The 71,261-nt window shown below is 40.1% G+C and overlaps 1 protein-coding gene across 1 annotated transcript; it reads right to left on the bottom strand.

Moving 5' to 3' along the window:
* Window positions 1–27,191: 27,191 nt before the first annotated feature.
* Window positions 27,192–63,341, bottom strand: LOC127574756 (meprin A subunit alpha-like). Its single transcript, XM_052024049.1, has 14 exons — window positions 63,209–63,341; window positions 63,109–63,133; window positions 62,973–63,026; window positions 62,742–62,782; window positions 62,569–62,644; window positions 54,477–54,594; window positions 52,080–52,255; window positions 51,287–51,508; window positions 51,039–51,185; window positions 47,097–47,312; window positions 40,074–40,532; window positions 34,645–34,818; window positions 29,594–29,786; window positions 27,192–27,635 (listed from the first exon to the last, which is right to left on the bottom strand). The coding sequence occupies exons 1-14, from the start codon at window positions 63,272–63,274 to the stop codon at window positions 27,482–27,484; spliced, it is 2,121 nt and encodes a 706-aa protein (XP_051880009.1). The 5' UTR covers window positions 63,275–63,341; the 3' UTR covers window positions 27,192–27,481.
* Window positions 63,342–71,261: the final 7,920 nt, after the last annotated feature.

Below are 71,261 nucleotides of genomic sequence, written 5' to 3'. Positions count from 1 at the left end.
ACTTTGACTGATATTGCAGCTTCTTCAGATGTGAGGTCCTTAAGCCACAATCCTGTGAGTTCCTACATTTTTCGTCTTATTTCTGCTGCTTCTATCTGTCTTGTTCTTGGTGTTTTTGTAAGTTTTGCTTGTACGGCTCTTGTCTGCTTTGTCAGTCTCCTTTAGAGTGTTATCAATCTTGTCAATAGAGAGATCATGATTAGCTAGTCTCACTGAATCCTATGTCAATCTTTTGTCCAGGACTGTGGAATTGCAAACTCACAGTTCTCTGCTCATTTTGGATATCCCTGTATCACCAGACTGTCTCTTTGGCAACCTCAACAGAATGAAGTCAAACAATTGTAAATCTTTTGTGTTTGTCATCATTTCTCCATATTTCTGTTTACAATGCCTTTCCAAGGATACTCTGAAGAAAGATTCCTGTGGAAGAATGTGCCAGTTGTTTAATACACAAGTATTGATTCCATGTTTTCTCGTCCACATTTTGCATTGAATGAACTTCTGTTGCCAGTTAAGACAACGATGATGGACTGATCCTTTGTTTTGTTTCAATGTTGTTTCTGAAGCTTTTTTGCTTTTAGATTCAATATACAGGATGTGTTGAGTTCCTGACCCTTTACTAGAAACATGAAATCTAATGTTAATAGCGCCTTCAAAAAGTTAAGAGTCATACAGCACAGAAACAAGACCTTTGGCCCACTGAATCCACACCAACCTGAAAGCACTCATTTTTACACTAATCCTACCCTAACCCATTTTATTATCTCCACATTCCCACTAACTCCTCCCAGATTCTACCACTTACCAACACACTCAGGGCAATTTACAGTGGCCAATCAACCAACCAACCAACACATCTTTGGGATGTGGTAGGAAACTGGAGCTCCCAGAGGAAACCCAGGCAACCAGAGGGAGAACGTGCAACCTCCACTCGGACAGCACCAGTGGTCAGGACTGAACCTGGTCACTGGACTTGAGCAGCAGATCTACACTTTGTCTCATTGGCTATCTAATGTTTTATTTTTAATTTAGTATGTACATTCCTTACGCAGTAAAAGGAGGGCGAAGGGATGGATATATGAGAATAGTTATAATCTGTAAGAAAGCAGAAAGCTATGATGTAATATATGGAGTCATATAGTCATACAACACAGAAACAGGCCCTTCAGCCCACCCTGTCCACACTGACCATCAAGTACACATCTATATTAATCTACTATAATGAGAAAATATGGAATTGCTGATCAAGAAAAAGCCAAACAGATTACCATGGACAGAAGTTTTCCAGCAGGATGCAGATCAGATGCAATATAATTTATAGATGAACACAAAAATGAGGAAATAAAGTAAATTGCATAAAAATATAGTGGGAAAGGAACCAAGCCTTCACTGATTACTCTGCTCACTGATGTCTTTTTTCTTCTTTTGAATATTTATCCAGGGAGTAAAAAAGTATGCAAAGGAGATAACACTTGGGGGACTGCACAAGCCAACTCGTATATGGAATCCAACGACTCCTGTGAAAATGGAACTGTTGGGAAAATAATAAGATTTTGTGATGAAAATGGCCAATGGGGCAATAAGTTTGAAAACTGTACATTAAAAGAATTGTTGAATTTATTGCATATGGCAACGGTATTAACTTTGAATTAATTTTGGTATAACAGTACTGCCTGTGGGTTTGTTAATAAGTTCTGGAAAATTGGATATTATGGTCAACATACTCCAGGGGTCTGTTCTTCCATTGCATTGCAATGGGTCTCGACCTCCCTCCCCTTGACTCCATTTGAAATCGTGGAAATATGTCCAAAGAACGGTAGATGCGGGGCACAATGTGATTTTCTCCCCCTTTCCTCTTCAAAATCCTTGATTGTGTCAGAATCGTCAAAAACTTCATAATCACTCGTACTCCTTTCTTTTAATCACCTTCACCTGAACACAGCAACAACCATAGTGACAGTCATAAAAGATAGCCTGTATGTCTGTGTGTCCATTGTGCTTTTAGCCAGTCTAGAACTTTTGATACAGTTGATCACACCATCATTCTCCAATGCTTTTCCATTGTCATCCAACTTATTGCAACTGCACTTGCCTGGTTCTATTCAGATCTATCCAATTGTAGCCAAAGAATAACCGGTAAAAGCTTCTCTTCCCATTCTCACACTGTTACCATTGGCGAGACCAAAACTCTTTTGAAGGCTCCATCACATTTCTCACCCATTGATTTTAGAACTGTGGGGCCATTGTGATACAGCATGGAGACAGGCCCTTTGGTCCACCAAGTTGAGAAAGTTAGAATACATGGGATCCACAGTGAGAAAGTAAGTTGAATACAAAATTGTCTTGGTGGTAGGAGGCAGAAGGAAGTAGTGGAGGGTTGTGTCTCAGATTGGAGACCTGTAACCAGTGGTGTACCACAGGGATCAGTGCTGGGTCCTTTATTATTCGTCATATATATTAATGGTGTGGAAGAGAACGTAGGTGGCATGATCAGTAAGTTTGTAGGAGACACCAAGATTGGTGATATAGTATAGAGTGTAGAAGGCTGGATGAGATGACAACAGGATCCAGATCAACCAGAAAAATGGACAAGGGAATGGCTGATGGAAATTAACCCAGACAAGGGTGAAGTGATGCATTTTGGGAAGTTAAACCAGGCCAGGGCATACACAGTGAATGACAGGACCCTAAGGAGTGTTACTGTACAGTGACTTCCCTGAAAGTTACGACACAGGAAGACAGAGTGGTAAAGAAGGTGTATGGTATGCTTGCCTTCATCCGCCAGGGCATTGAGCATAGGAGTTGGAACATCATATTACAGTTGTACAAATTTTTGGTTAGGCCGCACCCGGAGTATTCTGAGAAGTTCTGGTCCCCACGCTATAGGGAGGATGTGATTAAGTTCAAGAGAGTGCAAAAAGATTTACAGGAATGTGAATTGACTTAAAGACAGTGCAGGAAGATTCACTTGGAATGAGAGGGCTGTCTTGAGGTGAGATTGATTATGGGTCCATGTTCTCTGGTTTAGGAAAAGAAGGTAATCTTATGTGCCAAATATTTCTATTATTCTTTGACTTCTGAAAACATCAAACGTTCATAAAGGACTTTGAATAAATGCTGAGAGACTACTTTCCTTTAGTGGAGAGTTTTGAGATATGGATTTTAGTCTCCATATTGGGGTTTAGTCCTTTAAGATTGAGATGAGAAGAAACCTTTTCATTCAGATAGTTGTCAATCTTCATACTTCTGCACCACTGAGGATTGTGAAAGTGCAGTCAACAAGAACAGTTCAAGAGATAAAATATCTTTGTATTAAATTAAGGGAAATGGAGAAGGGGAAGGAAAGCTGAGTTGATGTAAAAGTTCAACCATTATCTTTTAGTCATGGACCTTAGTCATAGACTCATGGAAACAGGCCATTCAGCCCACTAAATTTGCACTGACTATCAAGCACCCATTTACACTAATCCCACACTAAGCCCATTTTGTTCTCCACATTCCCATCAACCACTTCCCTCCCCAGATTCTACCACACGCCTGCACATCAGGGGCAATTTATAGTATCCAATTAATTGGCCAACCTGTACATCTTTGGCCTGTGAGAGGAAACCAGAGCATCCACACTGTCAAGGAAGAACATGCAAACTGCACACAGACAGCATCAGAGGTCAGGTTTGAACACGGATTGCTCAAGCTGTGAGGCAACAGTTCCACTCGTTGCACCACTGTGACTCCCCACAGTGGTGGCACAGTGATGCCATTGTACTTGTGAAGTAGGTTTAATTGGTCATGTAGCCCACACCGGCTCCTACTTCTTATATTCTTATGAATGGTAACTGAGGCAGGAAGAAGGAAATTTTGGAGAAGTAAGAACAGTGAAATACTAAAATAACTATGTTCCTGCATCCATCACTTTGAACTGCCTCCTCAGTCCCTGAGACTACTTTGCTGCTCCTCACCTCTAAGAACATAGGAACTGGATTAGACTATTCAACACCTCAAGGCCAGTCCTGCCTTTCAATTAGATCGTAACAGTTCCATACCTCAGCTCTAGTTCTGCATTTTTCATCCTTAATGAAGATCTACTTAACAGAAAAAAATGTTGATCACATCTTGAAAATTTAAATTAATACGCTACCTGCATTTTATTGGGGCAACAATTTTCAGATTTCCTTTCTTTTGTGAGAAGTGGAACTTCTTGATTTCTCTTCCAAGTGACCCAGCACTAATTCACACAGAGAATGCCACCTCATTTCTGGTCTCCCAGCAGAAGCAATTTTTCAGTGTTTATGCTTTTGGATTCTTTTCACCATTTTAAGTAGCTAAGTTAGGTCACCCCATATTCTTTTAAACTCAAAGAAATACAAACCAAGTTCATCCAACCATTCTCAGGAATTTAACTCTAATCCCTCCTATTACTCTAGTGAATCTACAATTTATCTCTCTGAAGTTCACTATCTTTTCCTGAAATTCAGTGCCCAGAATTGGTTAGGATTCTGGATAGAAGTTCTGCTTCTCTCACATCTGCCCTACTTTTCCCTTTTCTTTCCTCTGGCCTGTGTCATTCTGCCTTCATGCTACTCTTCCTCCGTAATAGTCCTTCTTCTTCTGGTCTTACATTATTTTAGTCACCTCACTCAGCTTCATGTCCTTTCTGTTCCTCTCCCTCTACCTTTATTACTTCATCCACTCCCTTGATTGAGACTAATTGTTCCTTTATATCTTAACTCAATTATCGTGCTTGATATTGATCCCAAGGGTGCATATGAGAGGCATCAACCATATATTAGTACTGACTATTCATTTTCATAGAATAATGGAATTTATTTACTAAAGACTAAATTTTTTAAAATTCCATTTAAGAAAATGGAGTTTCACTTAGTTACTCACTACAAATCAATGACTTCCTTATGATATTGGACATGGCATGCACGCTCTTATTGCTAAAAAAAATCAGCCTTAGGAATCCTGCAAAAGAGCTCCAAACGAAAAGTTATAAGCTATTATGTGGACTAATAGAGAGTGGGTAAAGAAAAACTAATTTCACTGGTTTGTGTTATCTCTCAGGAGATCAAGGAAGGACGTGGTAATGTGACAAAAGTGTTGGCAAAAGTACTGGATGACTTGAACTACAACCTGGATCCCAATAACATTACTTGTCCAAATTCTCGTGCTTCTGTTAGTATTCTGCATACACTTTCCCTAGCAGTAAATAACTCAAACTCTTCAGTTTCTTACATGGATCTAACAGTAAGTAATTTTCCTTCATTTTTAAGAAGATTAAAGCTAATAAGAATCCAAATAAAACATTTTAGATTTGAAATGGAGATAGGCAGATAGCAAGAGCATATTAATTTTCTGTTGAGTTCATATTTTGAATGTATGGCAGTGACCCAGTAGAAAAAGATTAGTTCAATACCTCTTTAGAATAGGCAAAGAAATCTATTGTATATGCATTGCTGGCAAAGCCAGCACTTGATTAAGAAGGTGGTGGTTACTTTTTGAATGGTTGCAGTCATCCCAGTGAAGGTCCAGATTTTAGATGAAAGATTGGTGAATGATTTCAAAGTCAGGATGGTGTGTGATGAGGAGGAGAGCCTGCATATGGCAGTGTTCCCATGTATCTGTTGCCCTTGTCTTTCTTTGCAGTAGAGATTTAAGGTTGGGAGGTGCTGTCAGGATAAATCGGTAACTACAGAGGACTTTGTAGATGGTATACACTGCGGCCACCGTGCGAAGGTGGTGGAGGGAAAGAATGTTTAGAATATGAATGGTGTGGCAATCAAGTACACTGTTTTGTTCTGGTTCCATTTCCCAGTGGTAGGATTCCCAATGAAAATGGGCACAAAAACATAAGCAAAGTGATTCTCATGCGTTGTGGTCTGTGTGTAGATGAAACCAATTTCTCAGATAAGTTTTTTTTTAATGCATTAATCATGCTTGCTTGGATGTGGCATTGGAGAGCTGATTTAGTCCATCTCTGGAGGGGACAGGAGGGAGTTGGATGGGCAATACGGATGTTTTACTTAACTTGCAAGGTCTTCTAGATCCGCATTTTGAGAATAATACCTTTTTCACAACAATGAAAGTCATCCCAGGACCACACAGTCCAAATTTGCCCACAGTGCACCAAAAGGAGATATGTGTAGAAAATGACATCATCATGTGACTCTGATGCAGAAATTGTGTCAGGATCGCAAAGATGAATCATGAAAGGACATGGCCTGTCAAATTTTCTGTGTGGTGCAAACATCTCAGAAATTGTCAGCATCATGTTTTGCTCATGGGAAAACCCATTTCTATTTACACGTTGCTCAAAGAAACTAGGTCATGTAATTGAATTTCTAAGCTATTAGACCTTAGACTGAGAAATTTAAATTACACCATAAATAAGAAGTGTTCCATTGGTTCATTCAAAAATATTGGTATTCCACCACAATGAAAGTGAAACTACAATGACCTTCCAATTTTTTTGGATCAATTGACATCCCTCTGTGAACATCAGTAGGAAGCTGAGATTGATCATTCACTTGGCAATCTGGCTGAGCATAGTTTCAAACTCTTCAGTGTTGTATGCCTCAGTGAAACACAGTTCTTCTCCTGTTGAAGACCTGCAGTGCCTCAGTACCTCCTGTTGTTTTGAGCTATTGGATCTGTTCTGAGTCTTTCTTGTTTAAAACAATGGTAGTGCCATAAAGCAAGACTAAGGGTGTCCTTGATGCGAAAATGCATGGACAAGTAGATTAGTGAGGACAAGTAGATTTATCCATCAAGCTAGTCAAGTCACTGCATGCCAGAGACCCAAACTTTCAAGATTCACCCAGTTCATTCATTGATGATACTACTCTTGGTGATGGACACCCAGAAAATACCTTCATTCCTGTTTGTCTTTCTTACAATGAATCCTGCCAGTGGGACAGGGTATAGCATGGGATCATGTCTGAGGGGTGCAGGATGTTGTCTGTGAGAAGGATTGTGTCAGGCTGTTGTTTTACTAATCTGTAGGACACCCCTCCCTGTTTGGATACAAGTGAGGTGGACTTTGCAAGGTTGACTGAGCCGAGAGTGATTTTGCAATGTCTGAATCCAATGCGTAGGCCATTACTGGTTGCAATTATATTATAGACATGTAAAAGGGAAAAGGTTAGCAAACATTAGTGTGGGTCCCTTAAGAAAATAAAAACATAAGAAATAGGAGCAGGAATAAATCCCTGGCCCCTCAAGCATGCCTCACCATTCGATCTGATCGTGGTTGATCTATCCCGGGTCTCATCTCCTCTTCTGTGCCCGTGCGTCACAGCCTTTAATTCCCTGATCTTTCAACAATTTATCTACTTCCTCTTTATACACCTCCAGTGATTTAGTCTTCGCAGCTGTCTGAGACAGAGAACTCCAGAGATTCACCAGCCTCGGCAAGAGGGAGTTCCTTCACACCTCACTTTTAAATGACACTACCCAGCCCCCACCCCCTCCCTAATCTTGTAACAATGTCCCCTTTTTTGAGATTCTCCCACTGGTGAAACCAGACTGAAATTGGAGAAATTATACTGGGGAATAAAGAAGTGGCAGTGAAATTAAACATATCTTTGGTTTATGTCTTCAAGGAGCAACAAACAAGGGAGATAACAGGGAAGTGACTAGTTAGCCTGACATAGGGAGTAGGGAAAATGTTGAAAAGTGTTATTAAGGAAATGGTGGCAAATCCCTTCTAAAATAATAATAGGATTGAGCAGAGTTAAGATGGATTTATGGAAGGAATAACATGTTAGTCAAATCTGTTGTAATTTCGAAGGCTACAACCATCAGAATGGATGTGGACCAATTGATCTGGTGTACTTCAGAAGATTATTGATAAGGTGCCACACAGGAAATTATTAAACAAAATTAGAGCACACAATATTTGGAGTAATATACTGTCATGGACTAAAGATTGGTTAGCGGAAAATCAATAAACGAGTCATTTTCGGATTGAGAGGTCATCACCAGTGAAGTGCTACGGGGCTCAGTTCTGTGGCTTTAGCTGTTCAGAGACTGTATATCAATGGTTTGGATAAGGAGATCAAGTGAAAAATTACCAAGTTGGTGACTGATACAAAACTAGGTGGCAGTGTGGGCTGTGAGAAGCATGCAGAGAGGCAGATGTTGTTAGTGGACAAGTACATGTCAGGTGAAATATAATGTGGAAAAATGTGAAGTCAACCACTTTGACAGACCTCCACAGAGAGAGTAGTTCAGGTAAGAGACTACAGATGAAGTCTCAATGAGGATAGGCTGAGGACTTGATTAGATGTCGTATGTGGTGCCTCTGAAGACTCTTTTAGAGTAGGCTCCGTGCAGATGGCATTTCTTCACTTCCTGCACTGCGTTTCATGCCCTGACCCATCCTGAATGGACAGGCATGACCATAATGATGCATCCAATAATGGAGTGCTGCCAGTGGTATCACCACTGAGATCGTCCCAACCCTCCCCACTCAAACACCCACCATCTCTCACCACTACCATTGAATGTGTATTTCAGTAACTACATGATGGAGAAACACTCCATTAGTTTTAACACTCTGTGGACCTCAGAAGATACTTGACCAGCATGTAGTCACTTCTGTCACTACCCAGGCAACTCTCCAGATTTCATCAGAACCTCTCTTTAAAAAGCAAAGGAAGTAACACACTAGAACAATGTGCTCCAGAGACTGTGATCATAGTTTGCAGCCGATTTATGTCAGTAATAGTGAAAAATGTGTGCTATATGAATAATAAAGTCATGAGATAGGTCCCTGATATCAGACAAACATCAAGGATGATAATGGGAATAACACATGGTAGTGTCTGGTTCACTTTCATTGTGGGGGCAGTTTTAGCTCGAGATGATTGCTAGCACAATCTACTCTGGATTAAATCAATCATTTCATGTTTCAAGCCTAAAAGTAGGCACAGATGGATCCAGTTTCTGGGCTTTTATTCACGGCCAATAGTTAACCATTCTATTCCTGATTTGATAGACTTTTTCCTTCGTAGTATTATGGTGTCACTTTTGTTTTTTTACAGAAATTCCTTAATATTTCAAGTAACATAATTCAGCAGAAAGCAAAGAAGCAAGAAGGAGATTCCTATTCAAGCATATTACTGAAGTCGATTGAAACATTTGTTACAGCTTTACAGTCTTCCAGCCCAAATGTCAGTCAAGAATTTCAACAGATTAAACTAAGAACAGAAGAGTTTAACGCTAGTTCTAAGGATCATTATTTCCAGAACTTTTCTGAGAGTGATGCTGCCACAATAAATGTAACTGGTTGGAGCACAAAATTGAATAACATTACTCTCAAATTATCAAGCATTCTATTTGAAGAGATGGACAGTATTTTAACCCCAACAAGCGATGTACGAGAGAAGTTCGAAGGCAATCTCAAAGTGAGAAGCCATATTCTATCAACAACATTAATGGCAATCAACAACCAGAGCAAATTGAAAACCGTAAACGTCTCATTTACATTCTCTTCAAAAAGTGCAAAAGCTGATCTGGACACAGCAAAGTGTGTATTTTGGAATTATAGTTTCTCCAACAATCAAGGAGGCTGGTCAGGAAAAGGCTGTGAGTCAGAGAGGATCGGGGATAAAATACGCTGCACATGTAACCACTTAACATCCTTTGCTGTGCTAATGGCAGCAGTGGAAAGACAGATCCCATTTATTGAGGAATTGACCCACATAGGATTAAGCATTTCCATTCTGTCACTGTTTATCTGGATCAGTATTGAAAAAATAATGTGGAAGACAATTACTAAAAGTCATATTGCCTATTCACGGCACATTACTCAGCTTAATACTGCTATTGCTTTGTTACTTGCCCATATTTCATTTGTAATTGGTACTATTCATCCTATTAAAAAAAATGAGAGTCTTTGTACACTTGCTACAATTTTCACTCATTTTTTCTTCCTCTCCATGTTCTTTTGGACATTGAATCAGAGCCTAACACTCCTCCATCAGATTATCTTTGTTTTCCATCACATTAGAAAGTTAACCTTTTTGTCATTTTGTTTCATCATCGGCTATGGATGCCCGTTGGCAATAGTGATTGCTGCAACCTCAACCTTTCTGAAGACAAAGAACTATAAGAAGAAAGATGGCTGTTGGCTACATGGCACACTGACCTCCGGAGCCACTGCATCCTCTACATTCATCATACCAGTTGGATGTATTATTGGCATCAATATAATTATCCTGACAGTGGTCATTTTGAAACTGCTGAGGCCAAATATTTCAGAAGGATTAAAGGAGCAGGACAAAAGAACAATAAAGAAAATTGTTAAAGCTGTCCTTATTCTCACTCCATCTTTTGGATTGACTTGGATCACTGGATTTACTCTGACTGAGGATTCTCCTGATTTTATGCATTATGCATTTGTTTTGTTAAACACATTCCAGGTAATGGACAGCATGGCACTTCAGTTATTGAAAGCGGTCTCAAATTTGACAATGTATCCTAACTTTTTATACTCATTTCTCTTCAAGGGTTTGTTTATTCTAATAACTGCTGGATTCACAGAAGAGAAGGTGAAGCCATTTGAGCCACATTTTGCTAATTTAAGCATTTGTTGCTGCTTTTGTACCCAACTATTTTTAAAACTTATTTATTTTGTGATTTGTAGATACGGGAAGCCTTCTTTAAACGTTTCAGACCAATGGTAAGTCCTGTTTCTAAACATAAAATCACAACACAGGCAATAAGATTATTGGCAATATTATTGGAGCCAAACTTACATTGAGATCCCAAAAGATCTGCCAGCAAATGAGCCCATAATCAGATGAAAACTGAACGAATGTCATAGCACAGCCCTCCTCTCAACAGAACTCCAGACAATGACCACCAAAGCTGCAATGGTCAAATTTGAAGTTGGGTTTATTGTCATATGCACAAGTACATGTATACACAGATGCGATGAAAAACTTACTTGCAGCAGCATCACAGGCACATAGCATCAGATAAACAGCACTCACAAGAAAAACTTAAGTTAAACATAAATGATGCACAATTTTTACAAGAAAAATGTGGAGCCCATGGAGCCCAACAAGGCAAAACAATCTTCTACCGATTTCACAGCTCTCAGGTTCCATTGAAATGAATGGAGAGAATCAGAATCAGATTTATTATCACTGACTTATCATATGATGATATGATTTATCATCATGTGTTAAATTTGTTGTTTTACTATAAATTACAAAAACAAATAATGCAAAAGAGGAATAACAAAGTAGTGTTCATGGGTTCATGGACCGTTCAGAAATCTGATGGCGTAGGGGATTCTGAAATATTGAGTGTGGGTCTTCAGGCTCCTGTACCTCTTCCCTGATGGTAGTAATGAGAAGAGGTCATGTCCTGGATAGTGAGGGTCCTTAGTGATGGATGCCACCTTCTTGAGGCGCTGTCTCTTGAAGATATCCTTGTTGGTGGGAGGGTTGTACCCATGATGGGGCTGACTGAGTCTACAACCCTCTGCAACCTCTTGCGATCCTGTGTATTGGAGCCTTCATACCAGGCGCTGATGCAACCAGTCAGAATGCTCTCCACAGCACATTTATAGAAATTTGTAAGGGTCTTCGGTGACATGCCGAATCTCCTCCAGCTCCTAACGAAATAACGAGATGAGCTGCTGGGAGATAGTTAAGTAAAACTTTCTGTTGGATTTAATTAAATTAGTTTCAATGTTAATACTTTAAGTCCATGTGTAGTTTTAGTCTTTACACTTTTACATTTTTAATTGTTGTTTAACATTTATATTTAAACAAGGTCTCAGTAATGTTGAATGCTTATGAACATCAAAGACTTCCACAAACATTTTATTTAAACACAAGCTTTGACAGCTGATGAGCATGGGGTCAGTGCTTCTTAGTCTGTCATAGTCAATCTGTTGGTGGAACCAGCCAGTTATGTTGGGAGAGTCCCTGTGCCACCCTGGGTCTCACCCATGAGCTGGAACCCAGGATCTCAGTGGAGGACTCTGCATTGAACTGTCTGTTGAGATAATTTTTTTTCTCATATTTACTTATGACATTGAAGGAGGCCATTTAGCCCATTGATTCAATGCCAGCTTTTAGAGCCATTGCATTAATTCCATATCCTCACTTATCTCCCTGCAATCTATTCTCTCTCACATGCCCATCAACTCCCCCCAGTTCTCCTCTGGCCACCTAATGTTTTGCTGGTAGGTTAATTGGTAATTTTCCCTACCAGCAAACCATTAGGATGTGGAGGGAATCTGGAGCAACCAGGAGAAACCTACACAGTAACAGGGAGAATGAGCAAACTGCCCACAGCCAGCGCCTGAGGTCAGGATCAAATCCAGGTTCAGGAGTTGTGCAGCCGCAGCACTAACTGCAACATGGCCTTCTCCAACGATATGTACAGGTTTCAACTAAAATGACACATGTTCATATTTTACAATAATTGTAGAATTGTTGCAACACAGCCACTTAGCATATCAAGCCCATGCCAGATCCTTGTAGAACAATCCATTCCGTTTTCCCCAATGCCCTACAAATTAATGTTCCCCAAGCGTTTGCAATTAGTTTCTGAAAATTGTGACTTACTGATTCTACCAATCTTACAGACTGAGTTCCAGATCATAACTGCATTGCATAAAAAAGATTTTCGTTATATTCCCCTGTTCTTCTAGCCCATCAATTTTAATTGGTGTTCCCGGTCCTCAAACAATCTGCCAATGGGATCGCAGTTCTCAATTTACCAAACATGATCAAGTACACCTCTACCAAATCTCCTCTCAATCTTCTTTGCTTGAAGGAGAACAATCCCAACTTCTCCAGTCCAACCATAGCTGAAATCCTTCATCCTTAGAATCTTTCTAGTCAATAATTTCTGCACATTCCCCAGGATCTCTACATCTTTTAAATGCAGTAGCCAGAATTACAATTCTACATTTTCAGCCTATAACCACTGTATTACAAAGTTTCAACTCAAGTTCCATGCATTTATACTCAATGCCTCTATTTATGAAGTTTACTAACATATTTCTTTACTAATCTTTCACTCAACATTCCCTGCCGCATACAAAGATCTGTGGACGTAGATCGAGGGCCTTCAGTTCCTTTAGAACCACTCCCATTTAGTTTATACTGTCTCTCCTCATTCCTTTTGCCAAAATGTACCTCTTCACGCTTCTCTGTAGTAAATTGCATCTGTCACTTACCAGTACATTCTTCCAGGCTACCCATGTCCTCCTCAATATTTATCACACCGCCAACTTTAGTGTCTGCATATTCTGAAACACCTAGTCAAGCCTTATCCCATATGCTCTTATTCAAGTCATTAATATGCATTTTTTAAAAAAAGTCCCCAAGAACACCACTGTCTGCTGCTGAAAATTATGCGATCTTGGGTTTTCTTGGGATCATGTTGAGAAAGATTGTTAGTTTAGGAAGTGAGACAGAATCCAGCAATGCCAGGTGTTCACTCCCCAGAAAACAGTAATTAAAATTTGTTTTGGTGGAGGAGCAATCAAATTCTGTCTCTTGGTCAGATTCACGCTATGCATGGTTCTATTTTATGTTTGAATGAAGCAGACATGCATTACCTTCCTGAAACAAAAGCAGGAGCCCAGGAAAAGGCTTCAAGGTAACTGCTGCCCAGACTAGGACATGAAAGAACCTTAGAGAAAACCAGCACATAAGGATATTACTAGTCTTTTATACATTTTCCAGCTATACCAGATGGCTTTGTGAATGAAAGGAGAGCCAGCAATATATTATTTTCAGACCTGAGCACGTCATTGAATATATTCAAAGCAGAGACTCATAGATATTTGAACTACAAGGGAGTCAAGGGGTATGGGGAGAGCACGGGAATGTCATGCTGAGACCAAGGTTACATCAGACATGATCTAATTGAACGGTGGAGCAGGCTTGAAGGGCCAACTAGCCTATACCTGATTCTGTTTCCCATGTTCTTATGTATATTCTTAATAGAACTGAAAATAGACGGAGGCGTAAAACAGGGAGATGATGCCTTACAGTCTAATATGTGTTTCATCAATCCAGAAAATAAATATTATAAATGGGTTAGAAGTAAAGAAGCAATGTTGAAGTTTTAAGTCTAGTTTATTCTCATACGCATAAGTAGGGTGAGGTACAGGTACAATGAAAAACAGTACCCCTGTACCCCAGCATCACAGGCACATAGATTCAGACAACACCACACAGAACATAAGTTATACATAAATTATACAAGAGAGTGAAGTGAAAAAATCCTGTGCAAAACAAGACATTAGTGGGAAAAAAAACACAATCAGAGACAAGTCCATGGTAGTGCAAGAGATGGTCTATAGTGTTCCATTGCTAAGGGAGGATTAGAAACTGTATGGTTCAAATGAATGAAACCACATAATGAGTTCTATAAAAAAATATAGACTCTGGATAAACAAAAGCTACAGAAAAGACCTGGTAATCTGCATTTTTAAAATGACTTTTTAGAACAAATAATGAGATTCATTTTTTAAGTAATACTATATGGCTTTAATTTTTTTCAGGTCTCCCAAAGTACATCTGAGAGTGTCCAAACGAAACAATCTTTTCATTCAACTACAAAGTAAGGCAAGTAAAGCTGGCGAGGAAAGATGCAAGGTATAAAAAAGGAACTAAGTGCATCGATTAAGAGAAGCCCATTTGTTCTATCAGAGTTGTTTCTCAGTTTGGGAATCTACCATATCAAGGAAAGCAGCAAACCCATTTGGGGTAGATTCTGTTTTTAATGCTCAATGTGGGTTTGAGGACATTGAGGGAAAATGATTACTGAGGCAGCTAGATCAGAAGGAAGTAGGTTCACTGAAATAACCTGAAACATGGAAAGAAAGGATATTTTATAATGAGAGATAAAACATTTACAGAATAGAAAAGCAATATCAGAAGAAAACCTAATAAATTAGGTGAAAGATCAAGAGTCAAAATTGCAAGATAATTGGAGTCAGGATTGAACGGCAATCACGAAAACAGAAAATGCTAAAAATTCTCAGCAGGTCAGTCAGATAGATGTATAAAGTTATATGGTTTGAAACGTGAATAGTTACAAAAATAAGGTAACTAAATTGGACACATGGCAGAGGTTTCAAAAGGACCCAGAACTTGGAACGAATTTAGACATAAGCTTGCCACTTGACAGATGTAACTTTGGGAAAAAGCTGCAGTAATCCGAGTGTAAATAATGCCTGCAGGAAAGCTCAAGCAGCAATTGCATTCCACGGTGTTGAAGCTCTTTCTGAATGGATGAAGGGCTGAATGGTCTTCCTCGCGCTCAAATATTTTGTAATCTTGTGCAATTCAGGCAGCAGCAACGGCACTTGTCAGAGTGTGTATGCAAAATGCATCAGTATTGTCAGAGGCAATTTTCTGTGGCAGCTTGAGGTTATCATGGAATTGAGGAAACCTAGGATGAAGGGCTGGGGGCAAGAAAAAGAGTCAGGGGATAGGTATTTGAAGGAGGGTTGGGGGAAGAAAATAGAGATGGGGAGATGAAGGAATGAAAATCAAAGAGTGGGTGGAATTCGGTGGGGGGGGCAGGGACTCACGGAGAGATGTTCAATAGCTTGTGAAAACAGACAAGTAGGAGCAAGTGTCACAATTCATCTAGGAGCAGTGATTGCACCTCCTGCCATAGGAATCTGACATTTTTAATGCAATGAAGATCATTGAGCAAATAGTATGTGATATTAATTATATAACCAATATCCTAGTGATATTGCTTATATAATTAACATCATTCAATATTAATGTCTCTTTAAATCATGCTTGATTCACTACTTTCAGCATGATATGCCCCTTGTTGAACAGAATGTTAATAATGCAGGCCATTGACTACAGCCTTTTCATCCTTTTTCTGCTGTTCAGCCAAGAAAATATACTACAAAACATGCCCAAAGTCATATGTCTTGTGCAATTTATCAATAAATATCGAAGCAAATGAATTTTCTCTAATCCAATTTCTAAGATTATCTCTTGGGAGTTATAATCTTCTCTGAGAATTATATCATTTTATAGTTTAAAATGCATTACTTTTATTAATTTATATAAATGACTTCCCCAACAGATTATGAAGAATGGAAAAATAGAAGTTCTACAGCAATTCGTTTGTTGATTTATTTGATGATTATCTTAGTACAGTACTGAATAAAATATATAGGTTCTGTTTTTACCAGCTTTCTAATATGGTCTTTGTAAAATAACTAATTACAAAACAAGGAATGAAACAAAATGTTGAGCATTAGTTAAATTCAGTTGCTTTAAATATTGTTTCCAATATTAGTTTGAATTTGTTCTTCTTTATCTTTCATCATGTTGTATATTTAACTGTTATAATTCATTGAGAACAGAAGCATAAAATGATTGTTTTTATTTCATTATTGGAGTCTGGGGATACATTTATTACCCATCACAACCGTGAGGAATTGGTGGTGATTCCTTAAACCGTTGCAGTCCATTTACTATTTAATAATAGTAAGGGGAAAATGTAGTGCAAATTGAAAGAAAACTCCTGACAACATTTTTGACTGGTTAAATCACATCTTACCTGTATTAATCTATAAGCATTTGCTAGAGTTAGGATTTGTCTCTTGATTATTTACTTTATACTTACTTCTCTGATAAATTAGATTTTTGTTTTCTTATGAGCCAGGTTACTACTTGGTGAGTGTCCCTTTAAGGCACCTGAATGGTAGTGTGTGTGGCTTTGTCTGACTGCTGCGAGTGGGGGCAAAAAGCTTCTATAACTGGAATGATGCAAGTGTCTGAAGGCGGATTCACTGAAGTGCTGGCAACTGCAAACGCAGAAAAGGAGAGAAAGAGAGAGAGAGAGAGAGAGAGAGAGAGAGAGAGAGAGAGAGAGACATAAGAGTTGGTAGCACTGACTGCCAGCCTCTGCATCTATGGGTGAACCACAATTGTTGTGACTGTCACTTTACAATCCATACATGGATTTCTGGAGTAATCTGTGGAGTCCACTTTGTTGTTAACCTGTACCAGGAATCAGGTATATCTGTGGGCGGCTATGTATTGAGTGCCCTCTGAGTGGCAGAAATTACTGACTAAAAGCAATAGAGGTCTTCGGCGATTGGGGCATTGTGTTGGTTCCATCGTGGAACTTGTGGAATTCGTAAACTCCTTCTCTCTATATTCTCTCTACATTCTAATGTGGTTTCAGAAGCTTTTGCTCACCGTTTTGCTTCATGACTTGCTGAACTGAACTTTGAGAACTGTTGCTAGATTTGGGGTTTGGGAACTTGCCACACACACACTTCGGGTTATTTTGGTCAATGTCTGATATCTAACATTTTTATTTCTCTTATTATTACAAGTAGTTATCACTAAATAGATTCTAACCTTTAAACATTGCTCATTGTGTTTCTATTGTTGCTGGTACGTAACAGTTTCTTTTTTTGTTAGAGGATAGAGAGTGGTGAACAGGGTGGTGGTGAAGGACGATGATTATTGAAATGTGTAATGTTGCAGCATCATCTAATTCAAAACTAACTCAAAAAATGACCAATAGCTTTCTTCCAATTAAATAGTTTCAATACACAATTTGGTAACCTTTATCATCGGGCTTTAAATGGAGTTAAGGGGGTACACTGGATTTTAAGTCAACAATACACCAGTGAAGAAAAACTGGTAAAAAATGGAAATCCATTCAAAATGCAGTTCATTGTCAAATTTGGCAAAACTCAATAAGGACTTCCATTTGTAGTCTCGAGGGGGCACCTGAGGTCTACAAAAATTCAATCACTGTTGACCTACACTGAATTGTTTTCAGTTTTGGAGTAAAAGGAAATTGGCTGGTTTGAATATTTTCTGTCTATTTTAGATCCGAGTAACCAAGCTCTCTACACCTTGCATTGCACACGCAATATCAAGCAATCAGAAGCAATGTGATTGGAATCTGTTTGTTACTGCAGCAGAGATAATTTAACAATTTACCAACTTAATTTGGGAAAGATAAACTATGTACAAATGAACAGTACAGAGTGAAGAAATGTGATGTGAATAGAAAAATCATGGTGGAAGTAAAAGCATATAAAGTGTTGGTGTGCTATTCTGATTGTATAGAAATAGGATTACTTGTAACTGATATAAAATGTTATATAAATAGTGTGGAGTTGTTTTGGTCATGTTATTAATGTGCAGAGAAATATGCCTTTCATCCATATTTAATGCAAAAAGTAATGCTTAATTCTTGAGATAGCTGAAAAGAAAACTAAACAACTATGAGAGGTAATAATCTACTATGTATTGCCTTTATTTGTATTATGGATACAGCAAGAAGTTCAATTTAAATACAATAAGCTAATAAAAATGGTTGCAAGGAGAATTATTTGTTTGTAATAGCTTTCGAGGACAGTTATGTTTCTCTACCCAACCTTACTTAAAAAATACAGACGATGAAATACTTTCAGTCATGTTTTTTATACTTTCAGTCATGTTCAGTCTATTATATTTTCTATTCTTTATGACTATATATGTCATGATTGTCCTCCCAATCTCTTTGTATTACATGTATAATTACCGATGTTATATGTATTAATCTGTATTAATTTGAAAATTAATAAAAAGATTGAAAAAGAAAGGAATCAGTCTATTATCTAACATCTGAAGTAGATAAAATAATGAAAATATTTTTGGGGGAGAAATTTCCTGATCATGCTGCCTTTGTTGGGAACTGTCCCACTAGTTCTACTCACCTCTGCATATGTTCCACTAAAATTATTTTCATATAATCAAATCTATTTGCCACAATTTTGAATATCTATTCAAACAACCAGCACGTCTTTGTAACTAAATGCTTCCATTCACATTATTCACAATGGCACCTCTGACAAACCTCTAAACACGGCTTTGTGTCCAATATTGTGAGTCATTTCTTGTTGTATTATAGCAGAATAGTTCCAATCTCTTTGTGTGGCAAAATCTTTCCTTTTTAATATTAATCTGGTGCTTGGACACTTTCCAAAATCCGGAAGAGTTATGGCAGAGGTCAATAGAAATATGAAGTCAAGGTCAGGATCTGAGTCTGGGTCTGAAAATAATTGAAGCTTTATTTTTCATACACTCAAATTATTGTTGCCTTGTAGAGCTGCTCTGGAGGGAGCCTTCTTGGTCGTTCATTCCAGACTGTACCTGCTTTTTTAAGCCTTCAGCCTCTACCTGTAAAGGTGACAATTATTTTGTAAATGATATAGTTCTGTTGCTTTAAACACCCAGCTGCAGTTTACCTGGTCCTGTAACCAAGGAGATGCAGCAGAAAACCCTTTACTAAAACAATCTGGCCCCTTTGGTGGCAGCAAAGGAGTGGGAAGCAGGATGAGAGGTTCAGTGCAGTGCATCATATAAAAGGCCTTGCAGACGAAGAGCATTTTGAGACGTCTGTTCACACGTCCTTGGACTGGAGAGGTCATAGCAAAAGAGGGACTCTGCTGTGACTGCCAACCCAATTGACACGGTGACATCATATCCAAATCTTATTGCCCACAGTAGTGAGTGACTAAAAATAAAAATTGACAAAATCTGTTGTTTGTTTTGTGAAAGCCTTGTCCATCTCCTGAGTATAATGTTGGCCGCCACTGTCAAAAATCAGCAATAGGTCACTTTGTCATCACTGATAAAATGGCTTAATATGAGAGAAAAACATCCCATAGGAACACATCTCCATTTAAAACATGAGATTTAATGGGAAAAGGGGGTTTGTGTTTGGGTTGTTTTCCTAGAAAACAATATGGGTTGTTTTCTAGGAATGCAACCCTGCCATAATGTGTGGGAGTTGCCTGTACTTAAAGCAACAGTTACCTCTTACAAGCAATCTTTCATTGAGTATATTGCTCCCTCCTTTTAGAAAAACGTAAGAACATTATATATATTTACACAATACCATTTAACCCTATCATGTGACTTCCCAATCTCTCGCATGCCTACATTCACTGGGATTTCTTCTGGGTCCTCTGTGTCATTTTCTCTGTAGATTCTTCATGTCCTGCTGTCTCCTTCATCTTAGGCAGCCCCTGAGGAACAAGGATTACTGATGAAGCTTATGTGGACCCACAGGCTATGTTGCAGGTGGGGCAAGAGGTGACTGATCTGGTGGGCAAGTGGGTAGCTGGGGAAGTGGTATTTTCCACTTGCAGTTTACAATGGGCCTCACTGTGCTACTGATAAATGGACTTGTGGTGCTCAATGCCATCCTGAATACTCCTTCTCCATTTTGAGGTATCATGGGCCAGGGATTCCCACAAGTTGGTGAGGATGTTGCACAATTTTCAAATAAGCTTTAAGAATACCCCTGAATATCCATATGACCATAAGACATAGGAGCAGAATTAGGCCATTCAACCCATCAAGTCTGCTCCACTATTTGATCAGGGCTGATTTATTATTCCTTCTCAATCCCATTCTCCTGCCTTCTACCCACAACCTTTGACACCCTTACTAATCAAGATGAAAGGCTTTGTGCAAGTGTGCCTGCCCAGGGTTCTGCACTGACTACCTGGACGATCTGCAGTGCTGACCCACATTGATCAACACATGAAGAGGAAAGTCTGGAGTCATAGATCCAAGGGAAAAAGATTCCAATTCACGAAGCAAGGGAAGGCTATTCGACTTAACGCATCTGTGCCTGTTGAGAAAGAGCTAATTCCACCTCCCAGCTATGGAAAAGATAGGGGTTTAACGTTCTGTACATGGTACAGTAAGGACAAAATATTTACCTCGTTCGCCTTTAAAAGGTGGAATGCAGAGGGTAGTTGTGGAGAGAACACTTCTACTTGTAGGGTTGTTAATTACAACAAGAATTGTAATAAACCTGGATCTGTATCACAATGCCACCCAGAACACATTTACCAATAGCACTTACCATTCCTTCAAGAAAGGAGGGATTGACGTGTCCTTGAATGTCAGCAAGTACATCCATTCCAATAGGTGGAGCAGAATTGGCACTCTGGGGATTACTACCTGGTGTCTTTATCTTCTGGGTATCTCTTCCCATGATAGCATTTGGAATAGATGTCTGCTTCGGGAGTATGGTATTGGTCAGGCAAATAAGGTGGACTGCCCATTGGAGCCAACTGAGTCTAACTTGGGCCTCAGTTAGCCTGGAAAATGATGCTGACATTGGTTTGCTTATACTGCTAACTAATTTGGAGGATTTGTAGAGAGAGTGTCGGTGGTAACTTTTCATTGTTTTGAGCTACCTGCTGTAAGTAATCCATGCACACAGAAGCACAGGGATCACTGTTGCCTGGTAGATCATAAGCTTTCTTCCAGATTTAAGATCTTGATCTTTCCTTCAGACCTCCAAAGGCTGTGCTGATCAACTGAAGGCAATGGCCAATTCATCACCAATGTCTGCCCATGTTGAAAGGAGGCTCATGAGATATGGGAAATGGTCCATGTTTTCCAGAGTGTCACCATGAACCTTTATTGTCAAGGTGTGTTGTTGTACAATGGGGGCTTGTTAGTAAAGAACTATTATTTAGCATATTTTAAGTGCAAGGCCCATTCTCTTGTATGCTTCAGTGATTGTTTCAATGATAACTTGGAGCTGCGAATGTGTGAACATGCGAGTGTTGTCTGTGTACTGCAGCTTGATGAATGGAGTTGGGGTGACCTTGCTTCTGGAGTGGAGGTGACATAGGTTGAAGGGTTTCCAATTTGTCTGGCAAATTAGCTCCACTTCAGGGGAAAGCTTCTTGGAGTTGAGGTGTGGCAACATAGTGAGGAAGACTGAGAAATGTGTTGGGGCAATGATGGAGACTTGCTTGACACCAATCCGCACTGGAATAAGGTCCGTTTTGGACCAGCTGGTTGAGATCACAGCAAATTTCTGTGGGCAGCCATATTTAAGAATAATGCCCCACAGTGCCTGTCAACTGACATTGTCCAAGGCTATTGGAAGGTCAAAGGATACCATATGTAGTTGTCAAATGCCCCCTCCTGCATTGCACTTGGTTATCACACGGCATAAATCATGTCCACTGTGGCTCCAGATGGGCAGGTTCCTCGCTATGATTGCTTCCTGAACTTGTCCTTTTGCTGGTGGGACACTTGTGGGCAGCCTGTACCTGCAGATGTTGCGACTTGCCAGTTCTCGCAGGCCAACCCTTCTTGGATCTCCTTGTTAAAGTTAAAGAAGCCATTTGTTCTAAATGAGCTGGAAGGGGCTATGTGACTACCCTACAAGGATATCAAGGTTTCCCACCCTTCACCATCCCTGGCACCCAAGAATTTTCTCCCACTGCACTTTTCACACTGATTGGCTTACAACAAAGCATTCACCCTTCAATCCCTGCACTGACAAAACTCTCTTGCATTCCTTGAGGCTATCTTCACAGTTGTGTATATGCATTCAAAGTTTTGTTCTGGTGTATTAAGAAGCTCTACCTAAGTATATTCATCAGTAAATCAACATATGAATTGAGCTTGCAGAAAGTACAGAAGTTACGTTGGTACAAGGTATGCTTTAATTCATTGATAGGATCACCGATTGCCTCTTTGAGTCTTTGGCGACACATGGTAAATTTATAACTTTCAAAAATCCCTGGAGATGCTAGATTAAAGTTACTGTATAAATCCTCACCACCTTTGTTAAAATAGGACATTGATTTCCTACTCAGTGCCACTAAATTAACTAATGTTGCATAAGACTCCAAAACCTACTTCTATGAAAAGTTATTTTTGCACTGAAAAGCCTGATGTTCACTATCATTTCATAGAATCATACAACAATACAGCACTGGACAGGCCATTCAGCCCACAATGTTATGCCGATCTTGATGCCGATTTATACTAAATGTCCTCCTTCTGCTTATCATCCATAACCCTCCATTCTCTTCATATTCACGTGTCTGCCTAAAACCCTCTTAATCTCCACCAAACTGCCTGCTTCCACTACTACCCCTGGTAACCCATTCCAGGTACCTACCACACTCTGTGTAAAAAAGCTTGCCCCTCACGTTGCCTTGAAACTTCCTCCCCCAAACCTTAAAAGCATGTCCTCTGGTGTTTGACATTTCTAGGCTGGAAAACAGATTCTGACTGTCTATCCTATCTATGCTTCTCATAATTTTAAAAACCTCTATCAGGTCTCCCCTCAGCCTCCGACACACTAAGGAGATCAACCCAAGTTTGTCCAACCTGTCCTTATAGCTCATACTCCCTAATCCAGGCAGTATCCTGGTAAACCTCTTCTGCATCCTTTCCATAATCTCCACATCCTTCCTAGATTGGGGCGACCAGAACTGCACACAATACTCCAAGTGCAGTCTGACTAAAGTTTTATATAGCTGCAGCATGACTTCCTTACTCTTACACTCAACACCCGTACCAATGAAGGCAAGCGTGCCATATGCCTTCTTTACCACCTTATCCACTTGCGTAGCCAGTGAACTATGGACGTGGAGCCCAAGATCCTTCTGTACCTCAATGTTATTAAGGGGCTTCCCATTAATTGTATACTTTCTCCTTCCATTTGACCTCCCAAAGTGCAACACCTCACACTTGCCTGGATTAAACTCCATCTGCCACGTCTCTGCCCATATCTGTAACTGATCTATATCTTGCTGTACTCTTTGATAGTCCTTTACACTGTCCACAACTCCACCAATCTTGGTGTCATCTGCAAATTTGCTAATCCACCCATCTACATTTTCATTCAAATTATTGATATATATCACAAACAACAGAGGTGCCAGCACCGATCCTTGTGGAACACCACTGGTCACGGATCTCCATCCAAGATAACAGCCTTCCACCCCTACTCTCTGTCTTCTGTGGGCAAGACAGTTCCAAATCCAAACTTGCAATTCACCCTGGAGCCCATGCATTTTTATCTTCTGAATAAACCTACCATGGGGGACCTTGTCAAATGCCTTACTAAAGTCCATGTAGATAACATCCACTGCCTTACCCTCAATGAGCTCCTTTGTCACGTCCTCAAAAAACTCAGTCAAGTTTGTAAGACAAGACCTGCCCCACACAAAGGCATGCTGACTGTCCCTAAGCCGGCCATGACTTTCCAAATGTGCATAAACCCTATCCTTCAGTATCCTTTCCAATAGCTTCCTTATCACCTACGTGAGGCTCACTGGCCTATAATTACCTGGATTATCCCTAGTTCCTTCTTGAACAAAGGCACAACATTTGCTACTCTCCAGTCCCCCGGGACCTCACCTGTTGCTAGTGAGGACACAAAGATCCTTGTCAAAGCCCCAGCAATCTCTTCACTTGCTTCTTTCAATATTCTGGGATATATGCCATCAGGCCCTGGGCAGCTATCCACCTTAATGCTTTTCAGAAGACCCAGCACGACCTCGTCCTTAATCTCAAGATGTCCCAGTGCATTAGCATGCCCCCCTCTGTTTTCACTATCCTCCAATTTCTTCTCCTTGGTAAATACCAACACAAAGTACTCATTTAGTACCCTAGCCGCTCCCTCTGACTCCAAGCACAAACTCCTTCCTGTATCCTTGAGTGGACATACTCTCTCCTTAGCTATCCTCTTTTTCTTAATATAAAATGCCTTGGAATCATCCTTGAGCTTGCTCACCAAGGATATTTCATGGCCTCTTTTGGCCTCCCTAACCGCTTGCTCGACCACTTTCCTGCTATCTTTATATTCCACAAGGGCCCAATCTGATTTTAGCTTCCTAAACTTTATTTATGCTTCCTTTTCCTTCCTGACTAAATTTAGGACCTCTCGAGTCATCCATGGTTCCCTTACCTTACCATCCTTGTCCTTACTCCTTACTAGAACATACCGATCCTGAACTCCGATCAGCTGGTCTTTAAACAACTCCTACTTGTCAGATGCGGACTTGTCTGACAACAGCTGCTCCCAGTCAATGCCCCTTAGCTCCTGTCTTATCCTGCCGTAATTTGCCCTCCCCCAATTTAGTACCTTCCTGCAAGATCCAATTTTATCCTTGCTTACAACGATCCTAAAACAGAATGAGCTCTGGTCACTATTTCCAAAATGTTCACCCACTATCAGATCTGTCACCTGGCCTGGCTCATTTCCAAAAACCAGGTCCAGTACGTTTACTCCTCTAGTTGGACTCTCCACATATTGTTTCAAGAACTCCTCTTGGATGCACCGAAGAATTCCCACCCCATCGAAGCCTCTTGTATAAAGGAAGTTCTAATCAATCCTGGGGAAGTAAAAGTCCCCCACTATGACAACCCTGTTGTTCCTGCACTTTTCTATAATCTGTCTACATATCTGTTCCTCCACCCCTGGGTGGCTATTGGGGGTCTTACGGTATAAACTCATCAGCATAATTGCATCTATCCTATTTCCGAGCTCCACCCAATTGCCTCTGTGGATGAACCCTCCAGTGTGTCCCCTCTGAGTACTGCTGTGACATCCTCCCTTTTCAGTAGTGTAATCCCCTCCACCTCTTTTACCCCCCATCACGTCTAAAACAATGAAACCCAGGAATGTTGAGTAGCCAGTCTTGTCTCTCATGCAACCAGACAACAACATTGTAATTTCACGTACTGATCCAGGCTCTAAGTTCATCCTCCTTAACCATAATACTCTTAATGTTGAAATAAACACATTTCAGCCCATCAGACCCACTGTGTTTATTAGCCTGCCCCTTGCTGTCCTTCTTTTCAGTCTTACTTGTCATACCACCTTTCTTGCCCTCAGCCCTACCACCTGTTGCCCTGCTGCTGTGATTCCCATCTCCCCGCCACTCTAGTTTAAACCGTCCCAAGCAGTACGAGCAAACCTCCTGGTGAGGGCATTGGTTCCCCTCCAGTTCAGATGCAAACTGTCTTGTTTGCACAGATCCCACCTGCCCTGGAAGAGAGCCCAATGATCCATAAATCTGAAGCCCTCCCTCCTGCACCAGCTTCTTAGCCACGTATTGAACTGCACTATGCATCTATTTCTCACCTCACTAGCAAGTGGCACGGGTAGTAATCCTGAGATTACAACCCTGGAAGTCCTGTTTTTTAACTTTCTAACTAGCTCCCTAAAATCATTTTTCAGGAACACATCCCTACTCCTGCTCATGTCATTGGTACTAAATGGACCACGACCTCTGGCTGCTCATCTTCCCCTCTCAGAATGTCCTGTACCTGCTGTGAAACATCCTTGACCCTGGCACCAGGGAGGCAACACACCATCCTGGAGTCCCAACTGCGGCCACAGAAATGCCTACCTGTGCCCCCTTCTATCACGTCCCCTATCAGTATCGCTCTGCCTGACTTCACCCTTCCCTTCTTTGCCTCAAAGCCAGGCATGGTGCCACTGACCCAGCTACTGGTGCTAGCCTCTGAAAGGTCATTCCCTGCCCCCCTCCCCCCCCACAACAGTATCCAAAGGGGTGTACCTGTTAGTGAGGGGAATGGCCAGAGGGGTAGCCTGCTCTGTCTGCCTACTCCCCCTTACTTCTCCTGGTGGTCACCCATCTATCTGTAGCCTGCACCTGAGGTGTGACAACCTCGCTAAAACTCTCATCTATGATATCCTCAGAATCCCAAATCCCGACACGGAAGTATCGCAGTTAACGCAACGCTTTACAGTGCCAGCGATCCGGATTCAATTCCGGCCGCTATCTGTAAGGAGTTTGTATGTTCTCCCTGTGTGACTGTGTGGGTTTCCTCTGGGTGCTCCGGTTTCCTCCCACATTCCAAAAAAAGACGTACGGGTTAGGAAGTTGTGGGCATGCTATGTTGGCACTGGAAACATGGCAACACTCGCGGGCTGCCCCCAGAACACTCTATGCAAAAGATGTATTTCACTATGTATTTTGATGTATATGTGACTAATAAAAGCTATCTTATCTTATTACCAAGATGTATCTTATCACTAAGATGGCACAAAAGAACGCTTCAAAAAGGTTTCAAGCAAATACTGAATGCTTCTTGGATCATCTTGTACTCATTGATCTTTCCAATATATCTGGCATGTAGTTGATCTGCCATTTTACACAAGTTTCCATTTGCACCTACTCTTTTTTTTAATTGGTTTCCTTGTGATGTGCCTCTAGACTGTTTTCTTACAAAATTCCTCAGCGCACCTAAACTCACTTTTTGTAGTTCAGGACTCCCTTAGTCAACCATCTCTGGTGTCTGGTTTCTCTGTTAGCTCTTAGGTAGGTTACTAAATAAATTCACACAAACTTCAAGGACTGCAAACAGGCATGATGATTTATTATGAAGGCTCTAAAAACAACACTGCAAACCACAGAGTGGTTAACAAGTTGACACAATTAACTTTTACAATCAATCTTATGTGTACTACAGTTAGAAAAAAGTAGTAATGTTTAATTGATTAGACACAAATGCAACCCAAACATTATGGAATTACCATAGAACCCAAAAGTTATGCTTTCCCAGCAAGTTCTTGCAAAATATTAAAAGATTTGTAAATTAGTGGAAGATGTCATTATGGTCAAACTGACAGCCTTATGATGCTTTGTTGAGCTTTAATTTCGTTTTCTGACAATCATGTTAATTATAGCAATAGTCAACACTAGCACACCTGCAGTTGCACCAATCATGACTCCTAAGAGAGTGCCATGAACCTGCGCTCTCTCACAGCGATGACCGAAGTGCTGGTGTATTTGAGTGGAGGCACACCTAAAGTGGAACAACATTGCAGAGTATTACATGGTGTTAGAGCACAAACAATGGCCTTTCTGTCCAACAGTTCAATTCGGGTGTTTATTTTCCACACATCTCCCACCTATCACCAACCAAACTCACCAACACCCTTCTACACCCTTCATGTCCTTACTTAAGTTTCCCAGTGAGCAATAGTTCTCTACTATACCAATGATGCAAACTATGTAGACTCATAACAAGCAAGTCTGAGAATATGTCAACAGATTATGGCCAACATGATGCATCACAGTGTCAGGAACAGTTTCACCCAGTGGTCCTGCTCTTTGTGAGCAGCTTCTGAGGTTACAGTTAAGTATTTTTGATCATACTAATTTACACATTCTGCATCTTGTTTGAACTTGCTGAAATTGGAAAGGGGTACAGGACAGCAGGGTGTGGAGGTAGTTTGGGCCAGGAGGGCTATGCAGTCAAAATGGATCTTGTCCATATTCTGTCAAGCACAAATACATGGAAAATTCTTGAATTTCTGTCCTTACATTGTTGTCAATTTCCAAAACATGTGCAGGGTAATGGTGGATCAGGAAAAGGACATGTTTGAATCATGATATATTTATGAGATTGCCACTAAAACTACAAGCTTTCAGCAACCAAGTATGGTTTTCTGTTATGGCTGAGTTGTACCTCTCCCTAAGGATTATGCTGTGATGGAGATGGTTGCATGGGACTAATGGGTCAGATGTGGCAATAGGTAATATCTAACAATGAAGCTGAACTAACACTACCTTGATGAATGTGATGCAGGCTTGATGACCATCTGGATTTTCTTGTCCAACATTTTCATACATTTGCATGTTTTTGAATAGGTTGCAGATGGAACATGTATGATTAAGCTGGCAATGTTTGTTGAGTTTTCATTTTGTCTTATTAACAACCATGTGAATAATATCAACAGTTATGTTTAACACATTAACAGTTGCACCAATCATGTCTGCTATGAGAGCACTGTGGACTTCCAACCTCCAGTTGCCAACACCCAGCCCCCCAAACTTCCTATCGTAAACACATACACAAGAGCCTTAGTCCAGAATGCATTTCTCAGCTGATTTGCTAAGGAATGAGACTAATGCTACACTGATTTCTTTTTCTCAGGAGATCCATCTGGAGAAGCAGCGATATATCAATGATCACGGAGCAGTTTAAGGTCTCCTGATGAAACAATTGGGTCACTGAATCTATTAATTGTGCAGTTTTATTTTTCTCCTACTTTCCCACAAGAATATGCCTGGACTCCATTCAACATTTGTGCGTAATAACAACTGGAAGAATCATCAGTTCTCATCATCATGTTATGGGAAGGATGTGATTAAGATAGAGAGGGTGCAGAAAAGATTCACAGGAACGTTGCCTGTACTGGAGGGCTTGAGTTATAAGGAGAGATCGGATAGGCTGAGATTGTTTTCCCTGGAGAGAAGGGAGCTGAGGGGTGCAGGTATAATAACAACATTGAAAAGACATCTGGACAGGTCCATGGATACAAAAGGTTTCGAGGGATCAGGACCAAATGCAGACAAATAGAATTAACGCATATAGGCAACTTGGTTAGCATAGACGAGTTGAACTGTAGGGTCTGTTTCTGTGCTGTATAACTCTGTGAACATAATCTATAAATCAAATTGGACTCATATATCCTATTATCATGTGGTGTTGTATACTCAAATACTATTGAGATTGGCTTTCAACAAGAAATAATTTGTGTTTCAAAAAAGGGTGGATGAGTTCTAAGCAACAGCAGTACACTCTATGGTGCTGTTGAATAACATGAGTCAGAGACGTCAGATTCCGGAGTGCAGACCGAGACAAAAAAGAAATTGAATTGTCTCAGCAAAATAACCCGTGCACTATACTCCAGTGAGATGATAACTACTTCGCTCCCTCAAAGTCCCAAACACACAAATTGCAGAAGCTTCACCTACCTGCAACTCGCTTTCCCATTCACAATAACACATAATCCACCATTCAGACAATAGCCAGGACTGCACGTATCTCTGAGGACACCTTGTGGCTGATGTTCTTCTGAGTATCCAGTCCGTTCTACCGCTCGCCGATGCCTTGCAGGAGAGCTTGTAGGATGAATCGGCACTTCTGTATTAATTAGTGGAGTCAGATCTTTCAAAAAAAAGATTGAAGTTCAGTGATTGATTTGTGCATTTTGATAATTGTTCCCCTTTCCTGTTTCCATCACTGCTCTCTGAATTCATCTCCTTGACTTTCTCTCAATCATCCAAGCGTCTTCCAGTGTCTTCTTGGGAAAAAAAATTATTCCAATTGCTTTATGCTGAAAATAACAGTGTTATGCATTTAATTTCCAGGCATAAGAGTCCACACATCAGTATTGCATATATGAGAATTCCTAGAATTACTATTTAATCATTACCAATTGCAGAATCAGGATTTACAAGACCACAAATTTCTCCTTTATTTTACTGACTGTGGCATTGCTCACCAATAATTATAATCCAGAACAAATAAGTTCTTATATCAAGCCATGCCGTGGTAAAAATCTCTTGACAACATTCGTGACTTCCCTTCTCAGTTTACATTTTATCATTGTATGCTTCCACTGGCCAAAGTTCTCTTCATAAGCTTCATTCATTATCTTATACTTGTATGCTTCTGTTTTGGTTTTGCTCTTCACTCAGCATTTTGGTCACTGTGTTGAACTATGTCCTTTTGATGCAACAAACAATCTGCTGGAGGGACACAGTGGGTCAAGCAGCATCTGTGGGAGGAAAGGAATGGTCGAGGTTTCGGGACAAAACCCTGCATCAGGATATGTCCTTTTAATGTTATTTATCAGTATAGAATATACTTCACACATTTGATAACGTTGGCTTCACATGTTACAAACATTTATCTGTGCCATTTTTAGAGCATCTAAGCATTGTTGCATGGCTCCCCAATACTGTTTTAAAAAGCTCTTGAAAATTGTGTAATTCATTAGGAATTGAAAAGGAGTGTTGTTGGGCTCTTGTGTGCAATGCCATACTCCCTCAAGAACAGTGCACGTCACTGGTCAAACTTCTCACTGCTGCCAGCACATAGATACACAGTCAGGTCTCATCAGCTACATCTCACTGGCAGACTTGCAATACCACCAGCACTCTTCCAGGTGTTGAAAATTGCTGTTGGCTTCACCATGACTGCACCATTAACTCCTGAGGGTGAGATGTGTGCTCTTAGGGCTACTGCCAGGGACCTCCAGAGGCTCATGGATCCCATTGTCTGCAGCAGGAGTGACCTCTGTTCAAGAAAGTCTCAGAGTCCAGAACAGCCAACACTGCAATTCCGACTAAAGGCTTTCGATCTGAAATGTTAATTCTGTTTCTCTCTCCACAAATGCTGCCTGACCTGATGAGTGTTTCGAGAATGTTCTGTCCTAATAATTGATTTTCAGTAAGGGCAGTTTTTTTTATTTTCATTGGATTTCATTGCATCAAAACTCCTTTGAAGAGGTGCAACATTCCCGTTGACTACTGAGAGCCTCTGACCCAGGACCAGTCAAAGTGGACAGGGTGCATTAAGAATTGTATTGAGAGCTTTGAGGTCATGTACAAGGAGCACACAAAAGTCCTAATGTAAGAAGAGGAAGAACTATTCCACCCTACAAACCAAACTGCTCCCCCTCCTGCCCCACCTGTGGGCATCTACAGTACCCAGATCAGCTCATTAGCCACCTCAGACCTACAAAACCAGAGAAGAAGCTCTGAAGGAACTGCATAAGAAGTGAAGATCTCCCTGTGGTATCTTTGAGACATCTCTTATGTCCATGTTATCAATGAAGAGGATTGTTGAGTCAAGATAAAATTAATCTTGTGGATTAACTTTGTTTGAAGTAATGTGTTTGAAAACAGAGTTAAGGGTCATGCATTCTGGCCTCTGCTCTCTTTCTTTCCAGTCCTGATGAAGGGCCTCAACCCAAAAGGTCGACTGTTTATTTCCCTCCATAGATGCTGCCTGACCTGCTGAGTTTCTCCAGCATATTTGTGTGTGTAGCTCCAGATTCCAGCATCTGCAGAGTCTCTTGTGTCTCCTTTCTAAACATGCCTTCCAAATCTTCACTTAAGTCTCTTGATTGTTAAGGCATTAAGCAACATTTCATCGAGTGTGGCATCAAGGCACCCTGGTAATACTGAGGTCAATGCTCTTCAAAGAGAAAACGCAGCAGTCTTATCTCACACAAGAGAAGGTGGTTGTGGTTTTTGGATATCAATCATCCCAACCCCAGGACACCACTGCAGGAGTCCCTCAGGGCACCTACTGGACTCAAGCAACTTCAGTTGTTTCATCAACAATCTTCCTTGCACCATAGGCTCGGGAGAGGGAATGATTGTTGATGATCGTGCAATGTTCACTGGTCCTGGGCTACATTCAGGCATGAACTGATAAGTGGCAAATAATATTCACCCTACACAAGTACCAGACAAAGACTAGCTCCAAAAAGACAGAGATGAACAACTTCCCCTTAACATTCACTGACAGGTCCTCCACCATCAATATCTTCGTGATCATCATTGACTAAAAAACTCAGCTGAACCAGCCACATAAATATCGTGACTACATGAGCAGATCAGGGACTGAGCATCCTGCGGTGAGTGACTTACCTCCTGACACCCTGAAGTCTTTCCAGTAGCAACACAGCAAAGGTCAGGAATGTGATGAAATACTCTCAACTTGCCTAGATGCGTGTTGTGCCAACACAAAGATCAACACCATCCAGGACAAAGCAGTTCAGTGATCGGCATCCATCAACCACCCTGAAATGCATTCCCCCCACCACTGCCACACAGGGGGCAGCAGTATGTACCATCTACAAAATGCTATAAGTCACTTGCCCAGGATGCCTCGAAAGTAATTCCCCAACCCGCAAATTCTACCTCCAAGAAGGACGAGGGCAGCAGGTGCATGGGAATATCACCACCTACTGGTTTCTATCCAAGTTACACACCATCCTGATTTGGAGATATATTCCCACTCCTTCATGGTTGTTCAGTCAACAGCACTGTGGGAATACCTTCACCAAAAGGGCTGCAGTGGTTCACAAAGATGGCTCACCATCACCTCCTCGGAAAAAATTAAGAATGAGCAATAAATGCTGGCCTTGCTGATGATGCCCAGAAACCAAATTTGAATTAAAAATAAGGAGATAAACAACAGAGAGGTGCAGAGGAATCGCAGTTTCCTTGTGCATGATTTTCAAAAGGCCAGAATGGAGGTACAGCAAGTAATTAGGAAGATTGACAGAATGCTATCATTTATTGGTAGGGAAATTGAATACAAGAGATGAAGATCATCCTTCAACTAGTTAGAACATTGGTGAAATAACACCAGGACTACTGTGTACAGTATTGATCTTTGTATTCAAGGAAGGATGTGAATGTGTTGGAAGCAGTTCAGAGGAGGTTTACTAGACTAATACCTGGAATGTCAGAAATGTGAAGAAAGTTTGGCTCTGTACACATTGGAAGTTAGAAGAGCAAGAAGAGACTTGACTGAAACATATAAACTAATCATGAGGGACATAGAGAGGGTGAATGCACACAGTCTTCTTCCCAGGATTGGGGAATCAAGAACTAGAGGCCACAGGTTTAAAGTGAGAGGGAAAAGATTTAATGGAACCTGAGGGGCAACTTCTTCACACAGAGAGTGGTATGTACATGGAATGAGCTCCCAGAGGAAAGGGTTGAGTTAGGTACAACAACAACATTTAAAAGACATTTTAACAGGTACATGGATTGGAAAGGTTTAGGTGGATATGGGTCAAACGCAGGCAAATGGGACAAGCTTAGGTGGGCAACTTGGTCGGCATGGACGAGTTAGGCCAAAGGCCTGTTTCCATGCTGTATGACTCTTTATTAGATCCTGAGTGATCTTGACAGAATGCAAGATGAGAAGATGTTTCACTTTGTGGAAAACTGTAGACCCAGGAGTAAATGTTTAAAAATAAGCGGTTGTCAATTTAAGACATAGATAAGGCAAATTATTTTCTCTAAAAGGATTACGAGTCTTTGGAACCCTCACAGGGTGGAAGACGACTCTTTGAATACTTTTTAAGGCAGAAATAAATAGGTTCTTGGAAAGCTGGAGAATGGAAGATTTTTGTGTGTACATGGGAATGCAAAGTTAAAGTTACAATCAGATTATACCACATGAGGGAACCAGTGGCCTAATCCCACTCCAGATTCATAATTTGTAATTGTGAAATAAGTCAGCTGCTTTTTAATTAACAATGCATAAAGCTCTGTTTTTCATCCCATGGACAGTCAATTGGAAGAACGGGTTTTGATCAATTTTGCTTTACCCTTAAGTAGAGCAGTATATGCAATGTACCACATCCCCTGCATCTCTCATAGTGTGTTTGACAAAGCAGCATGTTCAAATCACCACTTGTAAAAGTAGTAATTGGAGGTAGACTCTCACACATTTCTCTCTCCAGGTTGTGAAAGTAATCAATTATAATATAAAATATGAATCATTTAGCAATTATTTTAATTATTACAAAATAAAAAGTAAAATTTACAAGGATTCCCATTATCACTGAATCCTACTGTCCAAGGTAATAGATGAGAGAATTGAATGTGGATGCCAGTGGGTCCAATTGTAGTGTTTGGGATTTTGCAGTCATTACTTTTAATAAAACAGTTCTCCAATCCATAGTTCCGTCCAACATTTCTATTTAACTTACGATATTTACTCACGTTTCTCATTTCAATGTTTATTTGAACAGGGAACTCTTGCCATGAGTTCCCCTCATAACTCTGACTGTTATCACCTTATTGACCAGTCGCATTTATTAGTTTCACAGACTCCTAATTTCTCTGCAAGATTCTCTAAATAGTTTTAAATCAAATGAGTGACATCCCACTGTTAATAGTGAAGCACTGAACTCAGCTTTCTAAATCAGACTTTGAAGTCTGGGAAGGAATTTAACAACCAAATCAAGAGAAAGTAAGGGAAGAAACTTTACCATTGAACTCGACAATAATAATGAGGTCATCATTTTTTAAGAAACTTCTGCGGTGGAGCTGCTTGTGTGATATGAATGCTGGCCATCCCCAGGAGGAGCTCCGGTAGCAGTCACATGAATGATCATAGAATCCAGTCAATGTCGGCCTGTCCCAAAAGAAGGCGTCGTTTCCGTCTGTAAATAAATTCATACAGTGTCATACATAGTAAATCAGTTCCATGCTACCTTAAACACTAAAGCAGGATGCAGAATCCTAATTGTGGGAAATCTGAAGCAAATCTAGCAACTCAATGGTGTACCAATCTTCAATTTAACAATTCAAGTCAAATCGAGTTTATTGTCATGTTCATAAGTACAGAGAGGTACAGTATAATGAAAAACCTGCTTGCAGCAGTATCACAGGCACGTAGGTTCAGACAAAACACAGAATATAAATTTTTTATAAATTACACATAAAATTATACCATACAGTGAAAACAAAGGACTGTCAAAGCAAGACCTTGGTGCAAAAAGACACAATCGAAGAAAAGTCCATGGTGGTACAAGAGCTGATCTATAGTGTTCCATTGCTGAGGTAGGATTAGGGTTGTGCAGGTCGGTTCAAGAACCTGATGGTTGTGGGAAAGAATCTGTCCCTGAACCTGGTGGTGTGGGACTTCAGGCTTCTGTATCTCATGCCTATGATAGCAGCAAGAAGAGGGCATGACCCAGACAGTAGGGATCCTTGATGATAGATGCCGCATTCTTGAGGCAGCACCTTCTATAGATGCTGTGAATGGTGTGGAGGGCTGTGTCCACAACTCTCTGAACCCTCTTGCATTCCTGTCCATTGGTATTGCCGTACCAGGCCATGATGCAACCAGTCAGGATACTTTCAATGATGCATCTGTATACGTTACTTAGAGTATTTGGTGATACACCAAGTCACCTTAAGCTTCTAAGAAAGTAGCTGCGCTGATGTGCTTTCTTTGTGATTGCATCAATGTGCTGGGCACAGTACGGGACATCTGAGATGTTAACGCCCAGGAATTTGAAGCTGCTCACTCTCTCCACCGCTGATCCACCAATGAGAATTGGTACATGGTCACCTGACTTCCCCTTTCTGAAGTCAATGATTAGCTCCTTGGTTTTGCTGACATTAAGTATGAGAGTGTTATTGTGGCACCGTTCAATGATATCTTCTATCTCACTCCTATACCTGTGACTCAGTAAACCTGATATACCTGATCAGTATACCTGATACTCATCACTACCTGTGATTCGGCTAACAACAGTGGTGCCATTGGCAAATTTATAGATGACAATGGATCTGTGCTTAGCCACACAGTTGTGGGTGTAAAGAAAATAGAAAATAGAGCAGGGGGCCTTGATGTGCATCTGTGTTGATGATCAATGAGGATTCAGTTGCAAAGGGAGGTACAGAGGCCCAGGTCTTAGAGCTTGGATATGTTTAGAGGGGATCATCATATTGAATGCTGAACTGTAGTCGACGAACAGCAGACTGACGTATGCATTACTGCTGTCCAGGTGATCCAGATCTGAGAGGAGAGCCAGTGAAATAGCATCTGCTGTTTACCTATTGCGGCAATAGATAAATTGAAGGGGATCCAGGTCATTTCTGAGGCTGGAGTTGATTCATGCCATAACCAACCTCTTCAATAGATTTTATCTGGGTATTGCATTGTCAAAAAACCTTGACTAAACTTTGGAATGAAAGAATGCTGAATTATTAGGTTCTTCAATAATGGTTGCTTTTGACCTATGGATTCAAGAACATTACTGCATTGATAGTGTTACGGACTCAGTGACAGTCCCTTTAAGATAGAGAGTGTGTGTATGTGTGTGTGGGGCGTGCTTACGTCAATAGAAGATAAAGGACGTAATGACGTTGTTGAAGAAGTAAGAAGAAGAAGAAGGAGAGAGAGAGAGAAGGGAGAGAGACACCAGCCTGCTTGTTTTCTCTATCGATGGATGAGAAACAATAACTGTGTTTGCCACTGAAATCCATGTATGGAAGTTGGAAGTAATCCGGTGGAGTTCACTTTGTTGCTGACCTGTAGAAGGAAACAGGTATTTGTGTGTGGACGACCACGGTTCGGATGCTTTTCGGGGTGAGGAAGTCACTACCGAGTAAACACTGGAGTGTCGTTTGGGTTCCATCGTGGAACATTTGAATTTCGTACATACTCTCTCTATGTTTTTCTACATCTACATCTTATCTTCAGACAACGGTGGTTGTTGAAGAAGCCCTTGCTCATGTTTCACCTTATGGCTTGCGGAACTGAACTTTAAGAACCATTCAGGAACTGGGAGTTTTGGACTTTGTCACACACACACACAAAGAGTTTAGTTTTGGGGTTAACGTTCGAGGTTTAACATTTTTGAATTCTAACATACTAACATTTTTACTTTTATTTTACGTATTATCATAAGTAGTGATTAATAAAATAGTTTTTAACACTGAATCATGCTCAGTGTGTTTCTTTTGTTGCTGGTTTGTGACAAAATTGGGGGCTCGTCCGGGATAGTTCCCAAGGTTAACGAGATTTGTTCGGGATTCAATCCAAAGATTTTTGAGGGAGGTCTGATAAATTCTTTTTAATTGGCTTGTGTGTGTGGAAACCAGCAGCAATGGATATTAAGGCATTTTTGGAGTCACCAACCCAAAAGGGATTGGAGGTGGCAAAAAAGGATGATTTGATAAAGATTGCTACAAGGCTAAACCTTACAGAAGTAAAGCAGTCTATGAGAAAGGCAGATATTCAGAGACTGATAGCTGGCCATTATGTGGAAAAGAAGGTGTTTGAGAAGGAAGTGTTAAAACAGTTTCCTGGCAGTGAAATAGCAATTTCTGAGGCACAGGTGCAGCTGGCAAAGATAGAGGCTGAACGAGAACAAACCCAGTTAAAGATAGAGGCTGAACGAGAACAAAAGAGATTAGAAGCTGAACGAGAGCAAAAGAAATTAGAGGCCGAACAAAAGAGATTAGAGGCTGAACGAGAGCAAACCCAATTAAAGATAGAGACCGAACATAAGCTAACTCAGATGAAGATAGAGGCTGATCTAGCAATGAGGCAGATGGAATTGAAGAGGATGGAGCTGGATAGTGAGGAGAAGGAGAAACAGAGGCAGCATGAGTTACAAATGAAGCGTAGGAGTTTGGAATCTGATTCTGAAGATGGTTTTTCAGCCAGCAGGGAGGTTCGATTAGTCCCTCCTTTTGAAGAAGATCAGGTTGATCAGTATTTCCAACATTTTGAAAAGGTTGCTGTGAGTTCAAACTGGCCAAGGAAAGGATGGGCTCTTATGGTACAAAGTGTGATTAAAGGTAAAGCTCAAAAAGCTTATTCTGCTTTGTCTGCTGAGGATGCAGCTGATTATACCAAGGTAAAACAAGCTATTTTGAAGGCCTATGAATTGGTCCCTGAGGCTTATAGACAAAAATTCAGAGACTTGAGGAAATCTGCAGATCAGACTTATATGGAATTTGCCAATGGAAAGAGAATATGTTTTGAACGATGGTGCCTGGCTAAAAATGTAGATGGGGATTATGATAAATTGACAGAATTGATACTGGTGGAAGACTTTAAAAGATGTGTTCCAGCTGAATTAACAACATATTTAAATGAAAAGGCAGTGGAAACTTTACAAGAAACTGCTAGGTTGGCAGATGATTATGCTTTAACCCATAAATCCAAATGGGGACAACCTAAAACCTTTCAAAAGAGGTACAAAGACAATCCAGGTAAACCGGAGATTAAATTGGGAGGTAATCAAAAAGGAAAGGATGAAAACAAGCCAGGGCTGGAGAAACCTGTTGAGCGTATTTGTTATTACTGTAGGAAACCTGGCCACGTGATATCTAATTGTGCCCTTTTGAAGAAAAAGAAGGAAGCTGGGCCCAATGCTTACTTTCAGGCAATTAAAAATCAAAAAGGTTTAGGAGATGCTGTTAAAGATCAGTCCTTGCAAGAGGGAAAAGCGGAAAAGTTGGAGGAGGTGAGAAAAGAATTCCGTTCGTATGTATCAGAGGGTTTTGTTTCACTGAATAATGAGTCACCCCAGGTGCCAGTGAAAATTCTTAGAGATACTGGGGCTAGTCAATCTCTCTTGCTGGACAGTGTTTTAAATGTTGGTGAAGAAAGTGACACTGGTGAAGTAAATCTAGTACGAGGCGTTACAGGTGAGACCATGTCTGTCCCTTTTCACAGGGTGATTTTAAAGTCAAAGTTCATAGAAGGACCAGTCGAGATAGGGATAAGACCTAGTTTGCCAGTGGAAGGAGTTTCTTTGTTATTGGGAAATGACCTTGCAAATGGAGAAATTGATCCTGTGGTACGGTTAACAACCAAACCAAGGATTGATGAGTCTGAGAATGATCCAGATGTTTACCCATCATGTGCGGTGACTCGAGCTAGAGCTAAAGAATTAGCCAGGACAGACAGTCCGGTGCAGTCTGATGTAGTTCCTTGTGACAGTCCTAAACAGGAAGAAAATTATGATGCCTTATCTGAGACTTTTCTGTCTTCACTGGAGGATCAACATCCTTATAGTGAGCCTGAATTTAAAGATTTGTCTTTGTCGAGAAAGGATTTTATGGTGGAACAGACAAAGGACCCTGAGTTGACAGAATTGAAAGTACATTGTAATCTTCTGTTCATAAACAATGTAAGTGAAGTAAGTGAAATTAATCAGCACATTCTTATAAAAAATGATATTTTAATTCAATTCAATATTTTAACCCCACCTCACCCATGTCTACTTGGTCCAGATGTCGGGTCCAGTCACAACTTTTATTATACTTACTAAATTAAAATAATCGTAAATTTGGCTAAATGCATCTAAAACATACAAGTAATTTGTAACATTGTCGAGAAATGATTAAAAATAAAGGAATTTAACTTTCCTTTTCTTCCCAGCCCTTTGCCCTGAAATCTCCATTGAAATCAATCCAGTCTCAGATCCTGCACTGGGTCAGCAACCCTGCGCTCCACTGCTGACTCCTCATGGAGTTCAGCAGCAGAGTGAAGGGACTGATTTTGGATGACTGCATAAGACCAGGACTTACTGAGGTTTAAACGGCTTACTACTAGCAGATCTATTTCCCGAACTTCCCACCTTACCCACCTGTTGGCCCACTCCATGATCCATGAGCACCAGCTTCCCAAATACCCCAGTGGCCTTGATCCCAACAATCAGTGCTTCTATACAAGCCTTGATCTCCACTCTCTGCCACGATATTCTGGTCATCACTCTCTCTAATCCCCATCCTTTAATCACCCACCCCAATTTTCTACATGAGCCATGCCTTTCATATTAATTGAGAATGATGGGAGACCATTTGGACCAAGGTGCCAGCCTTTTCTCATACAATCCATTTCAAACAATTGCTGAAGTTGTATCAGAGATATTGCATTTTATTTTCTCACCTGATATAACAAAACTTCCATTTGTAGTAAAGCTTTGAGTGGCTGACATTCTAAGTTTCACATCAGGATCTTGATCCATTACTGTGACGATGGCTTGCCTGTTTCCAGCCGGCCATTCAAGCATATCATCATTTTCACCACTGCACAAGTGGAAAAAGATCCCTGTATAGTTTTCATAACGAGAATGAAGATATAAAATTAAGCCATATCTATATCCTTCTGGGCTCTGGAAACACGGACTGAATATGCTCTTGATATAATTGTGTTGAAGCATGGTGGTGAAGTTCTTCACATGCCAGACACCATAAGGACATTTGGTCTCAGTAAATGTGACATCATCCAGGAAAATACCACCTGAAGGATTGCTGGAGTTACCAATTATTCCTTGGAAAACATAACGAAACTTGGTTGTGGCATGAAAATTAACATGGGCAATGTTCCATGAATGGGTGCCATCACCTATAGAAACACAAATAAATGATAAAAAATTGAAATATTTGTCAAAGTTTCAACAATTAGAACTAATTATCATATAATAGAGCTGAAGGCATGGGATTTTATGTTGTTGAAACCTCCAAGGACTAAAGCATATCCAGATGAAATGAAGTGAAACATAATGCATCAATATGGTATTGAAAAACTTCATGACTCTTAAAGAACAAAGCAGAAAATATTACTTCCAACCAGCACTTAAACATATGCTCAGTGTATTATTTAGATCGTAATTATTTATTGAAAACACTTAAACATCTGAGTGAGAAACTTGATATCTACTCTTTACTTGGATGGCTTCTGTTATTACACTGAAAAACTTCCGTCACCCTCCAGATTAAAGTATTGCTATGGAAACACATATGTGTTCTATTTTTGCAGAATATTCTCTCATCCAGTGGTACTCAAGTTCCTCCCTAATCTCTGTCCCGACACATTGATCAATATTGCTGCTATTTCCTGTTCACATCCTGAATTGCAAAATTACACTCAGTTTTACTGGCAATTTCCACACTACCCTAATCTTTGGACAGCCAAAATCAGATTCTTCCTTTTCCTTCCTCAGTTTTACCTTCTCCATTTCAGGGATAGGCTAGCATTCAACAGTCATGAAAAGCCAACAATCTCATTGCTGCCTTGACCACACTTCCTCTCACCCCAGTTCCTGAAAGGACAATACTAGTTTCCCAGTTTCTCTATTTTTGTCATGTCTGCCCCGATTATGTCACTTTCCACACCTGTGCTTATGACTTGCCTTGACTTTTCCTTAAGGACAATCATTAAGGACCTGTTAATGATTATCCTTAATTAACAGGTCTTTGACTGCTCCATTCCATTCACTGCATTTCTGCATTTGACATTCGCCTGGATCCACAACAGAGTTCTCTTTGTCCTCACTTTCCATACCACCAGCCTCCACTGTCAACACTATCCCTGCCACCTATAGTGTAGTGCCACCTCCAAACATATCAATGTTGCCCCATAATAATGATGCTTACTTTCAACTTCAGTTGAATTTAATTTCTCCTGAATTCAAGTGATTATCTTTTCATGATTTCCCACTATTCTTCTATCTCTTTGTTTTTCCAATTTTTTTCCCAGTTTACCTCCTTTGGTTCCACCATTAATTCCTCATAGTTTATGCCCTAATAATGTCCTGTAGTCCCCTTGGTTCATCAACCCGACAAGGTTCAGCAATCATTCTTCATTTGTCAGATTTCTTACGTGCTGAATGATAAACACAAGTTCTGGATTCGCTGTAAAATTAGATGTCCCTTTTCCCCTTACTCTATTATATCCTTTTATTGTGATTTACAGTGATTTTGTTTGGTACATCAGTAAAAGCAATATCATCAAGGAAAGTAGCACATGAAGAACCAATGGAGTTTCCAGTTATATCTTGAAAGACATAATAGAATTTGACTGCGATCTGAAAAGATTTTTTTTGGAGGCTGCAAAAGTCTCTCATTATTATTCTATATACTTATTTCTTCATCCAATTCCTTTCAACTATTTGGTGATCTGTAGAATATCTCTATAAGGCAGAAAGTCCCATTACCTTTTCACCTAATCAATAATGGATTCGATGTCTACTTTGCTGCGACTTCCATCTTTCTTTTTCTATTACCATCATGTTATTTTTATTAGCCACAGTATCTCCATCCCCCTTCTTCCTAAATATTTTGGGCTGAATCTTGCAGGCTGAGTACCTGCAGTCCCAATTGGAATCACTGGCACTCAGCCATTTGACTCCAGCTGGGAGTCTGGGCTTTTCTGAGTGGTTCAGGAGGATGAATCTATCACCAAGCTCTGTCACTAGACTCCTATGATTTTACACAGATTTGCTGGGATTTCAAAGTGTTACACTAGGTTGCAAAGTCTACAGACTAAGTGTTAGTGAATGGCATTCATATAAATACTTGATGGTCAGTCAGCATGGAGATGGTGGGGTGAAGGGCCTGTTTCTGTGCTGCATGACTCTATGACCCGATGACAAGAGAATAGTTGCTCCAATCCACTGATAGGTCAGATCTAGCACAGGATGTAGAACTCCACTTATTTCAATAGGGATTCTTGGCCTGCGATTAAGAGACTAAAGTCACTTTTCTTTTAATTATACATTACCTTAATGTTTTCATGTGCTTTAATGTTTTTTGTTCAATTTGGCAGAGAAATTAGACAAATATTTTATATCTATCTTCACAAAAGAAGAGAAAATCCCCCAGAAATTTGTAGAATTGCTGGTTTAGATTCAACAAAAATCTCAGGGAAGTTAGTAGTAAATAAATCATTAGTAAAAAATTATTATTGTGGAAATTATTGGGACTCGAAGGCTATAACTTCCCAGAACATAAAAGTCTGCAACCTTGGGTTTGGAAAGAGGTGGATATGGATACTCAGGCTGTCTTCATCAAAATTCCATAGATCGGGGAATGGTTTCCACAGATATGAAGGTAGCAAATGTAGCCCTAGTAACTAAGAAGGAAGAAAGAGAGAGAAAACAAAGAGCTGCAGGCCAGTTAACCTAACGTCACTAAGTAGGGAAGATGCTGAAATCTATTACTGAGGAATTAATTCAAGTTCAAGTTTAAGTTTATTCTCATGGACATATATACCCAGGGTATAAATGCCTTGAAAGTTAGCTTTTTTTCAGCAGCAGCACAGTAAATTACAAACATGACAAACATAAGTTAACATAAACTTAAATTAACATATTGTAGATGATGCATAACTTACACAACAAAACAAATTAAAATAAACATAATGACATTAGTATTAGTTGAGAGAAAAATGAAATATAGTCCAAGGTATGGTTAGGGTTTTTCAGGTCAGTTCAAGAACCTGATGGCAATGGGGAAGAAACCCACGTAGTGCGCTCAGGGCACTTAGAAAATAGTAGGAATGGGTAGAATCCAGGTGGATTTATGAAAGACAAGTTTGACAACTCTGTTGGATTTACTTGAAATAGCAAATTGCAGAATAGAGAAGAGCAAGATAGTTAATGTGGTGTATTTGGCTTTCCAATAAGGGTGCTACATAAGAGATTATTAAACAAAATGAAAGTGCATGCTCTTGGGAGTAATATCTTGATGTGGATTGAGGATTAGGATAAAATAAGATATCTTTATTAGTCACATGTACATCAAAACACACAATGAAATGCATCTTTTGCATAGAGTGCCCTGGGGGCAGCCCACAAGTGTCGCCACACTTATGACACCAACGTAGCATGCCTACAACTTCCTAACCTGTACATCTTTTGGAATGTGGGAGGAAACCGGAACACCCGGAGGAAACCCACGCAGACACTGGGAGAATGTACAAAACCAACAGAAAACAGAGAATAAGAATAAATAGTTACATTCTCTTGGCAGGTATTCTTGGGAATAATGCACAAGGTGCAGGATCAGTTTATTCCCCAGAGAAGGAAAGACTCAAAGAGGGGAAAGGGGCCACTGTGGCTGACAAAGGAAGTCAGAGATAGCATTGTGTTAAAAAGGAAGAAGTATGGCAGAGCCAAGCTGAGTGGGAAGATAGAAGATTGGGAAATTTTTAAGGTGCAGCAGAACTTAACTAAAAAGGTAATTCGGGAAGAAAAAATGAGGTATGAAGGCAAGCTAGCCAGGAATATTAAGGAGGATAGCAAAAGCTTTTTTAGGTATGTGAAGGGAAAGAAGTTAGTTAGGAACAATGTTGGGCCCTTGAAGACCAAATCGGGTGAAATTATTACGGGAAACAGGGAGATGACAGTCGAATTTAATAAGTACTTTGGATCTGTCTTCACGGGGGAAGACGTGAGAAATCTCCCAGAGGTAAGGATGGACAAAAGGCAGAGGGTGACATAGGAACTAAAGTGGATTGACATTAGAAAAGAAATAGTGATGGGTAGACTAATGGGGCTGAAGACTGACAAATCCCCAGGTCCAGATGGTCTGCATCCCAGGGTACTAAAGGAGGTGGCTCTAGAAATTGTGGATGCATTGGTGATCATTTTCCGATGTTCCTTAGATTCGGGGTCAGTTCCTGAGGATTGGAGAATGGCTAATGTTTTCCCACTTTTTAAGAAAGGAGGGAGGGGGAAAACGGGGAACTATTGTCCAGTTAGCCTAACATCTGTGGTGGAGAAGATGCTAGAGTCCGTTATTAAGGATGAAATAGCGGCATATTTGGATAGCAATGATAGGATTGGGTCGAGTCAACATGGATTTACTAAGGGCAAATCATGCTTGACTAATCTACTGGAGTTTTTTGAGGGTGTAACCAGGAAAATAGACGAGGGAGATTCAGTGGATGTTGTATATCTCGACTTTCAGAAGGCATTTGATAAAGTGCCGCACAGGAGATTGGTGGGTAAAATTAGGGCTCATGGAATTGGGGGGTGGGTATTAACATGGATAGAAAACTGGTTGGCGGATAGGAAACAAAGGGTAGGGGTGAATGGATGTTTCTCAGAATGGCAGGCCGTGACTAGTGGGGTGCCACAGGGCTCGGTGCTGGGACCGCAGCTGTTTACGATCTATGTTGATGATTTAGATGAAGGCATTGTGAATAACATTAGCAAGTTTGCTGGTGATACAAAGTTGGGTGGCAGTGCGACATGTGAAGAGGAAGTCAGGAGAATTCAAGGTGATTTGGATAGGTTGGGTAAGTGGGCAGATACTTGGCAGATGAAGTTTAATGTGGATAAGTGTGAGGTTATCCACTTTGGGAGCAGGAACAGGCAGGCGGATTATTATCTGAATGGTGTGGAGTTAGGTAAGGGGGAAATACAAAGGGATCTAGGAGTCCTTGTTCATCAGTCACTGAAAGTGAATGAGCAAGTGCAGCAGGCAGTGATGAAGGTTAATGGAATGTTGGCCTGTATTACAAGAGGAATTGAGTACAAAAGCAAAGAGATTCTTTTGCATTTGTACAGGGCCCTGGTGAGACCACTCCTGGAGTATTGTGTACAGTTTTGGTCTCCAGGGTTAAGGAAGGATATCCTGGCTATAGAGGGCGTGCAGCGTAGGTTTACGAGGTTAATTCCAGGGATGTCGGGACTGTCTTATGCTGAGAGGTTGGAGAGACTGGGATTGTACACGCTGGAATTGAGAAGATTGAGAGGGGATCTGATTGAAACATACAGGATTATTAAGGGATTGGACAAGATAGAGACAGGAAATATGTTCCAGATGTTGGGGAAGTCCAGGACCAGGGGGCATGATTTAAGAATAAGGGCTAGGCCATTTAGGACAGAGGTGAGGAAAAACTTCTTCTCCCAGAGGGTTGTGAATTTGCGGAATGCACTGCCTCAGAGGGCAGTGGAGGCCAATTCTCTGGGCACTTTCAAGAAGGAGCTAGATAGGTTTCTTATAGATAGGGGAATCAAGGGATATGGGGACAAGGCAGGAACAGGATATTGATTGTTGAGGATCAGCCATGATCTCAAAATGGCGGTGCAGACTCGAAGGGCCGAATGGTCTACTTCTGCTCCTATTGTCTATTATCTATTGTCTATTCTAGGTTATGAGGCTGAGGGTAGGGGGTGCCACAGGGAATGCTGCTGAGGCTCCAGCTGTTCACAATGAATTGGATGAAGGGAATAGGTATAATATGTCCAGTTTGGTGATGATACAAAGCAAGGTGGCAGTGTGGGCTGTGAGGAGGATGCAATGAGGCTGCATACGGATACAGAAAGGTTCACAGAATGGACAAGACATGTCAGATGGAATATATTGTGGGAAGTATGAGGTCAAACAGTTTTGTACAGAAAATAGAAAGGCAGAGTGTCTTTTTTTAAATAGTGAGAGATTGAAAGGTATTGGTGTTAAGGGGGACCTGAGCATCCTTATGCATGAAACATTGAAAATTAATATACAGGTACAGCAAGCAACTAGGAAGGCAAATGGTACATTGACTTTTATTGCAGGAAAACTTGAGTACAAGAGTAGAGAGGTCTTGCTCCAATTACATGGAGCCCTGGTGAGATACATTTGAAATATTGTATACAGGTCTGCGACAGAGCAAGTACAGTAAAAGTTCACCAGGTTTGATAGATAATGAGAGATTAAGAAGATTGGGTCAATATACTGGAGTGATCACATTAAGAAGTACAGGGCTTGACAGGGTATATGTGGGATAGATATTTCCTCTGGCTGGGATATCTAGAACCAAAGGTAATGATTTTAAAATGAATGCTTAGCCAACCAGGGCAGAAGTGAGAAGGATTTTCTTCACCAGGGTGTTGTGAATATTTGGCTCAGTCCCTGAGTATATTTAAGACAGAGATTAATAAATGCTAAGATATTAGCTATTTGGACATGTCGATAAGTACGTGGATAGGAGGGGTTTAGAGGGTTATAGGCCAAACGCAGGCAAATGGGACCAGCTTGGTGGACACCATGGTCCGCATGGACGAGTTGGGTCTAAGGGCTTGTTTCCAAGCTGCATTACTCTTTGACTCTATGAAGGAAATCAAGAGATAGGAGGCTGGTGCAGGGAAATGGTGCTGAAGTCAAAGATTGTGTTCTTATCAACCTAAGAAGTTCATACCGTGTAATGTTTCAATTTTAACTAGTTTTCGAACCATTCCAGTTCCATCATCCATTCTCATCCATATAACGAGCTTATCCATTGGACTGCCTGTCATTTTATAGAAGAACTGAAGACACTGCTCAGCCCTTTTAGGGTACAGGATCCGAGACTCCAGAACAGCACTTTGATCTTTCTTGCCATTTTTAGTATCAAAGTACATGAAGTATCCAGCATCTAAAATGTGAAGGATTTGTTAGCAACTGAAGAAAGTGGAATTATTTTTGAATGCAGTGTAAAAGAAAAAGTCAGATATACTGTTTTACAGTAATGTGAAAAATTAAGATATAAAACTGCCTGTGACTGGAGAAAGGACAATTTTAGCTTCTCATCTCTGTCAAATCACAAACTTCAGGATGAAGCATGCTTCAAATCAAACTTTTAATCTGCAATTAAAGAAATAATTGAAGACTATGCTGGGCATTTATTTCTCACTGGATAGAGCAATACAGGAGCTCTGCATAAGTTAATAATATTTATTTAACTGATTATAAAAATGTGGTAGATGTCTTTCAGCAATTGCTTGACCATTTAGGGACTGCTGATGTTATAGCATTCCTGAAATAAGTATCTGATATACCAGTTATATTTTGTTCTTGTCCTGGTTTGTCCATACCTATGTCACTGCTAGCAAGACTGTCTTGCTTCCACCAACAATGCAGCCAATCCTCTTTGGAGTCACCCTGTCTATTATTTTCCTCTTTTTTTCAATAGGCCATTCATGCGATTGCCTGTCAGTAGTTACTTCTGTAGCCTTTGACATTTGCCGGGTTTACTTACTGGAAGCTAGGCCAACAGGTTTAGGTGACCTTCTTCCTATATTCCATTCAGCCTCTCGTTAGTCCAGTGGGGTCCTCTGCTGCATTGTTGAGCTTTCCATGGAGCTCAACGTCACATTTGGATTTTCCAGCCATTTGGTCCATGAATGGCCTCCGCTGCTGGCAATCCAAATGCCAACAACCTCAATCAGTCCAGCTGGCCTTCACCAGACTGTCCTGGGCTTGAACCTGGACTGTCTTAGGATCAAACCCATGCTGCTCTGGGCTTTGTCCTTAGCGTCCTAACATCACTACTCACCTTAATCTCAAGTGCCAAATACTTAGCTACAAGCATAGCTCAGAGGCACAATGCTTTGAGTAACATTGGAACAAAACAGCCTAATTCGGCAGCAGATTCAGGCTTAGTCAGGGTCACGGATAGTCATTGACTGTCTCCGAGTAAGAAAGGGCCCAATGAGGACACATGGACTGCTGTCTAATTAGAGCATGGTTATGGAACACATTACCTCCTTCATAACTTTTATTCAAACTCAAAAATAATTCTCCTGAGCAGGAAATCAACCCATAGTAAATTGAATTCCAGGTCAGTAGATGACAGGCCTGAGAACCAGGAGGAGGGGGCAGCTCACTGGTTCTCAAGGCTATTTGGGAGTAGGGCCAGCCATTTAAGGTCGGAAATGATCTGCTTTACTGATCTGCTGGTACTCAGCGGCAGCTGGAATAACCAGTGTGCCCCCAATGGCCTGCAACTGGTGAACTCAGGAATATGTCATCATAAGATTTACCCTAGTACATTCAGTATTCTTTCCCATAGTGCTGAATGCATAGGCTCAAACATGTACTTGCAAAACGATTAAAGAGATTTTTTTTTCCAATTTATGCTCAATCAGAAAAGGTCACCAAGCAAGCGGATTTAAACCAATACAATTAGCTCATGACTGAAAATAAACAACTGTCCTTCATATTCTTAACAAAAAAAAAATCAATATCCCATTCTTCCCTATGTGGGGTTCAGAGATCACGATGTTTGGGAGAGTGAACTAAATAAACTGCTGGAATGTCAAGACAATATTTAATGATTCTTCAAATGCTTCGGATTAACATCATTCAACAAAGTTAATAAGTAAACTAAGTTATAAGGTGATTGATGAAGATAGAGCAGTAAATGTTGTTCACATGGATTTGAGTAAGCCGTTTGACAAGGTCACGCATGGTAGCCCCATCCATAAAATTTGGATGCATGGGATCCACGGTGACTTGGTTGATTAAATCCAAAATTGGCTTGTACATTGAAGACAGAGTGTAGTGGTGGAGGTCTGTGACTAGTGGTGATCCATGGGGATCTGTACTGGGACTGCTGTTTGTCATGTACATAAATGATTTGGATGATTATATGTAGGGTGGGTGAGTAATTTTGCAGACGACACAAAGATTGGTGGTGTGGATTGAATGGAAGATTACCAAAGGATACAGTGGGATATAGATCAGTTGCAGATATTGGCAGAGAAGTGGCAGATGGAATTTAACCCAGGTAAGTGTGATTGCTGCACTTTGGGAGATCCAACATAGAGGGAGAGCACACAGTTAATGGCAGGATCGTTAACAGCATTGACAAACAGAGGGATCTTGGGGTCCAGGTACATGGCTCACGAAGAGTGGCCACACAGGTTGATATGGTGGTAAAGAGGGTGTATGGCATACTTGCCTTCATTTGTCAAGGCGTTGAGTTCAAGAGCCAGGAAGTTTTATTACAGCTTTAAAAAACATTTGGAGTATTGCATTCAATTCTTATTGCCCCGTTATAGGAAGGATGTGGAGGCTTTGGAGAGGATGCAGAAGAGGTTTACCAGGACGCTGCCTGGTTTGGAGGACATGTGCTATAAGGTAAGGTTGGACAAGCTGGGCTGTTTTCTCTGGAGCGGCAGAGACTGAGGGGAGATTTGATCAAAGTTTATAAAATTAGGCAAGGCATAGATAGAGTGGATGGACAATATCTTTTTTCCAGGATTCAAATGTCTAGTACCAGAGGGCATGTATTAAATGTGAGAGGGTGAAAGTACAGAGGAAATGTGTGAGGCAAGTTTTTTTTACACAAAGAGTGGTAAAGGCCTGGAATGCACTGCCATGGATGGTGGTAGAGGCAGAGAGCAGAGGAGTATCTCAGTGACTCTAAGGTAGGCACATGAATATGCAGAGTAGGGAGGTATATGGTCAATGTGCGGGGAAGAGGGATTAGATTAATTCAGAGTCATTGGTTTATTTAGTACAGCACAACATCGTGGTCCAAAGGACCTGCCCTGTGTGGTACTGTTCTATGTCCTATGTTCTTTAATTTCAATGCTCATTGAACATGCTTAGATAATAATAGTTGAAAACACAACAACATTTCACAACTGTTATAGTTTTTATTGTATCACACAACAACTCTTCAATCTTTTACTATCCTTTTTATTTGTAATTGGACAAAATGCTTATTCATAAGTACACTGCATTTTCTCCATTTGCTATTCATATCCGAAGACTGGATGTCATTTGATATCAGGCAAGACAAATTGATGTTATCCTATCATTTTTGTGTATGGGGACTAAATCGTATTATGGGTTCACCTTGAATCAGATCCATATTTAACAAGATTCAAACTTTATCTTTGTGATTGTTGTTACATGTCCAGTATAAAATAATTAAAATTACAACTAATATGCAACAGCAGTTCTCAAAGTAAAACTTAATCATAAGAGTTAAATGTAATTAAAGGATTTGACAGGATAGGTGGAAAGTTATCACCTTTCTACCAAAGAAATCCAGAACTAAGGGACAAATCCTAAAATCAGACCGAGCCTATTTGGCTGTAATGTCAGAAAGCACTTCAATCACACTAAAAGTATTGTAGATCTGAAACTCTCTCTCAAATTGCTGTTGAGGATTATGCCAATCAGAAATGTCACAATTGAGATTTCTTTAGTCAAGGGTATTTAAGGTCATGCAAACAAGGCAGGTAAATGTTAAAATCCATGTCAGACATGATCTTCTTCAATGTCAGAACAAGCTCATGATCTGAATGGTGCATTAGGTGATTGACAGATAATAGTGGTAAATTGAAAGGATTTGGGAGTGTGCACTCACCTCTGCATTTGCCATTTGTAGTATGATCCTCATTTCCAGGACTGCTCTTCACATGAACCCAATCAGCACCTTCATGTTCTCCCTGGATCATGCCACAGATATTAATGAACTCAAATGCGCACTGGTCCAACAGTGTGAGAGTCGAAGCTGAGAAAAAGGTTGATGTCAAAATCAATTTAATTAATCAATACTGAACTCTCTGAAGAGGGCCACAATCATCAATGACAAAATTTAAAAACTGAACTTACTGCAATTATACATCCGATTTAACCTCAGCAGATCAATAGCACTGAAGTCTAACCGCTGTCCAATTATGTCATCAAAAGCTGGTATCTTGGCAGTGATGGTTGGCAAGCTATCATTTTTGTTGAAGGAGAATGGTGCATAATGCATCACAGATTCATAATCATATGGAGTATTCTGGTCAGTAATGTAGTCATCATCGTACACAACAAAATTGTGCTCCATACCTGAATAAAAGTATAACAGTTGACGTTCAGCTGCAGTGGAGCAATTTATTTTCAAAATTGGATTAAATGTCAAATTTATTCCATTAGATTACAATTTTGTTTGAACAATAGCTCAGACATAATACCAGCAACCAGGCAATCCTATGCTTCTCTTACAATTTACAGGTGTTAAAGGATCACTTTGAAAGGAATTATAATATCTTATGTGTATATTGATACAGTCGGATGCCATTTGGCCCATTGGCTCCCAGGATAATAATCCCATTAGTCCCATTCCCTCTCTCTTTATTTCTCTGCACATTTGCAATCATTCCCTCTTACACATGCCCATCAACTGTCCTTTGTTTCTTCTTGCTGGCACCCTACATTAAGAGGTCATTGGCATGAGCTAATTACTCTACCTGTAGATCTTTGGCATGTGGGAGGAAACCCATGTACTCATGGGGAAAATGTGCAAACTCTGCACAGACAGCATCCAAGGACAGGATTAGTCCTAGATCCCTTGAGCTATGAGGCAATATACCCTCAACTAATACAATATATTTATGAGATTGTTAAATTGAAATCTTACCTGGAATAATTTCGTTCCACCAAATATTAACATAGTCATCACGGTCTGTTCTTGATTGCTCATGGTAAAATCCTAGTGTGTGCAGAAGTTCATGCTCAACAATAGCTTTTGTGTCACATCGTTCACCAACGGATACAACTTGGTCACCGTAGTGGTGACCAACATAAGACCAGCACCTGTTCAATGAAAACAGTATTTAGTCGATTACATAAAAAGAGGATAAAATGGTAGTTTAGTCTAGTGGGTATTTTTGAAATATGGTCATTGTAGCAATGTGCAAAACATATTTCATATGTCATGCCAATATTATAATAGGATAAGAGATATTTTTGTTGTTATTTCAATCATAAACAGTGTGCAACATCATATACATGACATGACAAAAAATGTGCAGCAGAAAATCCATGGATTCCTACCAGGTACCGTCAGAACTGCCACAAACTCAATCATGGTCCACATGTACTTAATTCCACTGTCAACATTTTCTTTATGATCTTAAAAAGAAGAGCCTCCGACCATTCCTAAAGGTAGTTGGAGGTGGAGGGCAGGGGTCTTCTTCTAAGTTCTGGTGTAGGTAAATGCAAGTCACCAAACATACCTTGCCAATAAATACAGAGGCAGGTTCCATCCGGACTGGAATCAGTGCCTGTGCCAGTTTTTCTGGCCAGAACTGAGGACAATTCCTTGCATAAACAGGAAAGTTATGAACAAAAGCCCCAGCTCTGTGCAACCAGTCTTTTTTGAAGGAAACTGCATGAAGGAGTTTGCTGAGGCAACTAGATAATGAAGTGCTGTGAAAAGGATAGAATACAGATGCAAGTTCAAACCAAAACAATTCACTAAAGTGAGGTTCTGTATTGTGTTTATTACTTTTATTATTTATAACATAAGTCCCTCAGTAAAGTATTCCTGGTTAGACTAAATAAACCTGATAATCATTGTTATCCTTTTCACTTACTAGTGATACAATGCACTCATTGATGACATTTGAAAAGAAAACATGGAAAGGAAGCGACTAGTTTGGACCACAAGGTAATGTTAAGAATTAAATCTTGGGTAATGCCAGTGTCCCAGTAGACACAGACCAATCACATGTATCCTTTCTGACAAGCCAAATTTTGTTCTTATTGTGTGGTATAAAGGTTGCATGAATGGAACCAGATTGTTAAAGCACCTGCCTGATGTTTATTCCATCCCTTTTAAGTTATTGCATTGGAAGTACAGTGGACACAATTACTGATAATCAGTCCTACAAACTCTTTTTCTTTGTGTAACTGATGCACAGATTTTTTTATATGCAAGGCAACAAAGTAAAAACCTATTTTATAACCTTGGAAGTTTGGATTGAAGCTTCTGAAATATGAAAGAAAGTTGAATTTTCTTGAAGTAATGAACAACTTACATTCTTTACATATCTATGATGGATCCTTATCAAATTGATCAAAAATTGTCAATTGATCTTGATCATTTGTTTTGGAAAGAGAAAAGAGGTCAATAACCTTTCATCTAAACTGGATGAAGTTGGAAATAAAACAAGTTTTAAGTTGTGGAGAAAGTGAACAGAAGTAGGGACAATAAAAGGGAAAGTCTGTGACATTGTGTAGACCAGGAGAGACTGAGTGACATTAGCAGTGGTGGAGTGTCAGATCTTCCCTATGGCTCTCTCAGTCTCTACTCCCTTTCTCTGCAACTTAAGTGTTACTTTATCTCTAACATTTTCCAGAGATCTCCCAAAGATTAACTCTGCTTTTGTCTCTACATTTAGACAAGGCCTTTATAAGTAACTTGCTATCTCTTTTGAATAAGCATCTCTTCTTTGTACGCCACCTTTAACATAACAAGGTCCAACAAAGGATGGAGAAGGGTAGGAAGAAAGGCAACACATATATCGACCATCAATTAAAAGAGAAGGGCTAAAAGATTTAAAAGAGATAGAGAAGGCAACACAGAGAGTTAAAAATCTTTGTTATTCATGTCATCCATACAGATCATTTAATTGCAATAGTGCATTGAATTAGTACAAGAGAAAGCAATAACAGAATGCAGAATAGTGTAACAGTAACAGACAAAGTAAGAGTGCAAACTTGGGAAGTTAGGTTAAAAGACAAAATGGAGCAAGGGAAAGTCAAAATACTGCAGATGCTAGAAATCTAAAACATTATATAACATATAACTATGGACCTGCCATATTTTTAACATTTTTACAGAGTTATTGAAGGGGAAAAATAATGATTAGCTTTCTTCTTTCACAAACACCGAATACTTTGCCTAAGATCCCCATCTGCAACTAATAGCATACCAAATAATTTGTTAAGAGGTCATTTTGTCTTTGCATATGAACTGCATCAATGATTTCTACTTTCATAAAATAATACAATTCTGTGATTTTGTACATACCCATCTAACTTTTTAAAAGCGAGGAATGATTTCTCTGCTTCATATGGTTTAAAATCAATGCATGATTTTAAGCGATACTGCTCAAATGTAAGCAAGATGACACCTTTGGCATTTAGCTCTGAAAATCAAAATTGAAACAATTTGTTTGAAATATTTTTACAGAATAAACCAACACTAGTTACATATCCCAAATGAAAAGTTTAGTTTTTATATCTCTTCATTTGTATAGGTTAAAACCTATGTAAAATGTACATGAAAATGCATAGTGATTTAAAATTATACCCAAAAACCTCTATGGTATGCTTATGAGATCTTGAGCTAAATTTTGCTGGTTTTTCCTGACAGTTCAGCAAAGAACTGCTGGAATTTCTCAGTATATGTGCCACCATGTTTTTAACTCCTGAGTATATGCTGAAATCTCAAACTTACTGACAGCTTTCCACTGACAGGTTCCTAGTTGTGTTCTGTGACTGGACTCTGCATGGAGCCCAGCAAATGAGAAGAAGCTTGCTGAGATTCCCTGGGAATCAGGATCCAAGAATCTACTAATTTGAGTTTGGTTTGTGCTTCTGTCATGGAAAAGGGCAAGGATAAGGTAAACTACATTTTTTAAAATTATTTATGTTTGGTTTAATGTTATCAACTATTTAAAAATGTTTTGAGGTTCTGTTGATCTCATTTTCTGTAAGACACCACACAGGATTCTGAAATGGAATTTAAAAAATAGTGGAAATTCTCAGCAGGCCAGGCAGTTTCTGTGCAGTGAAATTTTGTTTTGACTGAAACATCTATTCTGTTTCATTCTTGTTGAGTCTTTCCAAAATTTCCTTGCTTAATATAAAATCATATGCTTTAGAGTACTTGAAATATTTTTAGAATATTTTGTAGATGCTATTAATAATCAGCAGATATGTTTTCAAACTCACAATGTATTATCTATCCTTTTAGTAAGGAACGTTAGTCCAAAAGAAAGTTGAAACATGAATAGACACATGCACGATGAAAATTTAATCAGGCAAAAAAAATCAGCATCTTATGAATTTAGGCTTTGAAACCAAAATGTGTGCCTGTTGGAGTTGTTCACTCATACAAAATGTTACGGACTCAGTGAAAGTCCCTTTAAGATAGAGAGTGTGTGTATGTGTGTGTGGGGCGTGCTTACGTCAATAGAAGATAAAGGACGTAATGACGTTGTAGAAGAAGAAGAAGAAGAAGAAGGAGAGAGAGAGAAGGGAGAGAGACACCAGCCTGCTTGTTTTCTCTATCGATGGATGAGAAACAATAACTGTGTTTGCCACTGAAATCCATGTATGGAAGTTGAAAGTAATCCGGTGGAGTTCACTTTGTTGCTGACCTGTAGAAGGAAACAGGTATTTGTGTGTGGACGACCACGGTTCGGATGCTTTTCGGGGTGAGGAAGTCACTACCGAGTAAACACTGAAGTATCGTTTGGGTTCCATCGTGGAACATTTGGATTTCGTATGTACTCTCTCTCTATGTTTTTCTACATCTACATCTTATCTTCAGACAACGGTGGTTGTTGAAGAAGCCCTTGCTCATGTTTCACCTTATGGCTTGCGGAACTGAACTTTAAGAACCATTCAGGAACTGGGAGTTTTGGACTTTGTCACACACACACACGACGAATTTAGCTTTGGGGTTAACGTTCGAGGTTTAACATTCTTGAATTCTAACATACTAACATTTTTACTTTTATTTTACGTATTATCATAAGTAGTGATTAATAAAATAGTTTTTAACACTAAATCATGCTCAGTGTGTTTCTTTTGTTGCTGGTTCGTGACAAAATTGGGGGCTCGTCCGGGATAGTTCCCAAGGTTAACGAGATTCGTCTGGGATCCAATCCAAAGGTTAACGAGTGTCGTCTGGGATCGTTCCCCAGATTGACGAGATTTGTTCGGGATTCAATCCAAAGATTTTTGAGGGAGGTCTGATAAATTCTTTTTAATTGGCTTGTGTGTGTGGAAACCAGCAGCAATGGATATTAAGGCATTTTTGGAGTCACCAACCCAAAAGGGATTGGAGGTGGCAAAAAAGGATGATTTGATAAAGATTGCTACAAGGCTAAACCTTACAGAAGTAAAGCAGTCTATGAGAAAGGCAGATATTCAGAGACTGATAGCTGGCCATTATGTGGAAAAGAAGGTGTTTGAGAAGGAAGTGTTAAAACAGTTTCCTGGCAGTGAAATAGCAATTTCTGAGGCACAGGTGCAGCTGGCAAAGATAGAGGCTGAACGAGAGCAAAATAAATTAGAAGCTGAACGAGAACAAAAGAGATTAGAGGCTGAACGAGAACAAACCCAGTTAAAGATAGAGGCTGAACGAGAACAAACCCAGTTAAAGATAGAGGCTGAACGAGAACAAAAGAAATTAGAGGCCGAACAAAAGAAATTAGAGGCCGAACAAAAGATAACTCAGATGAAGATAGAGGCTGATCTAGCAATGAAGCAGATGGAATTGAAGAGGATGGAGCTGGATAGTGAGGAGAAGGAAAAACAGAGGCAGCATGAGTTACAAATGAAGCGTAGGAGTTTGGAATCTGATTCTGAAGATGGTTTTTCAGCCAGCAGGGAGGTTCGATTAGTCCCTCCTTTTGAAGAAGATCAGGTTGATCAGTATTTCCAACATTTTGAAAAGGTTGCTGTGAGTTCAAACTGGCCAAGGAAAGGATGGGCTCTTATGGTACAAAGTGTGATTAAAGGTAAAGCTCAAAAAGCTTATTCTGCTTTGTCTGCTGAGGATGCAGCTGATTATACCAAGGTAAAACAAGCTATTTTGAAGGCCTATGAATTGGTCCCTGAGGCTTATAGACAAAAATTCAGAGACTTGAGGAAATCTGCAGATCAGACTTATATGGAATTTGCCAATGGAAAGAGAATATGTTTTGAACGATGGTGCCTGGCTAAAAATGTAGATGGGGATTATGATAAATTGACAGAATTGATACTGGTGGAAGACTTTAAAAGATGTGTTCCAGCTGAATTAACAACATATTTAAATGAAAAGGCAGTGGAAACTTTACAAGAAACTGCTAGGTTGGCAGATGATTATGCTTTAACCCATAAATCCAAATGGGGACAACCTAAAACCTTTCAAAAGAGTTACAAAGACAATCCAGGTAAACCAGAGATTAAATTGGGAGGTAATCAAAAAGGAAAAGATGAAAAGAAGCCAGGGCTGGAGAAACCTGTTGAGCGTATTTGTTATTACTGTAGGAAACCTGGCCATGTGATATCTAATTGTGCCCTTTTGAAGAAAAAGAAGGAAGCTGGGCCCAATGCTTGCTTTCAGGCAATTAAAAATCAAAAAGGTTTAGGAGATGCTGTTAAAGATCAGTCCTTGCAAGAGGGAAAAGCGGAAAAGTTGGAGGAGGTGAGAAAAGAATTCCGTTCGTATGTATCAGAGGGTTTTGTTTCACTGAATGATGAGTCACCCCAGGTGCCAGTGAAAATTCTTAGAGATACTGGGGCTAGTCAATCTCTCTTGCTGGACAGTGTTTTAAATTTTGGTGAAGAAAGTGACACTGGTGAAGTAAATCTAATACGAGGCGTTACAGGTGAGACCATGTCTGTCCCTTTTCACAGGGTGATTTTAAAGTCAAAGTTCGTAGAAGGACCAGTCGAGATAGGAATAAGACCTAGTTTGCCAGTGGAAGGAGTTTCTTTGTTATTGGGAAATGACCTTGCAAATGGAGAAAGTGATCCTGTGGTACGGTTAACAACCAAACCAAGGATTGATGAGTCTGAGAATGATCCAGATGTTTACCCATCATGTGCGGTGACTCGAGCTAGAGCTAGAGAATTAGCCAAGACAGACAGTCCAGTGCAGTCTGATGTAGTTCCTTGTGACAGTCCTAAACAGGAAGAAAATTATGATGCCTTATCTGAGACTTTTCTGTCTTCATTGGAGGATCAACATCCTTATAGTGAGCCTGAATTTAAAGATTTGTCTTTGTCGAGGAAGGATTTTATGGTGGAACAGACAAAGGACCCTGAGTTGACAGAATTGAAAGAAAAAGCACTCTCATGTGAGGAGATTGAAAAAGTGCCAACTGGATACTATGTCAAAAATGGAGTGTTAATGAGGAAATGGAGACCTCCTCATGTTCCTGTTACTGAGGAATGGGAAGTTATTCATCAGGTTGTTGTTCCAAAAGTTTATAGGGATGAGATTTTAAACCTGGCCCACAGTATGCCTTTGGGTGGTCATTTTGGGGTGAATAAAACTGTAGGGAAGATCTTGAAACAATTCTATTGGCCTGGTTTGAGAAAAGATGTGGTGATGTTTTGTCGAACCTGCCACACATGTCAGATGGTAGGTAAACCAAATCAAAAACCCCCTGTGGCTCCTTTGAAGCCAATTCCTGCTTTTGGGGAGCCCGTTTCGAAGGTGATTGTGGACTGTGTTGGCCCCTTACCAAAGTCTAAGACTGGAAATCAGTATTTGTTAACCATCATGTGTGCCACTTCTAGATTTCCAGAGGCAATACCCCTTAGAAATATTAAGGCCAAGACGGTGTCAAAGGCTCTTGTAAAATTTTTTACCTTGTTTGGTTTGCCAAAAGAAATCCAATCTGATCAAGGTAGTAATTTTATGTCAAAAATTTTTCAACAAATAGTCTATGAGCTGGGAGCAAAGCAGATTGTATCATCTGCATATCACCCAGAATCTCAAGGAGCTCTGGAGAGATTTCATTCTACTCTCAAAAATATGCTGAAGACTTATTGCTTTGAAAACACCAAGGATTGGGACGAAGGTATCCATTTACTTTTGTTTGCCGTTAGAGAATCGATCCAGGAGTCAATAGGATTTAGTCCGTTTGAGCTTGTATTTGGACATAGGGTGAGAGGACCTTTGGAGTTGTTAAGAGAGCAATGGGTAAATGAAGAAGTTCACTTGAGTCTGTTGGACTATGTCCAAAAATTTAAAACTCGGTTGGAGAGAGTCTGCCAGCTAGCGAGAGAGAATTTGAAAACAAGCCAGATAAGAATGAAGACATATTTTGATAGACGTGCTCGGCCTAGGACATTCGCAGTGGGGCAAAAGGTGTTGGTATTTTTCCCTAGCCAAAATAATCCCTTGCAAGCTCGTTTTTCTGGACCCTATGTTATTGAATCTCGAGTGACTGATCTAACATATATAATCAAAACACCAGATAGACGCAAGAAAACACAACTCTGTCATGTAAACATGCTAAAACCTTATTATGAGAGGGATTCAGTTGTGGCCTTGGTGGATGGTGTAAAGGTTGTTTCTAGAATGCCTGATGTTGATGTTGAGGAAGGCCAATTTAGACCAAATATTGTTCCATCAAAACTAAAAAACCAAAATATCATGGAGAACCTTGAAACGAAGTTGGACCATTTACAAGTTTCACAAAAACAACAGATGAGAGAATTAATTTTAAAATTTAAGAATCTGTTCCCAGATGTTCCAAACAGAACATCAATAATTACCCATGATGTTGATGTTGGGGATGCAAAACCAATCAAACAACACCCATATCGAATGAATGTGGAAAAAAGTAAACTTGTTGATCAGGAAATAAAGTACATGTTGGAAAATGATATTATTAGACATTCTACTTCAAATTGGAGTTCGCCCTGTGTTATTGTACCTAAACCTGATGGAACTGTTAGATTTTGCACAGATTACAGGAAAGTGAATGCTGTAACAAAGTCAGATGCTTACCCTATTCCTAGGGTGGATGGTTGCATAGACAGAGTGGGAAAGGCAAAATTTCTTACAAAGATTGACCTATTAAAAGGGTACTGGTGTGTTCCATTAACAGATAGAGGACAGGAGATTTCAGCCTTTGTAACCCCTTCTGGATTGTATGAATACAATGTTTTGCCATTTGGAATGAAAAATGCTCCGGCAACATTTCAAAGAATGATTAATTCAGTGATTCATGGGTTAAAACATACAGATGCCTACATTGACGACTTAGTGACTGGGAATGATACTTGGGAAGATCACATCTCTGCGTTAGAAAGGTTGTTTGAAAGACTTTCCAAGGCTAACCTTACAGTTAACTTGGCTAAAAGTGAATTTGGCCATGCCACTGTGACGTATCTTGGTTATGTTGTAGGTCAAGGCAAGCAAGCTCCTGTTCAGGCAAAAGTTCAAGCAATATCTGAGTTCCCTATTCCCACAGGTACGAGGACTGTTAGAAGATTTTTGGGAATGGTTGGATATTATCGAAAATTTTGTAAAAATTTTGCTGATATTGCTCTTCCCCTAACTAATCTTCTGAAGAAGGGAGTAAAGTTTGTTTGGACAGATTCTTGTCAAGAAGCATTTAAGAAGCTGAAAGCCATTTTATGCTACCATCCTGTGCTCAAAACACCTGACTTTGAAAAGCCATTTTCATTAGCAGTAGATGCCAGTGATGAAGCTGCAGGAGCTGTGTTGTTGCAGAAGGGTGACCTTGATGATATTGACCATCCTGTAGCTTACTTTTCAAAGAAATTTAATGAGCATCAAAAGAATTATTCCACCATAGAGAAAGAATTACTGTCGCTTGTTTTAGCCTTGCAACATTTCAGTGTATATGTTTGCACCGCTCAGAAACCATTGACTGTGTATACAGATCATAACCCATTGGTGTTTCTGAGCCGAGTCAAAAACAAAAACAGAAGGCTGTTAAACTGGAGTTTAATTTTGCAAGAGTTTGATCTCATGATAACTCACATTAAAGGCAAAGATAATGTGATTGCTGATTGTCTTTCCCGATGTTAAATGGGAAACATGTATCTGTACTAATCTGATAGTCTGTAGTTGTGTAGCATGATAATCATTAACATTACTAACTGTATGCGCGGTTAAATTTTTCTTGGGAAAATTTTTTTTTAGGTGGGAGGTGTTACGGACTCAGTGAAAGTCCCTTTAAGATAGAGAGTGTGTGTATGTGTGTGTGGGGCGTGCTTACGTCAATAGAAGATAAAGGACGTAATGACGTTGTAGAAGAAGAAGAAGAAGAAGGAGAGAGAGAGAAGGGAGAGAGACACCAGCCTGCTTGTTTTCTCTATCGATGGATGAGAAACAATAACTGTGTTTGCCACTGAAATCCATGTATGGAAGTTGGAAGTAATCCGGTGGAGTTCACTTTGTTGCTGACCTGTAGAAGGAAACAGGTATTTGTGTGTGGACGACCACGGTTCGGATGCTTTTCGGGGTGAGGAAGTCACTACCGAGTAAACACTGAAGTGTCGTTTGGGTTCCATCGTGGAACATTTGGATTTCGTATGTACTCTCTCTCTATGTTTTTCTACATCTACATCTTATCTTCAGACAACGGTGGTTGTTGAAGAAGCCCTTGCTCATGTTTCACCTTATGGCTTGCGGAACTGAACTTTAAGAACCATTCAGGAACTGGGAGTTTTGGACTTTGTCACACACACACACGACGAATTTAGTTTTGGGGTTAACGTTCGAGGTTTAACATTCTTGAATTCTAACATACTAACATTTTTACTTTTATTTTACGTATTATCATAAGTAGTGATTAATAAAATAGTTTTTAACACTAAATCATGCTCAGTGTGTTTCTTTTGTTGCTGGTTCGTGACAAAAATAAATAGATTGACTCCTCTCCTGAAAATACCATGGAGAAATTTCAAATGAGCACATTAAGCATTGGTTTGTTGCAGTCCCATGATTTAATTTCAGGGAAGTAAATGCAGTTAATGAATCTAAATGATTGCCCCCTAGGCTAAGGCATGTGCTCCAGTAGTTACCTTTAATTCTAGGTCAAAAAAATTATTCTGCTACAAATTTTTACATTGAACAACAACAACATTGAATGAATATGTTAATGGACCCTAAAGTGAAAAGATGCAGTGTTCATTGAGCAATATTTCACTTTTGAGTTCCAATAGCCTATCATAAATAAGTCACTAAGGTTGTCAATGCAAACGTTTCAAAGTGTCATGTTTCAAAGCATTATACAAATATGTGCAGCATCAAGATAATGATGGCAAGCTGTTAATAATAGATACTTAAATCAGGACATTAATCATAGAATTTGAATTTCTTCAGATTATTTATAATTTCATAAATAAAATGTTACCAAGACTATCCGTCAGAATATATGGAATAGGGAATGTCCATCTCTTTGTTGGATCTTTAAGAGCATTCCGTTCTTGCTGAAATAAAATGAGGAAATTAATAATATATGAAAGATGAAAGCATGTTACTATAAATGAATCTATTATGAATCAACAAAGTGATTATTAAACTTACAACCACTGCAATGTCTCCTTGAAACAAAAACCTCTGGGATTCTATCAGAAAGGTAATTGGAAACATATTATAAGATATTCTGCACGCTGATCAAAGATGCCACACCAAGAAACAGAACATACAATTTACAATAATTCAGAGATATTTAGCAGGGTATATTTAATACATTTGAAAGACATAACTTGAAAGATGCTAGGGAATGCACTCCTTGTGTTAATTTTTAAAACTTACTTGCATTTATTTGTGGGATGTCCTCTCTGAAATCCCCAGCATCTACTTCATAATCTAATTAATGAAGAATTTGAAATTAATAGAAGGTTTTTAAATTAGATAGCAATGAAAAAGAATAAAGTATCATAACACTTACAATTTTCAGAAGGAACCTTTCTGATCTGGAAAAAGAAGAATTTGTTTAAGTGGTGAAAGGATAATAAAAATCATTTGAAAACGAAAGTAGTGTATCTTACCACCAAAGTGTTACAATATGCAAACAAAACTACTAAAGAAAAAGAAAGCAATCCAGAAGAGTCCATTTTTATTGCAGACAGCAAATGTGTTCTCTGTCTAGCACCTGATGTATATATGGACACATTAAAATTTAGTTTTCAACATCTTGGCCTTTATAGCATGTTTTGGACATAAATCTGCAGCGCTGGCAATATGAGAGCAATAGTCCAACAACCTTTCTTCTAATAACCTCTTCATGGTTCAAGAATGTTATTGTATTCATAGCCTTTCTTTTATGGTAAATTATTAAAACAATTCAGAAGGATAGTAAATAATTCACTCAGAAAAATAGTTACAATCTCTCCAAAGAAAACCTGCTGACATAAGGTTTGAATATTGTTCATAAAGTAATTCAGATATGATTAAAATATATTCCATTCTATATCTGCTACGTGATGAAAACGTACAAAATTCTGAGTGGAGATGTAGAGTTGATATTTCTCCTGGCTTCTGTGCATAGAATCAGGGATCACAGATTCGAAGTCAGGGCAGAGACAGAGATAGGAATAAATTTCTTCACTCAGAAGGTATTGAGTCTTTAGCATTCTCCCCTTCTAAGGGCTGTGAAGGTTCAGTGGTTGAGTATATTCTAGACAGGGGATAAGGAGCTGGGGCCAAGTGTGTAGTGGCCACTGGTTTTTAGGAGCACAGTGGATCAGGTATAAGGACAGAGTCAGTGGTCTGTAATGTGAGCAGTTTTGTGGCCACAGTCAGGTGTCGGGCGTATGGGTCACATGTCTGGCTGGAACCGGGAGTTGAAGGTGTGGCCAGACTCAGGAACACAGATAAATTCAGTTACTAGGAACATTGGCAAGATCGGAATCTGGAGACTGGAAGCATGGGCCCCTGTGACCATGTTTGTGTATGTCTATGTGTATGTGCGTAATGGCTACCAAGGTGTGAGCATGATTGGCAAGGAAGGAGTAAAGATGGCTAACTTAAATGCTTGGTGGATGTTTTGTCACTATAAATACCCTGGCTCATCGGAGGAACAAGCATAAAATATCATAGCATGGGCATCTGTTAGATTATTGCATTGACTGAGTAAGTGACTCTAAAGATGTTCACATCAATGAATGCCATGACAAGCAGTGATTATCACTGGACTGATCACCATCTAACCTAATCCACCCTGTCAATCTGGCCCTAAAATATCAGAATCAACAGAAATGTTGTTGCAAGAAAGTCAATGTCAGACCAATCAAGAACCCAACAAAGGCAGCTCTTCTTAGAAAGCACCTTACAGACAGCCGTCAGTTCCTGCCATCAGGAGCCACAGAGTGTCCATAGTTAATGGACTGCCCTGAAGACCCCCATAACTGGCACCTATGAAGATATTCTGGCCTTCACTATCGAGAAGAACCAGAACTGGTTTGATGAGAATAGACAGAAGCTGAAGGACCTACTTAACCAAAAACATAAAACATACATGCATTGGAAGCTCTACCATTCCTCAAGGAAAATTAAACAGCTCCACAGGCACCTGAAGTCAGAGGTCCAGCTGAAAACCCCCAGCCTTAAGTCAGGGGTCTGGTTGGAACTAGGGTTTGGAGGTGTAGCCAGATGTACAACCTGAGCCAGGGGTTGGGAGTGAGGTGGGAACATGATCAGATGTGCTTCCAGAACCAGGCTCAGGAACATAGTGAGGTGTTCAGCTAAAGCCAGTTACCAGAAACAATTTGTACCCCTTTGGCACATCCAAAGTTAGTGCCTAAAAGTCACAGTTAAAGTCTTCACTATTCAACATTACCAACCAACCAAGTGCAGCTTCACGTGTGTAGTACTGCATTACTGAGTTCTGCCTATCACTGCTATCTTTCATGGCTTCTTACTTCAGAGCCATATGCCTCTGCCCCACCTCCACCATTTCCAATATTAAGCAGATTAGGAGTTTGTGCATTGAGAATTTCAGTTCTTCAGCTTGGTCCTTCCTAACAAGCAAGTATATCGGGGGTCTAGTTTGCTTAAAAGTATGGGGCAGATCTCTATTTATAAATAAGAAAGAAAATTGCTATGCCACTGCAGAGATCTCAGTTGTGTGACTATCACTTTGCTTTGAGCTGCACTACATGTAAGTTTTGGGTGCAAATGTACACATGCCCAGTATTTGTGAGAATCTTGGAATGTCAAGAGCTGGTCTTTTGTAAGAGGGCAAAATTATGTAATAGGCTTTCACATCTTGGAAGCAGCAATGAAGTACTAATGTTAGCAAAAATATGTTGTATGCAAAATTCAATTGAAAGAAACTGACTTAGCAGCACTCTTTTGCCAGTTAATAAAATTTTCTAGAAAATTCCAGGCTGATGTCAAGCTGCAGCAGTAACTCCACTGTTTTAGTACAACCTTTATTGGGATAAGAGTGTTTCTGCAGGAATATAAAAATCACAAATCAGTTTGTGCCTTGGAGATCATTCTTGATTCAATCCAAATCAAACTATCAGTTTAAGCAAATTCAGGTAATAAGGTTGCATGTTTTTCCGACCTGGAGATAATTTTAATTTAGAGACACAAGAGAAACTGCAGATGCTGGAATCTGGAGCAACACATAAAATGCTGGAGGAACTCAATGGGTCAGGCAGCATCTATGGAGGAAAATGGACAGTCGACGTTTTGGGTCAAAACCCTTCATTAGGACTGTAAAGAAATAGGGGAGATAGCCACTATGAAAAGGTGGGGGAAGGGATGGAGCAAAAGGTGGTGGGGGGGGGGAGGGGGGTGAAAGGTAGATCCAGGTGAGAGGAATTTTATTTTCCTTTTTTGCAAACATTTATTTCTGGTAATCTTCCTTTCTTAGACATGTATTGACTAGCATTGTGTGAAGATTTTATTTTTGGCTTTGCTGAAGTTTACATGTAACGTTTCTCTTATTATTGGCAGCTTCTCTTCTTCCAGCCATTTCACTTTCCTTCTGGCTTTCCCACTCTTCATCTGTCTCATCTAATAAAATGCCTTTCATCTCAGCAACCCTTCTGTAATTGGAACTCTCTCGCTCCGCTCTGAAAGCAAAAGGGAAATTTTAATTGATGCATATTTTAAAAATGAATAATTAGTTCTAATAATTTTGGGACTTTTACATTGTTTAATGGAACATTATTATTACCATAAAGAAGTGCCACTTAGAGGACTTGCTGAATGCAGTTCCCATCAGGATCGACATGCCTCGCATCTGATCTTTTGCAGCTATACTTTTGCACTACGGTGTATAGACACAGAAATTCAGTAGGTGCCCATGTGTGCATTTCTGTACAGAAGTGCCATCTGGCCCACTGGATTTAGCTCTATAATGTTATATCCTTGACAGTGCAATCTGGATACTGGATTCATGCAATTCCTCACAATGCCCTATATTTTTCCTATCTTTCAGTGGTTAATCAAATCATTTTATGGATGGCTGAAGAAAAAGTTAAGTTCTATCATCACAAACACTGTAAAACTTATCTATAGTATTTTTAGGCAACTACTTACATTTCAAGAAACTTAACACGGTCTACCTGACCATATATCTTTGTAATTCTTCCAAGTATGTCTCCATACAGGTCTGCTTTGTCAATAGGTGCACGCAGTGAATGGAGCATTCAAAGGACAGAAAGTTTTCCAGATTCTGCAGCAAAATGTACTGGAGTCCATCCAGTGGCAGTTCTCAAGCAAGGACATGACCCATTTGCTATGAGGAGTTTAACCATGTCTGTTTTTCCTGTCGAAAATTCAAAATTAATACTTTATTTAAATAAAGCATGGAAATCTTCATATTCAGTTTAAAACTGAAAAATAGCTATGTTTAAGTCGACTAGGATAAGCAATGTGTACTATCATTACAGATACCTGACCAAAAAAATCAGTATATAACTAATAGAGTCCAACATTTTTATTTCAAAATAATATTAGTTAAAAAGTATTTGGCTTTTGTTAAGTAAATAGGAAAAAGTTCCAAAAGCTTTACTTTGGTACATCCCTGGAAAATATTTAGAATAAAATATTCATTGCAATCATATATATACAAATTTCATTAGTCTTGCACTTACTGAAAATTAATGAGCAGAAGAGATAGATTTAAACCTGGCTGAAAAACAGGCAAGGTATGGAGATCCTCAGATCCCTAGGCACCTAGACAACTGTAAGACATACGTCAGGCTGCTGTTTATTGATTACAGCCTGGTGTTCAACACCATCATTCCCTCAGTACTAATAACCAAGCTTCAAAACCTGGGCCTCTGTACCTCCCTCTGCAACTGGATCCTCAACTTCCTTATAGGGAAACAACAGTCAGTGCAGATCGGCAATAACATCTCCTCCTTGCTGACTATCAACACAGGTGCACCTCAAGGATGCATGTTTAACCCACTGCTCTACTCTCTCTCTACACTCATGACTGTATGGCTAAGGAAAGCTCAAACACCATCTATAAATTTGCTGATGACACCATTATTGTTTGCAGCATCTCAAATGGTGATGAGGAGGCTTACAGGAGTGAGATAGGTTGGCTGGCTGAGTGGTGTCGCAAAAACAACCTTGCACTCAACTTCAACAAGAGCAAGGAATTGATTGTGGACTTCAGGAAGGGGAAGTTGGGAGAACACACACCAGTCCTCATTGAGGGGCCAGCAGTGGAAAGGGTGAGCAGCTTCAAGTTCCTGGGTGTCAACATCTAAGAAGACCTATCCTGGGCCCAACACATTGATGCAATCATGAAGAAGGCACACCAGCGGCTCTACTTCATTAAGAGTTTAAGGAGATTTGATATGTCACCAAAGACCCTTACAAGTTTCTACAAATGTTCGGTGGAGAGCATTCTGACTGGTTGCATCACAGCCTGGTATGGAGCCTCCAATGCACAGGATCACAAGAGGCTGCAGAGGGTTACAGATTCAGCCAGCTCCATCACGGACACAACCCTCCCCACCATCAAGGACACCTTCAAGAGGCAGTGCCTCAAGAAGGCGGCATCTATCATTAAGGACCCTCACCATCCGGAACAAACCCTCTTCTCGTTACTACCATCAGGGAGGAGGTTCAGGAGTCCGAAGATCCAAATTCAATGATTCAAGAACAGCTTCTTCCCCTCTGCCAAACGATTTCTAAACGATCCATGAACCCATGAACACTACCTGATTATTACTTTTTTTTTGCACTATTTATTTATTTTCGTAATGTATAGATTTTATGTCTTTGCACTGTACTGCTGCTGCAAAACAACAAATTTCACGTCAAATATCAGTGATAATAAATCTGATTCTGAATCAATACAACAACAAACAAAAAAATTGCTTGTCAAGAGGGCACCCTAGTGGTTTACAATGCAGCTGCACTGTGTGGTTTGTCCTGCAAAGCATGTGACAAATTCGTAATTTTACTTGAAAGGTGCCTAATATTTTTGCAAGGTCTGCACCACCATACCCACCAACACCCCAATCCCCAGCCCCAGCTCAAGTCCTGAAGTAATCCATACTCTTTTACTGATATTTTTATTGCTGTAGTATATTGAATATAGTACAGGAATAAGATGTCCCAAAGAAGGGTGTCAACCTTAAACATCGACTGTCCATTTCCCTCCACAGATGCTGCTTGACCCATTGATTTCCTCCAGCATTTTCTACGTTGCTTTAGATTTCCAGCATTTGCAGTCTTTCCTGTGTCTCTATACTGAATATGTTCAGATTTTGATACTGAGGAACAAGGGAAACATCCAAAACTGGCAGACAAATGCAAAAACACAATTGTGAGTGTATTCATTTGGAAGGAAAAGCAAAATTTTAATTCTTCAACTGATTAAATACTAGATGACATTGATTAAGAAAAAGGCATTTTTATAGACGTCCAAACTAAACTTAAAAAATGTCAGGAACCACTACTTCATGCAAATTCTGACAAATATTTAGAATGGTTGATTTGGAAAGATTAATCAAACTAAGAGGGGGCATAATTATAAGGTGATTGGAGGAAGGTATAAGGAGGATGTCAGAGGTAGTATTTTTTTAACAGAGAGAGTGGTGAGTGCATGGAACGAACTTCGGCAGAGGTTGTGGGGGCAGATACGTTAACGATATTTAAGAGACTGTTAGATAGTCACATGAATGATAGAGAAATGGAGGGCTATGTGGGAGGGAAGGGTTCGATAGATCTTAGAGCAGGATAAAATGTCAGCACTTCATGGGCTGAAGGGCCTGTACTGTGCTGTAATGTTCTATGTTCTAAAAAATCTCAAATTTTGTTAGATGTGGTTAGAAGATTAAGTGTTGTTTTGTAAGAAAGTCAAAAAACTGCAGATGCTGGAAATCTGAAACGCAAACAGAAAATGCTAAAAATGCTCAGTGGGTCAGGCAGCATCTGTGGAAAGAGAAAAAGCATTAACGTTTCAGGTTAAAGACTGTTCACTTGCACTTCTTCCAATCTAGTGTACTTGGTGCTCACAATGTGGTCTTCTCTACATTAGAGGAACCAAAGGAGGATTGGGTAGCCACTCTGCATAACACTTGTGTTCACTCTTCAGGAGAGCTTCAGTGTTTCCTGCTACCTGGAACTTTAATTCCCTGTCCATGGCCTCCTGCACTTTTACAATAAGCTTGAGGAGCAACACCTCAACTTCTTTCCGGGCACCTTGCTGCCTCCCAGATTCCATGTAGAATTCTACAACTTCAAGTAACTCACTTCCTCTGTCTGTATCACAGGTGGGTTTGAGGTGCTAGACAACTTGGAAGGCATTCTCAAGGCAGTGTATCTTTCTGCAGATAAAGAGAGAGAGACAAGTAAGCTTCCAGGGAAAGGTGGCAGCTGTGACAAAGCGGGGAGGGAAACAGAAGCGCCTGTCGTTCCGAGAAGAGAGGGAGTGGGGAATTGCAAGCGACTCTCGGGGTTGGGGGTGGTCTGGGGTAGGGAGTAACTCCTGCTTGGCGTGGAGTTGGGTACAGAACCTGGAGCGCAGGGAGAGAGTGAAGGGTCGCGCTGCAGACTCCCAGTGCAGCGGGGTGCGCTCGTCCCAGTCCAGGCCATGCGAACCTTTGCGCAGGATCTGCTCCACCAGCTTGGTGTCACCCGCTATCGCCGCCTCTGACATCCCCAGCGTCACCCTGGCAATGTGTCCAGCAGCTCGGGTCACGCGCACGCACGCACAGGCCGGGCTGGGTGAGCGCCAGACCCAGCCCCGGGGGGGGGGGGGGGGGGGTGCTGCAAATGAAGTGGATGCGTTGCCGAATGAGTTGGCAGAGTGCTGAATGAAGCAAAGCTGTGGCGGAGGGGACTTCTCCATATCAGTGGACACAGCATGTGAGAAGCGTGGTTGAGAAGGAATGGGCGACCACCAGATGGAGGAAGGGAGATAGGGAGTGCATTTTGTTCCAAAAACATTTCTTCCTGTTGGAAAATGGTGGGGTGATATATCTCTGGGGAACCAAGGCACTGTATGTGGTTCAGCAGCACAAAAGGGGAAGGAGCGGGAGTCCAAAGGCTATAGTGGTGGCAGACTCTATAGTGAGAAGTATAGACAGATGCTTCTGCAGCCATGAATGTAAAGCCAGGATAGTGTGTTACCTTCCTGGTTCCAGGGTTAAAGATGCTGCAAAATCGCTGCAGGGCATTAAAAGGAGGAGGAAAGTAGTCAGAGGTCATGGTTCATGCTAGTACTAATGACATCAGGTCAAAAAACGGGATGAACATAGAACAGTACAGCTCATGAACAGGGCCTTCAGCCACAATGCCCAGGCTAACCTTGATGCCAAATTAAACTGATTCCATCTGCCTGCACATGATCCATATCCCTCCATTTTCTGCGTGTTCGTGTGCCTGTTTAAGTGCCTTTTAAACTCCACTATCATGTCTGCTTCCAGCACTGTCCCGGCAACGTGTTCAGGCACCAAGCACTGTGCAAACAAAAAACTTGCTCCGCCCATCTCCTTTAAATTCACCCTCTCCCCTTAAAGCTATTTCCTCTAGTATTTGACTCTAGTGCTGTAAAACTCTGATAATCTGGCATTGTCAGGACTTAGTGGTGTCGGACTGGCAGGTTTATTAGACAACTGA

The sequence above is a fragment of the Pristis pectinata genome, chromosome 10 (assembly GCF_009764475.1).
Source record: "Pristis pectinata isolate sPriPec2 chromosome 10, sPriPec2.1.pri, whole genome shotgun sequence".
In the NCBI taxonomy this organism is placed as follows: Eukaryota; Metazoa; Chordata; class Chondrichthyes; order Rhinopristiformes; family Pristidae; genus Pristis; species Pristis pectinata.
The sequence above is the reverse complement of the archived record's forward strand: the minus strand, read 5'-3'. Positions and strand labels throughout refer to the sequence as shown.

What these genes read in the sequence shown, in the direction of transcription:
- LOC127574756 (XM_052024049.1), bottom strand. Translation starts at nt 63,274, where the DNA reads ATGGACTCTTCTGGATTGCTTTCTTTTTCTTTAGTAGTTTTGTTTGCA. An exon ending in TACAAATGGCAAATGCAGAG is followed by an intron (nt 47,313 to 51,038) that starts GTGAGTGCACAC and finishes TTCACATTTTAG; the next exon opens with ATGCTGGATACTTCATGTAC. An exon ending in TGGAAGTTTTGTTATATCAG is followed by an intron (nt 34,819 to 40,073) that starts GTGAGAAAATAA and finishes ATTTATTTACAG; the next exon opens with ACGGAAACGACGCCTTCTTT.